General features: G+C 51.1%; 1 protein-coding gene across 1 annotated transcript; it reads right to left on the minus strand.

Annotated features, from left to right (window-relative positions):
• Positions 1 to 17,192: 17,192 nt before the first annotated feature.
• mpz (myelin protein zero) lies at positions 17,193 to 39,004 on the minus strand. The gene is made up of 6 exons (XM_041180655.1): positions 38,788 to 39,004; positions 26,052 to 26,218; positions 24,959 to 25,172; positions 24,049 to 24,196; positions 20,467 to 20,515; positions 17,193 to 17,504 (listed from the first exon to the last, which is right to left on the minus strand). The coding sequence occupies exons 1-6, from the start codon at positions 38,846 to 38,848 to the stop codon at positions 17,406 to 17,408; spliced, it is 738 nt and encodes a 245-aa protein (XP_041036589.1). The 5' UTR covers positions 38,849 to 39,004; the 3' UTR covers positions 17,193 to 17,405.
• Positions 39,005 to 67,500: the final 28,496 nt, after the last annotated feature.

Consider the following 67,500-nt stretch of genomic DNA (forward strand, 5'->3'; position numbering starts at 1 on the left):
TTACCCCCCTCCCCCTTACCCCCCACCCCTCCCACCCATTTACCCCCCACCCCTCCCACCCATTTACCCCCCACCCCTCCCACCCATTTACCCCCCACCCCTCCCACCCATTTACCCCCCATTTCCCCTTTTATCCCCCTTCCCCCTTTTACCCCCGCCCCCCTCCCCCGGGTACCTGTCTGAACAGGAGCCCTGGGGGGAAGCTCACTGCCCCACTCAGGCCCCTCTGAGCTGCCCTGAAAGCGGCTGGTCCTCCCACACCCGCCATTTGCTCTCCGGCCGCCCCGCCCACTCTTCCGGCCAGCCCTCCAAACTCCCGGCGCTATCCCGTCAGCCTCCGCGGCCCCGCCCCACCCCACCCCGCCCCTCACCGCCATCTCCCAATTCCCCGTTTCCCAAACACCGCCCGGCACCATCCGCCGCCATCGCGGTCTGGACGGGCCTCCGACCCACGGTTTGACGCCAGGTGAGGTCGGAAAGTGGCCGGGCCTGCAGCTCAAGCCGATATTAGTGGCGGATGGAGGCCAGAAGCAGCGGTGGGGCAGAGGGAACTTTGGCGGCACGCCGCCATCTTTGTGCAGGACGCGCGGTCGGTCTGGGCGTGTGACGTCCCTTCGGGTGCAGCTTCCACGCCCCCCAATTGGTTGGCGATGGAAGGAAGCCACCGCCATCTTTGTGAGGGGCAAGCGGAGCCACGGCTTGATGCAGCCGGGGGGGTGGGGGTGTTGGGCGCCGAGTGGCCATATTCTTGAGGGGCAAACTGAAAGTCCCTCTCCCTGCGGGGCAGCTCAGCTAAAGGCGCCATCTTTATGGGCGGGGTCAGTGTGTGGGGGGGAGGAGGCGCCATCTTGATGAGGGGCAGCGGGTGGGGTCGCCATCTTGGTGAGGGGCAGAGAAATGGTGGAGCACTTGTTCCCCCAATGGTTGGTCCACAACTTTGCCGGCTTGGCCGTGGCAGCCCTTAAGCCGCCCTCAAACCATCGTGCTTTTTCCAGTAGGGTTGGTGAGGGGGGGGGGCACGCCTGCGATGGGTTTACCCACGGGGGGGGGGGGTCCGGGGCCACGCCAGGCATCGGCTGCCATCTTGCGCACAGCAGGACTCCGCGGGCAGGAGTGCGCCCTGATGCCCCTCCGCCAGTCCCGCGCTGCTGGATGTGGTGCCGACGAGCTTTGTCCTGGACGGTGTCGAGCTTCTCGAGTGCTGTGGGAGCCGCGCTCGTCCAGGCAAGTGGGGAGTGTTCCCATCGCACTCCTGACTTGTGCCTTGTAGATGGTGGACAGTCTTTGGGGAGTCAGGAGGTGAGTTACTCTCCGCAGGATTCCCAGCCTCTGACCTGCTCTTGCAGCCACAGTATTTATATGGCTGGGTCCCAGTTCAGTTTCTGGCCAACGGTCACCCCCAGGATGTTGATAGTGGGGGGGGGGGGATTCGGTGATGGTGATGCCATTGACCATGAAGGGATGAAGGTTGGATTCTCTCTTGTTGGAGGTGGTCAATACCTGACACGTGTGTGTGTGGCGTCAATGTTACTGGCCACTTGTCAGCCCTGAGCCTGGATATTGTCCGGGTCTTGCTGCATTTGGACATGTTCTGCTTCAGTATCTGAGGAGTCGCGAATGGTGCTGAACATTGTGCAACCATCAGCGAACATCCCCACTTCTGATGGAAGGAAGGTCATTGATGAAGCAACTGAAGATGGTTGGGCCGAGGACACTAACCCTGAGGAACTCCTGCAGTGATGTCCTGGAGCGGAGATGACTGACCTCCAACAACCACAACCATCTTCCTTTGTGCTAGACATGACTCCAACCAGCGGAGAGTTTTCCCCCGATTCTCATTGACTCCAGTTTTGCTAGAGCTCCTTGAAGCCACACTCAGTCAAATGCAGGCTTGTGGGCAAATTTACCCCCTCCCTCCCTCCTATTCAGCCCCTCCCTCCCATTCCTCGCTTGAAGGCCCAAGCCTTTTGTTCCCCACATGGTGCAGGTGCTGAGGGAGCGCCGTGCTGTTGATGGAGTGATCTAGCAGAATGGGTCTGTACTCTGTTCAGTAGAATGAGAGATGATGTCGTTGAAACATTTCAAATTCTTAGGAGGGCTTGAGGGTGGTCTTGTGGAGCACAGGTAGCATTCCTCCCTCTGGATCAGAAGCCGCCTGAAGCTGGGAATTATGCAGCGAGTAACTCACCTCCTAACTCCCCCAAAGCCTGTTCACCATCTACAAGGCACAAGTCAGGAGTGGGATGGAATACTCTCCACTTGCCTGGATGAGTGCAGCTCCCACAACACTCAAGAAGCTCGACACCGTCCAGGACAAAGCAGCCCCGCTTGATCGACACCCCATCCACAAACATTCACTCCCTCCACCACCGACGCACAGTATCAGCAGTGTGTGTGCCATCTACAAGATGCACTGCAGGAATTCACCAAGGCTCCTTCGACAGCACCTTCCAAACCCACGACCACTACCATCTAGAAGGACAAGGGCAGCAGATAGATGGGGACACCACCACCTGGAAGTTCCCCTCCAAGTCACTCACCATCCTGACTTGGAAATATATCGGCTGTTCCTTCACTGTCACTGGGTCAATGTCCTGGAACTCACTTTCTAACAGCATTGTGGGTGTACCTACACCACATGGACTGCAGCGGTTCAAGAAGGCAGCTCACCACTACCTTCTCAAGGGGAATTAGGGATGGGCAATAAATGCTGGGACCAGCTAACGAAGTCCACATCCCATGAATGAATTTTAAAAATCCACCCGAAACCTCTCAATTAGATTCCAGTCTGTAACTCACTCCCGGGTATCTGTTATTCTGTATATAAACCACCCCGAACCCCTCGATTAGATTCCAGTCTGTAACTCACTCTCGGGTATCTGTTATTCTATATATAAACCACCCAGAATCCCTCGATTAGATTCCAGCGTGTAACTCACTCCCGAGTATCTATTATTCTATATATAAACCACCCCGAAACCCTTGATTAGATTCCAATATGTAACTCACTCCCGGGTATCTATTATTCTATATATAAACCACCCCAAACCCCTCAATTAGATTCCAGTCTGTAACTCACCCTTAGGTATCTGTTATTCTGTATATAAACCACCCTGAACCCCTCAATTAGATTCAAGTCTCTAACTCACTCCCGGGTATCTGTTATTCTATATATAAACCACCCCGAACCCCTCGATTAGATTCCAGTCTGTAACTCACCCTTAGGTATCTGTTATTCTGTATATAAACCACCCTGAACCCCTCAATTATATTCCAGTCTGTAACTCACTCCTGGGTATCTGTTATTCTATATATAAACCCCCCCGAACTGCTCGATTAGATTCCAGTCTGTAACTCACTCCCGGGTATCTGTTATTCTATATATAAACCACCCTGAACCCCTCAATTAGATTCCAGTCTGTAACTCACTCCCGTGTAGCTGGTATTCTATATGTAAAGATAAGGCTGAAGCTTTCGCAACAATCTACAGCCAGAAGTGCCGAGTGGATGATCCATCTCGGCCTCCTCCGGAGGTTCCCAGCATCACAGGTGCCAGTCTTCAGCCAATTCGATTCACTCCACGTGATAGCAAGAAACAGTTAAAGGCACTGGATACTGCAAATGCTATGGGCCCTGACGATACTCCAGCAATAGTACTGTAGGCTTGTGCTGCAGAACTTGCCGTGACCCTAGCCAAGCTGTTCCAGTACAGCTACAACACTGGCATCTACCCGGCTATGTGGGAAATTGCCCAGGTATGTCCTGTACACAAAAAGCAGGACAAATCCAACCCGGCCAATTACCTCCCCATCAGTCTACTTTCCATCATCAGTAAAGTAATGGAAGGGGTAACAACAGAGCTAACAAGCGGCACTTGCTTAGCAATAACCTGCTCACTGACGCCCAGTGTGGGTTCCTCCAGGGCCACTCAGCTCCTGGCCTCATTACAGCCTTGGTTCAAACATGGACAAAAGGGCAGAACTCCCGAGGTGAGGTGAGAGTGACTGCCCTTGGCACCAAGGCAGCATTTGACCGAGTGTGGCATCAAGGAGCCCTAACAAAACTGGGGTCAATGGGAATCAGGGGGAAAACTCTCCACTGGTTGGAGTCATACCTAGCACAAAGGAAGATGGTTGTGGTTGTTGGAGGTCAGTCATCTCAGCTCCAGGACATCACTACAGGAGTTCCTCAGGGTTAGTGTCCTCGGCCCAACCATCTTCAGCTGCTTCATCAATGACCTTCCTTCCATCATACGGTCAGAAGTGGAGATGTTCGCTGATGGTTGCACAATGTTCAGCACCATTCGCGACTCCTCAGATACTGAAGCAGAACATGTCCAAATGCAGCAAGACCCGGACAATATCCAGGCTCAGGGCTGACAAGTGGCCAGTAGCATTCACACCACACAAGTGTCAGGTATTGACCATCTTCAACAAGAGAGAACCCAACCTTCATCCCTTCATGGTCAATGGAATTACCATCACTGAATCCCCCACTATCAACATCCTGGGGTTTACCATTGACCAGAAACTGAACTGAACCAGCCATATAAATACTGTGGCTCCAACAGCAGGTCAGAGGCTGGGAATCCTGCGGTGAGTAACTCACCTCCTGACTCCCCAAAGCCTGTGCACCATCTACAAGGCACAAGTCAGGAGTGTGATGGAATACTCTCCACTTGCCTGAATGAGTGCAGCTCCCACAACACTCAAGAACCTCGACACCATCCAGGACAAAGCAGCCCCGCTTGATCGGCAACCCATCCACAAACATTCACTCCCTCCACCACCGACGCACAGTAGCAGCAGTGTGTGTACCATCTACAAGATGCACTGCAGGAATTCACCAAGGCCCCTTCGACAGCACCTTCCAAACCCAAGACCACTACCATCTAGAAGGACAAGGGCAGCAGATAGATGGGGAACACCCACCACCTGGAAGTTCCCCTCCAAGTCACTCACCATCCTGACTTGGAAATATATCGGCCGTTCCTTCACTGTCGCTGGGTCAAAATCCTGGAACTCCCTCCCTAACAGCACTGTGGGTGTACCTACACCACAGGGACAAAATCCTGGAACTCCCTCCCTAACAGCACTGTGGATGTACCTACACCACAGGGACAAAATCCTGGAACTCCCTCCCTAACAGCGCTGTGGGTGTACCTACACCACAGGGACAAAATCCTGGAACTCCCTCCCTAACAGCGCCGTGGGTGTACCTACACCACAGGGACAAAATCCTGGAACTCCCTCCCTAACAGCACTGTGGGTGTACCTACACCACAGGGACAAAATCCTGGAACTCCCTCCCTAACAGCGCCGTGGGTGTACCTACACCACAGGGACAAAATCCTGGAACTCCCTCCCTAACAGCGCCGTGGGTGTACCTACACCACAGGGACAAAATCCTGGAACTCCCTCCCTAACAGCACGGTGGGTGTACCTACACCACAGGGACAAAATCCTGGAACTCCCTCCCTAACAGCACTGTGGGTGTACCTACACCACAGGGACAAAATCCTGGAACTCCCTCCCTAACAGCGCTGTGGGTGTACCTACCCCAGAGGGACAAAATCCTGGAAATCCCTCCCTAACAGCACTGTGGGTGTACCTACACCAAAGGGACAAAATCCTGGAACTCCCTCCCTAACAGCGCCGTGGGTGTACCTACACCACAGGGACAAAATCCTGGAACTCCCTCCCTAACAGCACTGTGGGTGTACCTACACCACACGGGGACTGCAGCGGCTCAAGAAGGCAGCTCACCCACCACCTTCTCAAGGGGGCAGTTAGGGATGGGCAAGAAATGCTGGGCCCAGCCAGCGAAGACCGTGGATGACTTAAAAAACCGTATCCAAAAGCAGGCCTCGATGCGCAGGTGACTCTCAGATCAGCCGTGATCCTTATGAGATGGCGGAGAAGGCTGTCAGGGGCTGAATGGCCTTCTCCTTGTTGCTATGTTGGTGAGGGGCGTCCGCCAAGTGGCCAAGCGGATTGTCTAGCGGCCTGTAAATCCTCACGGCGGCGAGGGTGGGAAGAGGGTCCTGTTCGGCCCTAGCGCAGAACGCAACGGGCAAGCGCTCTGCCGGGCCTGACCACGGAGCAATCCCATGGTTTCTCGGGGCGGCCATGTCGCGTGGAGGAGGAGGAGGAGGAGGAGGAGGAGGCGGAGGAGGAGGAGGAGGAGGAGGAGAGGGTTTGGCAGAGCCGGGACTGAGACGCAACCTCCCCAACCCAGAATGGAAGGACGAGGCGTTATCTGGGACGCTTGGGACGCGTTCTCTGGGATTTTGTGTGGAGGGGGGGTGGGGGGGTGGGGAGGGAGTTGGGGGGGGGTGGGGGCGGTTTTCTCGTTTTTGGAAAGAGGTCATATGCTCACCTTGGAAAGTGGCATCGAGCAGGTCCCTGCCAGGAAATGAGCAGAGCCACTCGGTCCGTGCGGGGGGATCCAGTTGTTTGCTTTGAGCTGCCGGAGCTTTCGTCGGGTGGCGGAGAGAAAACTGAAGGAGAACGAAGGCTGGTAACTTGTTGGAAATCGCAATGGGGCGGGGGGGGCGGAGAGGGGAACACGGATGTTACCAACCTGCTTGTTGAGAAGCCCGTCTTGTTGGGGAACAAGCTGAGGAAGGAAGGTTACCCTAACTGGCTCTCTCACTCGCTCACTCACTCACTCACTCTCGCAGTCTCTCACTGGCTGTTCCCCCTCTATCTCTCCCTCTCTCTCTCTCTCTCTGTCTCTCTCTCTCTGCCTCTTGCTCTCTGTCTCTCTCGCAGTCTCTCACTGTCTTTCTCTCTATGTCTGTCTCTCTCTCTCTCTCGCTCTTTCTCACTGCCTCTCTCTCAGTCTCTCTGTCTCTTGCTGGCTCTCTGTCTCTCTCTCTCTGTCTGTCTGTCTCTGTCTCCCTCTCTCTGTCTCTTTCTCTGTCTCTCTCTCTCTCTGTCTCTGTGTCTCCCTCTCTCTGTCTCTTTCTCTGTGTCTCTCTCTCTCTCTCTCTCTGTCTGTCTCTGTTTCTCCCTCTCTCTGTCTCTTTCTCTGTCTCTCTCTCACGCTCGGTCTCTCTGTCTGTCTCTGTGTCTCCCTCTCTCTGGCTCTCTCTCTGTTTCTCTCTCTGTCTCTGTCTCTCTCTGTCACTGTGTCTCCCTCTCTCTCTCTGTCTCTCTCCCTCTCTGTCTATCTCTCAATCTCTGTCTCTCTCTCTCGCTGTTTTTCTCTCTATCTCAGTCTCTCTCTCTGTGTCTCTCTCCCAGTGTCTTTCTCTGTCTCTGTCTCTCTCTGTCTCAGTCTCTCTCTTGCTTTCACTCACCGTCTCTCTCTCTCAGTCTATTTCTCAGCCTCTCTCTTTCTCTGACTCTCTGTCTCTCTCTCTCGCAGTCTCTGTCTCTGTCTCTCTCTCTCTCTCCCAGTCTCTCTCCCAGTCTCGGTCTCTATCGCCCTCTCTCTCACTCCCTCTCTCTCTCTCTCTTGCTTTCTCTCACTGTCTCCGTAAGACCATAAGACATAGGAGCAGAAATTAGGCCATTCGGCCCATCGAGTCTGCTCCGCCATTCAATCATGGCTGATAAGTTTCTCTACCCCATTCTCCTGCCTTCTCCCCGTAACCTTTGATCCCCTTACCAATCAAGAACCTATCTACCTCAGTCTTAAATACACTCAATGACCTGGCCTCCACAGCCTTTTGTGGCAATGAATTCCATAGATTCACCACTCTCTGGCTAAAGAAGTTTCTCCTCATCTCTGTTCTAAAAGGTCTTCCCTTTACTCTGAGGCTGTGCCCTCGGGTCCTAGTCTCTCCTACTAATGGAAACATCTTCCCCACGTCCGCTCTATCTTTCAGTATTCTGGAAGTTTCAATCAGATCCCCCCTCATCCTTCTAAACCCCATCGAGTTTAGACCCAGAGTCCTCAAACGTTCCTCGTATGTTAAGCCTTTCATTCCTGGGACCGTTCTCGTGAACCTCCTCTGGACCCTCTCCAGGGTCAGCACATCCTTCCTGAGATACGGGGCCCAAAATTGCTCACAATATTCTAAATGTGGTCTGACCAGAGCCTTATAAAGCCTCAGCAGCACATCCCTGCTTTTATATTATAGTCCTCTCGAAATAAAGGCCAACATCGCACTTGCCTTCCTAACTACCGACTCAACCTGCAAGTTAACCTTAAGAGAATCCTGGACTAGGACTCCCAAGTCCCTTTGCACACCAGGTTTCTGAATTCTCTTCCCATTTAGAAAATAGTCTATGCCTCTATTCTTCCTACCAAAGTGCATGACCTCACACTTCCCCACGTTGTATTCCATCTGCCACTTCTTTGCCCATTCTCCTAACCTGTCCAAATCCTTCTGCAGCCTCCCTGCCTCCTCAATACTACCTGTCCCTCCACCTATCTTTGTATCATCTGCAGGTTGCCCTCAGTTCCTCTCTCTCTCTCAGTCTCTTTCTCAGCCTCTCTCTCACTGTCTCTCTCTCTCTGCCTCTTTGTCTCTCTCTGTCCCCTTCTCTGTCTCTTTCACTCTCTCTCTGTCGCTCTCTCTTTCTCAGTCTCTTTCTCTCTCAGCCTCTCTCTCTCTTGCAGTATCTCACTGTCTCTCTCAGTCTCGCTCTCTCCGTCTCTCCCTCTCTTTTTGTCTCTCTGTCTCTCTCTCTCTGTCTCTCGCTCTATCTTGCTCGCAGTCTCTCACTGTCTTTCTCTCTATCTGTCTCTCATTGTCGCTCTCTTTCAGTCTCTTTCTATGTTTCTTGCTGCCTCTCTCTGTCCCTCTCTGTCAGTCTCTTTCACTTTCTCTCTGTTGCTCTCTCTCTTTCTATTGCTCTCTCTTGCTGTCGCTCTCTCTCTCACACAGTCTCTTACTGTCTCTCTCAGTCTCTCTCTCCCTCTCTCTGTCTTTCTGTTTCTCCCTCTCTCTGTCTCTCCCTCTCTCTGTCTCTCCCTCTCTTTTTCTCTCTCTGTCTCTCGCCCTCTCTCTCTCGCAGTCTCTCAGTGTCTTTCTCTCTATCTGTCTCTGTCTCATTGTCTCTCTCTTTCAGTCTCTTTCTATGTTTCTTGCTGCCTCTTTCTGTCTCTCTCTCTCTCTCTTCAACCCCCCTCCCCCCTCAACCGGGACTTCATAAGAGGGAAATCCAGGTCGACAGCGCTGGGACCCTGCGGACTTCATCCTTTATTTGCTTGCGCCTGCCCTCCCTAAGCCCATCTGCAGAGCGACTCTGTCCTTGGCGTGTGTGTGTGTTGTGTGTGTGTGTGTGTGCACACATGCAAGAGGGTGTGTTGTGTGTCTGTTGTGTGTGTGTGTTGTGTGTGTGTTGTGTGTGCGTTGTGTGTGTGTGTTGTGTGTGTGTTGTGTGTGTGTTGTGTGTTGTGTGTGTGTTGTGTGTGTGGTGTGTGTGTTGTGTGTGTGTGTTGTGTGTGTGTGTTGTGTGGTGTGTGTGTGTGTTGTGTGGTGTGTGTGTGTGTTGTGTGGTGTGTGTGTGTGTTGTGTGTTATGTGTGTGTGTTTTGTGTGTTGTGTGTGTGTGCTGTGTGTGTGTGTTGTGTGCGTGTGTTGTGTGTGTGTTGTGTGTGTGTTGTGTGTGTGTTGTGTGTGTGTTGTGTGTGTGTGTGCGCGTGTGTGTTGTGTGGTGTGTGCGTGTGTGTGTTGTGTGGTGTGTGTGTTATGTGTGAGTGTTGTGTGTGAGTGTTGTGTGTGTGTGTTGTGTGTGTGTGTTGTGTGTGTGTGTTGTGTGTGTGTTGTGTGTTGTGTGCGTGTGTGTGTGTGCGCGTGTGTGTTGTGTGGTGTGTGCGTGTGTGTGTTGTGTGCTGTGTGTGTTATGTGTGAGTGGTGTGTGTGTGTGTTGTGTGGTGTGTGTGTGTGTGTGTGTGTTGTGTGTGTGTGTGTTATGTGTGTGTGTGTGTTGTGTGTTGTGTGCGTGTGTGTGTGTTGTGTGAATGCGCGCTGGGGGAATTCTTTAGGAAGAGATAGATAATTCTACTTCCCGATTACAACTGTGTGCGAACCACAACTTGCAACTTGGTAGGAAGAGGTTGGGTTTTATCAGGAACAGTCGCTGTGAGTTTATTGAGAGAAACCTGGTTGAAGACTGGATCTTTTATTCTGGACACCAGTAGGGGAAATGGACTATTGGCTATTTTAGTGAGAAAATTAAACTTTTAAGTTAATGGTACAGCCTGCGGAGTAGTGAAGGTGGATCACACACACACTCCTCCCATCCAGGCCGTGACACTTGGGGGAGGTGAGTGGGGAGGTCACAGTCTCAGGCTAATGGGTTGGGACAAGGAGAAGCCTCTTCACCCAAAGTGCTCTTGAATCTTTCTTGGCTCCCGGTGAGCCCTGGGCGCTCGATTTGCTGAGGTCCTTGAGGAATGAGAGCGGTAGGTGTTTACGAACTGTGGGAGAATCTAGAACTCGGGGGGGGCGGTGGGGGGTCACTGTTTAAAAATAAGGGGGTCACCCATTTAGCACGGAGATGAGGAGAAATGTTTTCTCTCAGAGGCTGGTGAGACTTTGGAAGTCTCTCCCTCAGAAGGCGGGGGAAGCAGAGTCTCTGAGTATATTTAAGGTAGAATTGGATAGATTTTGTTTGTTTTATTCATTCACGGGGACGAGGGCTTCGCTGGCTGCGCCCAGCATTTATCGCCCATCCCTAATTGACCCCTTGAGAAAGTGGTGGGCGAGCCGCCTTCTTGAGTCGCTGCAGTCCCCGTGTGGTGTAGGTACACACACAGCGCTGTTAGGGAGGGAGTTCCAGGATTTTGTCCCTGTGGTGTAGGTACACCCACAGCGCTGTTAGGGAGGGAGTTCCAGGATTTTGTCCCCGTGTGGTGTAGGTACACCCACCGTGCTGTTAGGGAGGGAGTTCCAGGATTTTGTCCCCTGTGGTGTAGGTATACCCACAGTGCTGTTAGGGAGGGAGTTCCAGGATTTTGTCCGTGTGGTGTAGGTACACCCACAGCGCTGTTAGGGAGGGAGTTCCAGGATTTTGTCCCTGTGGTGTAGGTACACCCACAGCGCTGTTAGGGAGGGAGTTCCAGGATTTTGTCCCCGTGTGGTGTAGGTACACCCACCGTGCTGTTAGGGAGGGAGTTCCAGGATTTTGTCCCCTGTGGTGTAGGTATACCCACAGTGCTGTTAGGGAGTTCCAGGATTTTGTCCGTGTGGTGTAGGTACACCCACCGTGCTGTTAGGGAGGGAGTTCCAAGTTTTGGACCCAGCGACAGTGAAGGAACGGCCGATATATTTCCAAGTCGGGATGGTGAGTGACTTGGAGGGGAACTTCCAGGTGGCGGGTGTTCCCCATCTATCTGCTGCCCTTGTCCTTCTAGATGGTAGTGGTCTTGGGTTTGAAAGGAGCTGTCGTAGCTATTCCTGTTAAGCAAGGGGGTGATAGGTTAGCGGGGGGAGGCGGGAAGCAGATTCGAGGTCACTGTCAGATCGGCCATGATCTTATTAAATGGCGGAACAGCCTTGAGGGGCCGAATGGCCTACTCCTTGCTCGTATGTTCGTGCAAATCGGGGGGGGGGATGTGCAGAAAGGATGGGAACATAGAGTCGAGGTAGCAGATCAGCCACGATTGTACTGAAAGGCGCTGCAGGCTCAGGAGCCAAATGCCCCCACCCCCACCCACCTCTGCTCATGTGGCCATGAGTGGGTAAAGATCTGGCAAACGGAGTGTCATAGTGGGCAGAGGTGATATTGTCCATTTTGGCAGGAAGAGTTAAAAACAGGGAGCTTATTATCTAAAAGGTGAGAGGTTGCAGAGCTCTGAGGTGCAGAGGGATCTGGGTGTCCCAGTGCATGAATCACGAAAGGTTAGTGTGCGGGTACGACTGGTAATTAGGAAAGTGAATCGAATGTTATCATTTATTGGGAGGGGGATTGAATACAGAAGTAGGGAGGTTCTGCTCCAGCTGTCCAGGGCACTGGTGAGACCACATCTGGAGCACGGTGTCCAGTACAGGTCTCCTTATTTAAGGAAGGATGTAACTGGGTTGGAAGCCGTTCAGAGAAGGTTTACCGGACTAATCCCAGGAATGGGTGGGTTGTCTCATGAGGAAAGGTTGGACAGGTTAGGCTCGTACCCGCTGGAGTTTAGAAGAGTGAGAGGCGACTGGATTGAAACCTTTAAGGACCCTGAGGGGGTTTTGGAGTGGGTGGATGTGGAGAGAATGTTTCCTCTTGTGGGAGAATCTAGAACTCGGGGGGGGTGGGGGGGGGTCACTGTTTAAAAATAAGGGGGTCACCCATTTAGGACAGAGATGAGGAGAAATGTTTTCTCTCAGAGGCTGGTGAGACTTTGGAAGTCTCTCCCTCAGAAGGCGAGGGAAGCAGAGTCTCTGAATATTTTTAAGACAGAGGTGGATAGATTCTTGGTTAACAAGGGGGGTGGGGGGGGGTGAAAGGTTATCGGGGGGGGTGGTCAACGGGAATGTGGGTTTGAGGTGACAATCGGATCAGACAGGATCGTATAGGATGGGGGAGCAGGGCTCGAGGGGCTGAGTGGCCTACTCCTGCTCCTAATAACTATGTTCGTATATCATTGGCATATGAATTCTGTTATACATTTCACTGCTATAAGCACTTTTTAAAAATTCATTCACGGGATGTGGGCCTCGCTGGCTGGACCAGCATTTATTGCCCATCCCTAATTGCCCCTTGAGAAGGTGGTGGTGAGCTGCCTTCTCGAGCCGCTGCAGTCCATGTGGTGTCGGTACACCCACGGTGCTGTTAGGGAGGGAGTTCCAGGATTTTGTCCCTGTGGTGTCGGTACACCCACGGTGCTGTTAGGGAGGGAGTTCCAGGATTTTGACCCAGTGACAGTGAAGGAACGGCCGATATATTTCCAAGTCAGGATGGTGAGTGACTTGGAGGGGAACTTCCAGGTGGTGGTGTTCCCCATCTATCTGCTGCCCTTGTCCTTCTAGATGGTAGTGGTCGTGGGTTTGGAAGGTGCTGTCGAAGGAGTCTTGGTGAATTCCTGCAGTGCATCTTGTAGATGGTACACACACTGCTGCTACTGTGTGTCGGTGGTGGAGGGAGTGAATGTTTGTGGATGGGGGGCCGATCAAACGGGGCTGCTTTGTCCTGGACGGTGTCGAGCTTCTTGAGTGTTGTGGGAGCTGCACTCATCCAGGCAAGTGGAGAGTATTCCATCACACTCCTGACTTGTGCCTTGTAGATGGTGCACAGGCTTTGGGGAATCAGGAGGTGAGTTACTCTCCGCAGGATTCCCAGCCTCTGACCTGCTCTTGTAGCTACAGTATTTATATGGCTGGTCCAGTTCAGTTTCTGGTCAATGGTAACCCCCAGGATGTTGATAGTGGGGGATTCAGCGATGGTAATGCCATTGAACATCAAGGGGCAATGGTTAGATTCTCTCTTGTCGGAGATGGTCATTGCCTGACACTTGTGTGGCGTGATATGGAGACCAGAACTGTGCATAGTGCTCCAAGTGTGGTCTAACCGAGGGATACGGAGACCAGAACTGTGCACAGTGCTCCAAGTGTGGTCTAACCGAGGGATACGGAGACCAGAACTGTGCACAGTGCTCCAAGTGTTGTCTAACCGAGGGATACGGAGACCAGAACTGTGCACAGTGCTCCACGTGTGGTCTAACCGAGGGATACGGAGACCAGAACTGTGCAGAGTGCTCCAAGTGTGGTCTAACCGAGGGATACGGAGACCAGAACTGTGCACAGTGCTCCAAGTGTGGTCTAACCGAGGGATACGGAGACCAGAACTGTGCACAGTGCTCCAAGTGTTGTCTAACTGAGGGATACGGAGACCAGAACTGTGCACAGTGCTCCAAGTGTGGTCTAACCGAGGGATACGGAGACCAGAACTGTGCACAGTGCTCCAAGTGTGGTCTAACCGAGGGATACGGAGACCAGAACTGTGCACAATGCTCCAAGTGTGGTCTAACCGAGGGATACGGAGACCAGAACTGTGCACAGTGCTCCAAGTGTTGTCTAACTGAGGGATACGGAGACCAGAACTGTGCACAGTGCTCCAAGTATGGTCTAACCGAGGTATACGGAGACCAGAACTGTGCACAGTGCTCCAAGTGTGGTCTAACCGAGGGATACGGAGACCAGAACTGTGCACAGTGCTCCGAGTGTGGTCTAACCGAGGGATACGGAGACCAGAACTGTGCACAGTGCTCCAAGTGTGGTCTAACCGAGGGATACGGAGACCAGAACTGTGCACAGTGCACCAAGTGTGGTCTAACTGAGGCTCCAGGTAAATTTACCATGACTTCTCTGCTTTTCCGGTCTGTCCCCCTAAAAGCGTATCCCAGGCACAGCAGACATGGAGTGGATGTTTCCCCTTCTGGAACATTCTAGAACGTGAGGCCATAGTTTTAGGCTAAGGGCTGGTAGATTTAAATCAGAGAGGAGGAGGAATTACTTTTCTCAAAGGGTGGTGAATCGGTGGAATTCACTCTCTCAGGGTGCAGTGGATGCCGGGACGCTGAATAAATTTAAGGAGGAGGTAGACAGGTTTTTAATTAGTAACGGGTTGAAAGGTCATGGGGAGAGGGCAGGAAATTGGAGTTGAGGCCGAATTGAGATCAGCCAAGATCGTAATGAATGGAGGGGCTGAATTACCCACTCCTGCTCCTCGTTCTTATATGATCCTTCTACCAATCATGTTCAATCTGTGCCCCCTGGTAACTGACCCCCTCCGTTAGGGGGGAAACAAGTCTTCCCTGTCTACCCTATCTCGGCCCCTCATGATCTTGTACACCCTCGGTTAGGTCACCTCGAAACCTCCTCTGTTCTGAGGAGAGCATCACCAGCCTACCCAGCCTCTCCCCATAGCTGCCGTTTTCAAGCCCTTGGCACGTTCTTATTCAATGTACCTCCCGATAAACACCAAGATACACTCAAGAAACACCCATTTCAAATCTTTATTGTTTAATAATGAGAGCAGTGTTTTTACAACTTGGTTACATCACCAAAACAGTTCTCTTGCTTTTAGACTCTTGGCTAGTGCAAAGCTTGAACACGGGGACTGAATTAGACACAATTTTGGCGTTAATTCCATTAATAGGGAATAATATCTGCAAATGCATTAATCTACGATCCATCGCAGGAGACTTGGAGTGCACCGCTATTGGCCGTCCGTGGGCGGGGGGGGCGGGGAGGGGTGTGGGAAAGGCCTTGGCCAATCTCAATCGAGCACCAAAGGGAGCGCCACGACGGCTCGGAGGTCAACTCACCCGACCAATCACCGGCTGAGGTTTACCCGGGCCATGTTATCGCGCCAACAGCGAACTCAAGTGGACCAATCGCGGTTGAGTTCCAATGGACTGCGTTGTTGGGTCGACGGTCAACCACTGGGCCAATCGCGGTTGAGTTTCAATGGACTGCGTTGGGTCAACGGTCAACCACTGGACCAATCACGGTTGAGTTTTAATGGACTGCGTTGTTGGGTTGACAGTCAACCACTGGACCAATCACGGTTGAGTTTTAATGGACTGCGTTGGGTCAACGGTCAACCACTGGGCCAATCACGGTTGAGTTTCAATGGACTGCGTTGGGTCAACGGTCAATCACTGGACCAATCACGGTTGAGTTTTAATGGACTGTGTTGTTGGGTTGACAGTCAACCACTGGACCAATCGCAGTTGAGTTTCAATGGACTGCGTGTTGGGTCAACGGTCAACCACTGCACCAATCACGGTTGAGTTTCAATGGACTGCGTTGTTGGGTCAATGGTCAACCACCGGATCAATCGCGGTTGAGTTTCAATGGACTGCGTTGTTGGGTCGACAGTCAACCACTGGACCAATCGCGGTTGAGTTTCAATGGAACCTGAGAGGGGTGAAAGGTCGGTGGCTTGACCAACCTCGAAGGTAATTCTATTATGAAGCTCCCCCTACAGGCAAAGGGCCCATATTGGTGCACCCCGGCATTTCAATTCTGGGGAAAGAGCCTTCGCAAAGAGGAGGAGGGGGGGGTCGTGGGGTGGGGGGGGGTTGGGAGGGCGTGGGGAGGGGTGGGGTGCGCGGCTGGTGTGAGGGGTGGCATTGGAGGGCTTAGCGACAGGTCCGGGGGTAACGGAGGGCATTGCGAACCAAGCCCACCATGCGATTGTCCGCTTGCAAGCCCTCCCCTCCCCCCATGACCTTGAGGGTTGACTGCCTGCTAGAAGGCGGTGGGAAAGGAAGGAGAGGCTACAGAGATGAGAGAGAGTGAGAGAGAGACAAGTCCCCCCTCCTGTCTGCCGCTGCGTCACTCCGCGAAATCTTCAGGCAACCCCCAACTTGGCGACCTTTAACCCCCCACCCCCACCGAACCTGGGATCGTGCCACCTGCCATCTTTTAGCGTGGACCCAGCCTCCTCAGAGCCTCGTCTCTTCCTCATCCCCCACCCCTCCCCCCCCCCAACCCTGACAGACAGCCCTGTTCCTCCCTCCGCACCAACCAACCGGGGTCGACCAGTCAAGAGTTGGTGCCTCACGAGACCCGAGGAGAGGCCCCTCTCAGGATGGAACTCATCTCACCAGATGTGGCTGGCCGTCAGTTGGCCGGGGGGGGGGGGGGGGGCGGTGGGGGTGGTGGGGAAAGTGCGGGGGCCCTAGCTTTTGTAGTGAGGGCGCCTAGCACTTAAAGGGCCGCAGCGCGTGAGAAGATGGGTATGGAGGAGGGAGACCAAGGTCCCCAGCTTTCAGACTGAGGGCGCGCAGCGCGTAAAGGGCCGCAGCGCGTGAGAAGACGAGCATGGAGGAGGGAGACCAAGGTCCCCAGCTTTCAGACTGAGGGCGCGCAGCGCGTAAAGGGCCGCAGCGCGTGAGAAGACGGGCATGGAGGAGGGAGACCAAGGTCCCCAGCTTTCAGACTGAGGGCGCGCAGCGCGTAAAGGGCCGCAGCGCGTGAGAAGACGAGCATGGAGGAGGGAGACCAAGGTCCCCAGCTTTCAGACTGAGGGCGCGCAGCGCGTAAAGGGCCGCAGCGCGAACACGGCTGCAAAGGCGGGCGGCGGACAAGGAAGAAGTGCGGCGGAGGGAGGCGACGGAAGTCGGTGGTGAGGGGGGCGGGGGTAAGGGAGGGGGTAGGGGTGAATTCGGGAGATTGGCCAGGCACCTCTCCGACCAGAAACGTCGACCAGCGGGGACGTTCCTCGGCTGGAGAGGGTGGGAGGGTAGAGGGAGGCAGCGAAGGGGGTGGGTGGGGGAAAGGGGGAGGTGGGGGGGGGGTGGAGGGAGGGGATGAGGGAAAGGATTAAAGGGGGAAGTGCGGAGTTATTTGGCATTGGAACTTTTCTTTCGCTTGCTGTTGGCCGGGAGTTTTGTCGTCTCGGTGTCACTGCCGGTGTCCGAGTCGGTCAGTGTCATCTCGATGGTCATGAGGACCCGCGGAGCCCGGGTCAAGCCCCCGCCTCCATCCCGAGGACCCCGCGGTGGGGGTAACCGCTACTTCTTGTCCCTCTTGGACTCTGAGAGCTTGGACTTCTTCTCGCTGGCCCCCTTGCCGCTCTTGCTCTGGTCCAGGGTGGCATAGAGCACGGGTCCCTACGCGGGGAGACAGAGAGGGGAGCAAGGGGTTGGAAGTGGGGTGGCTTCGGAAGTAGCTCTCGGAAGCGTCCGCCACCGATTCGTCCCCGACAACCCCCCCCCACCCCGCCCCCCTCGTCCGAACCCCCACCCCCCAAGTCCCTTCCTGTAAAGCCACAGCCCCAATCAAGCCTTCACTCCCCAATTCCACCCCCCCAACCCCTTTACTCTCATCCCGTCTGACCTGTCGCTCCAACTTCCCCCTCCAAAACCCTCCCCTCTCCAATCCCCCTCCCCTCCAGACCTCTTCCCTCCGAAGCCCTTCCCTCCAATCCCCCTCCCCTCCAGTCATCTTCCCTCCGAAGCCCTTCCCTCCAATCCCCCTCCCCTCCAGTGCTCTTCCCTCCAAATCCCTTCCCTACCATCCCCCTCCCCTCCAGTCCTCTTCCCTCCAAACCCCCTGCCCCCAGTCCCCTTCCCTCCAATCCCCCTCCCCTCCAGTCCTCTTCCCTCCAAACCCCTCCCCTCCAGTCCTCTTCCCTCCAATCCCCCTCCCCTCCAGTCCTCTTCCCTCCAAACCCCCTGCCCCAGTCCCCTTCCCTCCAATCCCCCTCCCCTCCAGTCCTCTTCCCTCCAAACCCCTCCCCTCCAGTCCCCTTCCCTCCAATCCCCCTCCCCTCCAGTCCCCCTTCCCTCCAAACCCCCTCCCCTCCAGTCCTCTTCCCTCCAAACCCCTCCCCTCCAGTCCTCTTCCCTCCAAACCCCTCCCCTCCAGTCCCCTTCCCTCCAATCCCCCTCCCCTCCAGTCCCCTTCCCTCCAATCCCCCTCCCCTCCAGTCCTCTTCCCTCCAAACCCCTCCCCTCCAGTCCCCTTCCCTCCAATCCCCCTCACCTCCAGTCCTCTTCCCTCCAATCCCCCTCCCCTCCAGTCCCCTTCCCTCCAATCCCCTCCCCTCCAGTCCCCTTCCCTCCAATCCCCCTCCCCTCCAGTCCCCTTCCCTCCAATCCCCCTCCCCTCCAGTCCTCTTCCCTCCAATCCCCCTCCCCTCCAGACCTCTTCCCTCCAAACCCCCTGCCCCCAGTCCCCTTCCCTCCAATCCCCCTCCCCTCCAGTCCCCTTCCCTCCAATCCCCCTCCCCTCCAGTCCTCTTCCCTCCAAACCCCCTGCCCCCAGTCCCCTTCCCTCCAATCCCCCTCCCCTCCAGTCCCCTTCCCTCCAAACCCCCTGCCCCCAGTCCCCTTCCCTCCAATCCCCCTCCCCTCCAGTCCTCTTCCCTCCAAACCCCTCCCCTCCAGTCCCCTTCCCTCCAATCCCCCTCCCCTCCAGTCCTCTTCCCTCCAAACCCCTCCCCTCCAGTCCTCTTCCCTCCAAACCCCTCCCCTCCAGTCCTCTTCCCTCCAATCCCCCTCCCCTCCAGTCCCCTTCCCTCCAATCCCCCTCCCCTCCAGTCCTCTTCCCTCCAATCCCCCTCCCCTCCAGTCCCCTTCCCTCCAATCCCCCTCACCTCCAGTCCTCTTCCCTCCAATCCCCCTCCCCTCCAGTCCCCTTCCCTCCAATCCCCCTCCCCTCCAGTCCCCTTCCCTCCAATCCCCCTCCCCTCCAGTCCCCTTCCCTCCAATCCCCCTCCCCTCCAGTCCTCTTCCCTCCAATCCCCCTCCCCTCCAGTCCTCTTCCCTCCAAACCCCCTGCCCCCAGTCCCCTTCCCCCCAATCCCCCTCCCCTCCAGTCCCCTTCCCTCCAATCCCCCTCCCCTCCAGTCCCCTTCCCTCCAATCCCCCTCCCCTCCAGTCCACTTCCCTCCAATCCCCCTCCCCTCCAGTCCTCTTCCCTCCAAACCCCCTCCCCTCCAGTCCTCTTCCCTCCAAACCCCTCCCCTCCAGTCCTCTTCCCTCCAAACCCCTCCCCTCCAGTCCCCTTCCCTCCAATCCCCCTCCCCTCCAGTCCCCTTCCCTCCAATCCCCCTCCCCTCCAGTCCTCTTCCCTCCAATCCCCCTCCCCTCCAGTCCTCTTCCCTCCAAACCCCCTGCCCCCAGTCCCCTTCCCTCCAATCCCCCTCCCCTCCAGTCCCCTTCCCTCCAATCCCCCTCCCCTCCAGTCCCCTTCCCTCCAAACCCCCTGCCCCCAGTCCCCTTCCCTCCAATCCCCCTCCCCTCCAGTCCTCTTCCCTCCAAACCCCTCCCCTCCAGTCCCCTTCCCTCCAATCCCCCTCCCCTCCAGTCCCCTTCCCTCCAAACTCCCTGCCCCCAGTCCCCTTCCCTCCAATCTCCCTCCCCTCCAGTCCCCTTCCCTCCAATCCCCCTCCCCTCCAGTCCTCTTCCCTCCAATTCCCTCCCCTCCAATCCCCTTCCCTTCATATCCCCTGTCCCTAGCCCTCTTCCCTCCGAACTTCCTGCCGCTACTTCTCTCCCCTCCAATTCCCTCCCCTCCAAACCCCCTGCCCCCAGTCCTCTTCCCTCCAGTTCCCTTCCCTCCAAATCCCTTCCCTCCAAATCCCTCCCCTCCAAATCCCTCCCCTCCAGATAGCTCCCCTCCAATCACCGTCCCCTCCTATCTCCCTAGTCCTTTTTCGTCCATATCTCACCCTTCCAATCCCCCTCCCCTCCAACACCCCTCCCTCCAATCCGCCTCACCTCCTCTCTAATCCCTTCCCCTCTAACCCTCTCCCACCTAACCCCCTGCACTCTGACCCACTCCGCTCTAACCCCTCTGTTCCAATCCCCTCCCCTCTAACCCCCTTCCCACCAATCAGGTCCCCTCCAGAACCCCTCCTCTCTTCCAATTCTCCGACCGTCCTATACCCCTCCCTGCCAATCTCCCTCTCCACCGATCTCCCTCTCCCCCAAACCCCCCTCTCCCCATTCCCTCCCCTCCGATTCGGTTCCCAGACGCAGTACATGTTCAGTGCTGGGTGCCCATTCCCCAGAAATGTTAGTGGCCTCCTTAGAATACGTCCCTCCTCCCCAGTGCTTTCATACTTACTTTACTCACGGTTCCAGCTTTGCCACTAGCTTTCCCTCGTTCTGCAGCACTGGGCAAGACACAGAGCACAAATATTATTCCAATCACAGTAGCTGTATCTGAACAACAAAGCCATTACATACAGACATAGAGAGGGATTTGGGAGGTTTACATATAGCACAACAGGTACCAGCGAGTGAGTTACAGACAGGAACATAATCGAGAGGTTCGGGGTGGTTTATATATAGAATAACAGATACCCGGGAGTGAGTTACAGACTGGAATATAATCGAGGGGTTTGGGGTGGTTTATATATAGAATAACAGATACCCAGGAGTGAGTTACAGACTGGAATATAATCGAGGGGTTTGGGGTGGTTTATATATAGAATAACAGATACCCGGGAGTGAGTTACAGACAGGAATCTAATCGAGGGGTTCAGGGTGGTTTATATATAGAATAACAGATACTGGGAGTGAGTTACAGACAGGAATCTAATCGAGAGTTTCGGGGTGGTTTATATATAGAATAACAGATATTCGGGAGTGAGTTACAGACAGGAATCTAATCGAGGGTTTCGGGGTGGTTTATATATAAAATAACAGATATTCGGGAGTGAGTTACAGAATGGAATCTAAACGAGGGGTTCGGGGTGGTTTATATATAGAATAACAGATACCCGGGAGTGAGTTACAGACTGGAATCTAATCGAGGGGTTCGGGGTGGTTTATATATAGAATAACAGATACCCGAGAGTGAGTTACAGACTGGATCTAATGGAGGTGTTTTTTGTGTGCTCTCTCTTTGCTTCCCTTTCTCTCTCTCTCCCTCAGTCTCTCTCTCTCTCCCTCTGTCTCTCTTTTTCTCTTTCTCTCTGTCTCTCTCTTTTTCTCTCTGTGTTCCCCTGACTCTCTCTCTCCCTCTCTCTCTGTCTGTCTCTCCATTTCTCCCCCTCTATCTCTCTTTCTCTCTCTCACTGTCTCTCTCTGTTTCTTTCTGTGTTTCTCCCCCACCTTTCTCTTTCTTTCTCTCTCTGTCTGTTTCTCTCTCCACAACTCTGCCTCTATCTCCCTTTCTCTCTCTGTCATTTTCTCTCTTTCTCTATCTTTCTCTTTCTGCCACTCTCTTTCTCTGTCTCTCCCTCTTTCTTTCTCTCTCTCTCTCTCTCTGTCTCTGGCTGTCTCTCTCTCTCCGTCTCCCTCTCTATCTCTTAGATGTGATTTAAGCGTGAATATAGGAGGTATGATCAGTAAGTTCGCAGATGGCACAAAAATTGGTGGTGCTGTAAATAATGAGGAGGAAAGCCTTAGAGGACGATATAGATGGGCAAATAAAATTTAACCTTGAGTAGTGAGAGGTGATGCATTTTGGGAGAACTAACACCGCAAGGGAACACACAATAAATGGTCAGACCCGAGGAAGTACAGATGATCAGAGGGACCTTGGTGTACATGTCCATAGATCCCTGAAGGCAGCAGCACAGGTAAAGTGGTTAAGACGTAATATGGGATACTTGCCTTTATTAGCCGAGACTTAGAGTATAAGAGCAGAGGGAGGTTATGCTGGGACTGTATAAAACACTGGTTAGGGCACAGCTGGTGTGCTGTGTGCAGTTCTGATCGCAGAGGGTGAACATGATTGAGGTGTATAAAATTATGAGGGGCATAGATAGGGGTAGACAGGAAAGAACTTTTCCCCTTGGTGGAGGGATCAATAACCAGGGGGCATAGATTTAAGGTAAGGGGCAGGAGGTTTAGAGGGGATGTGAGGAAGAATGGTTTCACCCAGAGGGTGGTGGGAATCTGGAACTCACTGCCTGAAAGGGTGGGAGAGGCAGAAACCCTCATAACATTGAAGCAGTGTTTGGATGTGCACTTGAAACACTATAGCATACAGGGCTGCAGGCCTAGTGCTGGAAAATGGGATTAGAATAGATAGTTACTTGATGGCCGGCACCCTCTATCTCTCTCTCTCTTTCTGTTTCTTTCTCTCTCTCCCTCACCATCTCTTTCTCTGTCTCTCTCTCTGTTTTTCACTCTCTCTCTGTCTCTGCCTTTCTCTGTTTCTCTGTCTTTCCCTCTCTATCTCTCTCTCTCTGATTCTCTCTCTCTCAGTTTTTCTGTCTCTCTCTCTCTGTGTCTCTCTCTGATTCTCTCTCTCTGTCTCTCCCCCTCTCTCCCATCCCCATCTCTACCTCTCTCTCTTTATCTTGCTCTCTCTCTATCTCAATCTCTTTCTATCTCAATCTCTCTCTGTCTCACTCTGTCTCTCACGCTCTTGTTCCACCTCACTGACACCTCTTGTTCTCTCTGTCCTTGTCTCTCTGTTTCTCTCTCTCTCTCTCTCTCTCCCTGTCTCTCTCTCACTCTCTCCCTATCTCTCTCTCTGTCTATCCCTGTCTCTCTGTCTCCCTCTCTGTGTCTCTCTCTGTCTCTGTCTCTCTCTCTCTCCCCGTCTCTCTGTCTCTCTGTCTCTCTCTGTGTCTCTCTGTCTCTGTCTCTCTCTTTCTCCCTCTGTCTCTCTCTCTCTCACTCTCTCCCTATCTCTCTCTTTGTCTCTCCTTGTCTCTCTGTCCCCCTCTCTGTGTCTCTCTCTGTCTCTGTCCCTCTCTCTCTCTCTCCCTCTGTCTCTCTCTCTCTCTCCAGCTGTCTCTCTGTCTCTCTCTGTGTCTCTCTGTCTCTGTCTCTCTCTCTCTGTCTCTCTCTCCCCCGTCTCTCTGTCTCTCTCTCTCTCCCCCTGTCTCTCTGTCTCTCTCTCTCTGTCTCTCTCTCTCTCTCCCCCGTCTCTCCCTCTCTCTGTCTCCCTCTGCCTCTCACGCTCTTGTTCCACCTCACTGACACCTCTTGTTCTCTCTGTCCTTGTCTCTGTTTCTTTCTCTCTCTCTCTCTCTCCCTGTCTCTCTCTCACTCTCTCCCTATCTCTCTCTCTGTCTATCCCTGTCTCTCTGTCTCCCTCTCTGTGTCTCTCTCTGTCTCTGTCTCTCTCTCTCTCCCCCTGTCTCTCTGTCTCCCTCTCTGTCTCTCTCTGTGTCTCTCTGTCTCTGTCTCTCTCTCTTTCTCCCTCTGTCTCTCTCTCTCTCACTCTCTCCCTATCTCTCTCTTTGTCTCTCCCTGTCTCTATGTCCCCCTCTCTGTGTCTCTCTCTGTCTCTGTCTCTCTCTCTCTCTCTCTCCCTCTGTCTCTCTCTCCCTCTCCAGCTGTCTCTCTGTCTCTCTCTGTCTCTCTGTCTCTGTCTTTCTGTCTCTCTCTCTCTCTCTCCCCCTGTCTCTCTGTCTCTCTCTCTCTGTCATGTCTCTCTCTCTCCCCCGTCTCTCACTCTCTGTCTCTCTCTCTCCCCCACCGTCTCTCCGTCTCTCTGTCTCCCTCTCTGTCTCTCTCTGTCTCTGTCTGTCTCTCTCTCTCTCCCCCTGTCTCTCGGTCTCTCTCTCTCTCCCCTGTCTCTCTCTCTCTGTCTCTCTCTCTCCCCCGTCTCTCCCTCTCTCTGTCTCTCTCTCTCTCCCCCTGTCTCTCTCTCTCTGTCTCTCTGTCTCTGTCTCTCTGTCTCCCTCTTTCTCTCTCTGTCTCTCTCTCTCTCTCTCTCACTGTTCCTCTCCCCCTCACTCACCTGGCTCCTTTGAAGAAAATAGTCTCACTCCTGGCACGCCTCCTGACAATGTACCGGAACAGGTACAAGCCTCCAACGATGAGGAGGATGATACCCAGGAAGGTTCCAATGATTGCACCTGAGACAACACCAGCACCAACTGGGGGGACTGCGGAAACGAGAGAGGTGCCAGTCAGCACAAACACTTACAAACATCTTGGCTATTAAGCTGAGCCACATAGACTGACTCTCTTGGCCATCACGGCACACAGAGGATGGCCACTCGGCCCATTGAGTCCATGCCAGCTCACGGTAGAGCAACCCACTCAGTCCCATTCCTCCCTGTTCTATCCCCATATCCCTCTTGAGCTAAATTCCCTCAAAGTCCCGTCCAAATTCCTTTTGAAATGATTCAATGTCCCCGATCCCACCACCCTCGCAGGCAGTTCTGGTCTCCGTATCCCCTCGGTCAGACCACACTTGGAGCACTGTGCACAGTTCTGGTCTCCGTACCCCTCGGTTAGACCACACTTGGAGCACCGTGCACAGTTCCGGTCTCCGTATCCCTCGGTTAGACCACACTCGGAGCACTGTGCACAGTTCTGGTCTCCGTATCCCTCGGTTAGACCACACTTGGAGCACTGTGCACAGTTCTGGTCTCCGTACCCCTCGGTTAGACCACACTTGGAGCACTGTGCACAGTTCTGGTCTCCGTACCCCTCGGTTAGACCACACTTGGAGCACTGTGCACAGTTCTGGTCTCCGTATCCCTCGGTTAGACCACACTTGGAGCACTGTGCACAGTTCTGGTCTCCATATCCCTCGGTTAGACCACACCTGGAGCACTGTGCACAGTTCTGGTCTCCGTATCCCTCGGTTAGACCACACTTGGAGCGTACAGACACACGCAGACAGAATTTGAATGCATTACTTCTGTCATAAACAGTCAGGTGGACATCGGAGGAAGTTCCGACCACATCTGGGGGGTTCTTAACATCACAGGTGAAGGTTCCGTTATCGATGTAGTCGAGGTTACGGATCACGATGGAGCCATCTTGTTTGGAAATATCTCCGACCCATTCCACTCGCCCTCTGAACTGACCCCATTTCTCAATATAAGGGATGCCGTTGCCATAATGAAAGATCTGTCACAATAGAGAAGACAGTTAGAATGACACAACCCCATTAAATCTCCCTCTACACTGTCCCCATCAAAAACTACCAACACAGGTTTAGCACGGGGTTAGATACAGAGTAAAGCTCCCTCTACACTGTCCCCATCAAACACTCCCAGGACAGGTACAGCACGGGGTTAGATACAGAGTAAATCTCCCTCTACACTGTCCCCATCAAACACACACAGGACAGGAACAGCACGGGGTTAGATACAGAGTAAATCTCCCTCTTCACTGTCACCATCAAACACTCCCAGGACAGGTACAGCAAGGGGTTAGATACAGAGTAAATCTCCCTCTACACTGTTCCCATCAAACACTCCCCGGACAGGTACAGCACAGGGTTAGATACAGAATAAATCTCCCTCTACACTGTCCCCATCAAACACTCCCCGGACAGGAACAGCACGGGGTTAGATACAGAGTAAATCTCCCTCTACACTGTCCCCATCAAACAGTCCCAGGACAGGTACAGCACAGGGTTAGATACAGAATAAATCTCCCTCTACACTGTCCCCATCAAACACTCACAGGGCAGGAACAGCACGGGGTTAGATACAGAGTAAATCTCCCTCTACACTGTTCCCATCAAACACTCCCAGGACAGGTACAGCACGGGGTTAGATACAGAGTAAAGCTCCCTCTACACTGTCCCCATCAAACACACCCAGGACAGGTACAGCACGGGGTTAGGTACAGAGTAAAGCTCCCACCTGCTTGAACATCTCTCTGCCATTCCCGCAGCACTGTTTCCACCCCACCCTCGCCAACGCCCCAACTGCCCACCCTTCCCAGCGGCCCCGCCCACGTCCCCCGCTCGGTGGGATTGCGGCCGGACCCTTGACTTACGGAGATGATGTCCCGTGAGTTGTCTGGCCGGAAGCGCCAGGACAGGGTGGTGAGGTCTGAGACATACTCGCTGGACCAGAAGCCGCAGTACAGCGTGACATCTGAACCCACTCGCTTGTGGAGGTTGTGGTGTGTTGAGACTGAGATACCCTCCGAGGGTCGTAGAACTGATGGAGAGACAAACAGACAGTGAGAGGAGAGGGCGAGGCAGAGAGAGAGGTAACCACACCAATGGCTGTACACCCACTGAACTACTTAATGCCTCCCAACACATGAGTTGAAACACAACGACATGACTCAGAGCCTTTAAAAGAGAGATGAGGTACAGTTGACCCAAAGCTGGGACAAAGAGGGAGGTCTTAAGGACTGTCTTAAAGGAGGAGAGAGGCGGTGAGGTGTAGGGAGGGAATTCCAGATCTCAGGGCCCCAGGCAGCTGAAGGCACGGTCACCAATGGTGCAGCAATGGGAATCGGGGACAAATCGGAGGAGCGGAGAGTTCTCGGAGGGTCATAGGTGCTGGCGGAGGTTGCAGAGATAGGGAGGGTTGTAGGGGCTGGCGGAGGTTACAGAGATAGGGAGGGTTGGAGGGGATGGCGGAGGTTACAGAGATAGGGAGGGTTGTAGGGGCTGGAGTAGGTTACAGAGATAGGGAGGGTTGTAGGGACTGGAGGAGGTTACAGAGATAGGGAGGGTTGTAGGGACTGGAGGAGGTTACAGAGATAGGGAGGGTTGTAGGGACTGGAGGAAGTTACGGAGATAGGGAGGGTTGTAGGGGCTGGAGGAGGTTACAGATATAGGGAGGGTTGTGGGGACTGGAGGAGGTTAAAGAGATAGGGAGTGTTGTAGGGGCTGGACGAGGTTACAGAGATAGCAAGGGTTGCAGGGACAAGAGGAGGTTTCAGATATAGGGAGGGTTGTAGGGGCTGGCGGAGGTTACAGAGATAGGGAGGGTTGTTGGGGCTGGAGGAGGTTACAGAGATAGGGAGGGTTGTAGGGACTGTAGGGGATTACAGAGATAGGGAAGGTTGTAGGGACTGGAGGGGATTACAGAGATAGGGTTGTAGGGACTTGAGGGGATTACAGAGATAGGGTTGTAGGGACTTGAAGGGATTACAGAGATACGGAAGGTTGTAGGGGACTGGAGGAGGTTACAGAGATAGGGAGGATTATAGGGGCTGGAGGAAGTTATAGAGATAGGGAGGATTATAGGGGCTGGAGGAATTTACTGAGATAGGGTGTGTTGTAGGGGCTGGAGGTGGTTACAGAGATGGGGAGGGTTGTAGGAGCTGGAGGAGGTTACAGAGATAGGGAGGGTTGTAGGGACTGGAGGAGGTTACAGAGATTGGGAGGGTTGTAGGTGCTTGAGCAGGTTATAGAGATAGGGAGGGTTGTAGGGGCTGGAGTAAGTTACAGAGATAGGGAGGGTTGTAGAATCTGGAGGAGGTTACAGAGATAGGGAGGATTATAGGGGCTGGTGGGGGTTACAGAGATAAAGAGGGTTGTAGGGACTGGAGGAAGTTACGGAGATAGGGAGGGTTGTAGGGGCTGGAGGAGGTTACAGAGATAGGGAGGGTTGTAGGGGCTGGACGAGGTTACAGAGATAGGGAGGGTTGTAGGGGCTGGGGGAGTTTACAGAGAAAGGGAGGGTTATGGGGGCTGGAGGAGGTTACAGAGATAGGGAGGGTTGCAGGGACTGGAGGGGGTTACAGTGATAGGGAGGGTTGTAGGGGCTGGAGGAGGTTACAGAGATAGGGAGGGTTGTAGGGGTTGGAGGAGGTTACAGAGATTGGGAGGGATGTAGGTGCTTGAGGAGATTACAGAGATATGGAGGGTTATAGTGGCTGGAGGAGGTTACAGAGGTAGGGAGGGTTGTAGAATTGGAGGAGGTTATAGAGTTAGGGAGGGCTACAGGTGCTGGAGGGGGTTACAGGGATAAAGTGTGTTGCAGGGACTGGAAGAGGTTGCAGAGTTAGGCAGGGTTGTCGGGTCTGAAGGAGGTTACAGAGATAGGGAGTGATGTTAGGGATGGAGGAGGTTACAGAGTTAGTGAGGGTTGTAGGGATTGGAGGAGGTCACAGAGATAGGAAGGGTTTCAGTGACTGGATGAGGTTCCAGAGATACGGAGGGTTTTGGGGGTGGAGGAGTTTAAAGCGATAGGGAAGGTTGTACGGTCTGGAGGAGGTTGCAGAGATAGGGAGGACTGTAGGGTTCTGGAGGAGGTTGCAGAGATAGGGAGGACTGTAGGGTTCTGGAGGAGGTTACAGAGATAGGGAGGGTTGTAGGGACTGGAGGAGGTTAGAGAGTTAGGGGGAGTTATAGGAGCTGGAGGAGGTTACAGAGATAGAGAGGGTTGTAGGGACTGGAGGAGTTTACAGAGATAGGGAGGGTTGTAGGGGCTGGAGGGGATTACAGAGATAAGGAGGTTTGTAGGAGCTGGAGGAGGTTACAGAGATAGAGAGTGTTGTAGGGACTGGAGGAGCTTACAGCGACAAGGAGGATTGTAGGGACAGGATGAGGTTCCAGAGGTAGGGTGGGTTGTAGGGGTGGAGGAGTTTAAAGCGATAGGGAAGGTAGTAGGGGGCTGGAGGAGGTTACAGAGATAGGGAGAGTTGTAGGGACTGGAAGAGGTTACAGAGGTAGACAGGGTTGTGGGGACTGGAGGAGCTTACAGCGATAAGGAGGAAAGTAAGGACTGCATGAGGTTACAGAGATAGGGAGGGTTGTAGGGGTGGAGGAGTTTAAAGCGATAGGGAGGTTTGTAGGGGCTGAAGGAGGGTACAGACATAGGGAGGGTTGTAGGGACTGGAGGAGGTTACAGAGATAGGGAGGGTTGGCGGGGCTGGAGGAGGTTACAGAGATAGGGATTGATGTTAGGGCTGGAGGAGGTTACAGTGTTAGTGAGGGTTGTAGGGATTGGTGGAGGCCACAGAGATAGGAAGGGTTGTGGGGACTGGAGGAGGTTAAAGAGATAGGGAGGATAGTAGGAGCTGGACGAGGTTACAAAGATAGGTAGGGTTGTAGGGGTGGAGGAGTTTAAAGCGATAGGGAGGGTTGCAGGGACTGGAGGAGGTTTCAGATATAGGGAGGGTTGTAGGGTTGGAGTAGTTTACAGAGATAGGGCGGGATGTGGAGGCTGGAGGAGGTTACAGAGATAGGGAGGGTTGTAGGGGCTGGAGGAGGTTACAGCGATAAGGAGGATTGTAGGGACTGGATGAGGTTCCAGAGGTAGGGTGGGTTGTAGGGGTGGAGGAGTTTAAAGTGATAGGGAAGGTAGTAGGGGGCTGGAGGAGGTTACAGAGATAGGGAGAGTTGTAGGGACTGGAAGAGGTTACAGAGATAGACAGGGTTGTAGGGACTGGAGGAGCTTACAGCGATAAGGAGGATTGTAGGGACTGGATGAGGTTCCAGAGATAGGGAGGGTTGTAGGGGTGGAGGAGTTTAAAGCGATAGGGAGGTTTGTAGGGACTGAAGGAGGGTACAGAGATAGGGAGGGTTGTAGGGACTGGAGGAGGTTACAGAGATAGGGAAGGGTGTAGGGGCTGGAGGAGGTTACAGAGATAGGGAGGGTTGGAGGGGCTGGAGGAGGTTACAGAGATAGGGATTGATGTTAGGGCTGGAGGAGGTTACAGTGTTAGTGAGGGTTGTAGGGATTGGAGGAGGCCACAGAGATAGGAAGGGTTGTGGGGACTGGAGGAGTTTAAAGAGATAGGGTGGATAATAGGGGCTGGATGAGGTTACAAAGATAGGTAGGGTTGTAGGGGTGGAGGAGTTTAAAGCGATAGGGAGGGTTGCAGGGACTGGAGGAGGTTTCAGATATAGGGAGGGTTGTAGGGTTGGAGTAGTTTACAGAGATAGGGCGGGATGTGGAGGCTGGAGGAGGTTACAGAGATAGGGAGGGTTGTAGGTGCTGGAGGAGGTTACAGAGATAGGGAGGGTTGTAGGGACTAGAGGAGTTTACAGAGATAGGGAGGGGTGTAGGGTCTGGAGGAGGTTACAGAGATAGGGAGGATTGTTGGGGCTGGAGGAGGTTACAGAGATAGGGAGGGTTGTAGGGACTGGAGGAGGCTACAGAGATCGGGAGAGTTGTAGGGACTGGAGGGGATTACAGAGATAGGGAAGGTTGTAGGGACTGGAGGGGATTACAGAGATAGGGTTGTAGGGACTTGAGGGGATTACAGAGATAAGGAAGGTTGTAGGGACTTGAGGGGATTACAGAGATAGGGAAGGTTGTAGGGACTGGAGGAGGTTACAGAGATAGGGAGGATTATAGGAGCTGGAGGAATTTACTGAGATAGGGTGGGATGTGGGATCTGGAGGAGATTACAGAGATTGGGAGGGTTGTAGGTGCTTGAGCAGGTTACAGACATATGGAGGGTTGTAGAATCTGGAGGAAGTTACAGAGATAGGGAGGGTTGTAGGGGCTGGTGGGGGTTACAGAGATAAGGAGGGTTGTAGGGACTGGAGGAGGTTACAGAGATAAGGAGCGTTGCAGGGACTGGAGGAGGTTACAGAGATAGGGAGGGTTGTAGGGACTGGGGGAGGTTACAGAGATAGGGTTGTAGATTTGGAGGAGGTTATAGAGATAGGGAAGGCTGTAGGTGCTGGAGGGGGTTACAGAGATAGAGAGGTTTGTAGGGGCTGGAGGAGGTTACAGAAATAGGGAGGTTTGTAGGGGCTGAAGGAGGGTACAGAGATAGGGAGGGTTGTAGGGACTGGGGGAGGTTACAGAGATAGGGTTGTAGATTTGGAGGAGGTTACAGAGCTAGGGAGGATTGTAGGGGCTGGAGGAGGTTACAGAGATAGAGAGGTTTGTAGGGGCTGGAGGAGGTTACAGAGGTAGGGAGGGTTGTAGGGGCTGGAGCAAGTTACAGAGATAGGGAGGATTGTAGATTTGGAGGAGGTTATAGAGATAGGGAGGGCTGCAGGTGCTGGAGGGGGTTACAGAGATAAGGAGGGTTGTAGGTTCTGAAGGAGGTTGCAGAGCTAGGGAAAGTTGTAGCGGCTGGAGGAGGTTACAGAGATAGCGAGGGTTGTAGGGGCTTGAGGATGTTACAGAGATAGGGAGGCTTGTAGGGGCTGGAGGAGGTTACAGAGATAGGGAGGGTTGTAGGGACTGGAGGGGCTTACAGAGATAGGGAGGGCTGTAGGGGCTGGAGGGGGTTACAGAGATAAGGAGGGTTGTAGGGGCTGGAGGAGGTTACAGAGATAGGGAGGGTTGTAGGGGAAGGAGGAGGTTACAGAAATAGGGAGGATTGTAGGGGCTGGAGGAGGTTACAGAGATAGGGAGGGGTGTAGGTGCTGGAGGAGGTTACAGAGATAGGGAGGGTTGTACGGGCTGGAGGAGGTTTCAGAGTTAAGAAGTGTATTTGGTAGCTCGAGGGATTCATGGAGAAATTAGAGAACAAAAATGGATACTGAAAATTGATGGCTTTGCTGCTGTGGGGGATGTTGAGTACAGCCAGTTGGGAGAGTAAGGAGGTTGCAGTAGAGTGGCCAGAGAATGGGTGAACTTGGCAAGAATTATCCAGAGGGAGAGAGGAGATTTTGGTGCATCAAAGTTAACAGCGAAGTGATTCCAGCTCCCTCACGCTGTCACTCAGTAACCCCTCTCCCCCCAGCACCCTGTGTAACTGACTGTATCTCTACTGATGTTAATCCAGCTCCCTCACACTGTCACTCAGTAACCCCTCTCCCCCAGCTCCCTGTTTTACTGACTGTATCTCTACTGATGTTAATCCAGCACCCTCACACTGTCACTCAGTAACCCCACTCACCCAGCGCCCTGTGTTACTGACTGTATCTCTACTGATGTTAATCCAGCTCCCTCACACAGTCACTCAGTTACCCCTTTCACCCAGCGCCCTGTGTTACTGACTGTATCTCTACTGATGTTAATCCAGCTCCCTCACACTGTCACTTAGTAACCCCTCTCCCCCAGCACCCTGTGTTACTGACTGTATCTCTACTGATGTTAATCCAGCTCCCTCACACTGTCACTCAGTAACCCCTCTCCCCCAGCACCCTGTGTTACTGACTGTATCTCTACTGATGTTAATCCAGCTCCCTCACACTGTCACTCAGTAACCCCTCTCCCCCAGCACCCTGTGAAACTGACTGTATCTCTACTGATGTTAATCCAGCTCCCTCACAGTGTCACTCAGTAACCCCTCTCCCCCCAGCGCCCTGTGTTACTGACTGTATCTCTACTGATGTTAATCCAGCTCCCTCACGCTGTCACCTAGTAACCCTCCTCCCCCCAATGCGCTGTGTTACTGACTCTATCTCTACTGATGTTAATCCAGCTCCCTCACGCTGTCACTCAGTAACCCCTCTCCCCCAGCACCCTGTGTTACTGACTGTATCTCTACTGATGTTAATCCATCTCCCTCACACTGTCACTCAGTAACTCCTCTCCCCCAGCGCCCTGTGTTACTGACTGTATCTCTACTGATGTTAATCCAGCTCCCTCATACTGTCACTCAGTAACCCCTCTCCCCCAGCTCCCTGTGTTACTGACTGTATCTCTACTGATGTTAATCCAGTTCCCTCACACTGTCACTCAGTAACCCCTTTCTCCCAGCGCCCTGTGCTACTGACTGTATCACTACTGATATTAATCCAGCTCCCTCACACTGTCACTCAGTAACCCCTCTCCCCCAGCACCCTGTGAAACTGACTGTATCTCTACTGATGTTAATCCATCTCCCTCACACTGTCACTCAGTAACCCCTTTCCCCACAGCACCCTGTGTTACTGACTGTATCTCTACTGATGTTAATCCATCTTCCTCACACTGTCACTCAGTAACCCCTCTCCCCCAGCTCCCTGTGTTACTGACTGTATCTCTACTGATGTTAATCCAGCTCCCTCACACTGTCACTCAGTACCCCTCTCCGCCAGCACCCTGTGTTAATGACTGTATCTCTACTGATGTTAATCCAGCTCCCTCACACTGTCACTCAGTAACCCCTCTCAAACCCAAAACCCTGTGTTACTGACTGTATCTCTACTGATGTTGATCCAGCTCCCTCATACTATCCCTCTTTAAGCAGGGACCCTGACGGAGAGACTCCCTCTTTAAACAGGGACCCTGATGGACAGACTCCCTCTTTAAACAGGGTCCCTGACGGAGAGTCTCCCTCTTTAAACAGGGTCACTGACGGCGAGACTCCCTCATTAAACAGGGTCCCTGAGGGAGAGACTCCCTCTTTAAACAGGGTCCCTAATGGAGAGTTTCCCTCTTTAAACAGAGTCCCTGACGGAGAGACTCCCTCTTTAAACCGGATCCCTGAGGGAGAGACTCCCTCTTTAAACAGGGTCCCTGACGGAGAGACTCCCTCTTTAAACAGGGTCCCTGACAGAGAGACTCCCTCTTTAAACAGGGTCCCTGACGGCGAGACTCCCTCTTTAAACAGGGTCCCTGACAGAGAGACTCTCTCTTTAAACAGGGTCCCTGAGGAAGAGACTCCCTCTTTAAACAGGGTCCCTGAGGGAGAGACTCCCTCTTTAAACAGGGTCCCTGAGGGAGAGACTCCCTCTTTAAACAGGGTCCCTGAGGGAGAGACTCCCTCTTTAAACAGGGTCCCTGAGGGAGAGACTCCCTCTTTAAACAGGGTCCCTGACGGAGAGACTCTCTCTTTAAACAGGGTCCCTGATGGAGAGAGTCCCTCTTTAAACAGTGTCCCTGAGGGAGAGACTCCCTCTTTAAACAGGGACCTTGACGGAGAGAATCCCTCTTTAAACAGGGTCCCTAACGGAGAGATTCCCTCTTTAAACTGGGTCTCTGATGGAGAGACGCCCTCTTTAAACAGGGTCCCTGATGGAGAGACTCCCTCTTTAAACGGGGTCCCTGACGGAGAGACTCCCTCTTTAAAAAGGGACCTTGACGGAGAGAATCCCTCTTTAAACAGGGACACTGATGGTGAGACTACCTCCTTAAACAGGGTCCCTAACGGAGAGATTCCCTCTTTAAACAGGGTGCCTGATGGAGAGACTCCCTCTTTAAACAGGGTCTCTGACGGAGATACTCCCTCTTTAAACAGGGTCCCGGACGGAGAGACTCCCTCTTTAAACAGGGTCCCGGACGGAGAGACTCCCTCTTTAAACAGGGTCCCTGATGGAGAGACTCCCTCTTTAAACAGGGTCCTTGACGGAGAGGCTCCCTCTTTAAACAGGGTCCCTGACGGAGAGACTCCCTTTTTAAACAGGTTCCCGGACGGATAGACTCCCTCTTTAAACAGTGTCCCTAATGGAGAGACTCCCTCTTTAAACAGGGTCCTTGACGGAGAGGCTCCCTCTTTAAACAGGGTCCCTGACGGAGAGACTCCCTCTTTAAACAGGTTCCCGGACGGATAGACTCCCTCTTTAAACAGTGTCCCTAATGGAGAGACTCCCTCTTTAAACAGGGTCCCTGACGGAGAGACTCCCTCTTTAAACAGGTTCCCGGACGGATAGACTCCCTCTTTAAACAGTGTCCCTAATGGAGAGAATCCCTCTTTAAACAGGGTCCCTGACGGAGAAACTCCCTCCTTAAACATTGTCCATGACGGAGAGACTCCCTCTTTAAACAGGGTCCCGAACAGAGTGTCTCCCCCTTTAAACAGGGTCCCTGAGGGAGTGTCTCCCTCTTTAAACAGGGTCCCTGAGGGAGAGACACCCTCTTTAAACAGGGTCCCTGAGGGAGAGACTCCCTCTTTAAACAGGGTCCCTGACGGAGAATCTCCCTCTTTAAACAGGGACCCTGATGGAGAGAATCCCTCTTTAAACAGGGTCCCTGATGGAGAGACTCCCTCTTTAAACAGCCTCCCTGAGGGAGAGACTCCCTCTTTAAACAGGGTCCCTGACAGAGAGACTCCCTCTTTATACAGGTTCCCTGACGGAGTGACTCCCTCTTTAAACAACGTCCCTGACAGAGAGACTCCCTCTTTAAACAGGGTCTCGGAGGGAGAGACTCCCTTTTTAAACAGTGTTGCTGAGTGAGAGACTCCCTCTTTAAACAGGGTCCCTGACAGAGAGACTCCCTCTTTAAACAGGTTCCCTGATGGAGATACTCCCTCTTTAAACAGTGTCCCTGACAGAGAGACTCCCTCTTTAAACAGGGTCCCTGACAGTGAAACTCCCTCTTTAAACAGGGTCCCTGATGGAGTGTCTCCCTCTTTAAACAGGGTCCCTGACGGAGAGACTCCCTCTTTAAACAGGGTCCCTGATGGAGAGACTACCTCTTTAAACAGGGTCCCTGAGGGAGAGACTCCCTCTTAAAACAGCTTCCCTAATGGAGAGACTCCCTCTCTAAACAGGGTCCTGGACGGAGAGATTCCCTCTTTAAACTGGGACTCTGACTCTGTGAGAGGGAGCGAGAGACTAGCGACTCTCCGTCTGTGATATGTGGTGTAACTTGTTGGTGAATCTGTGGAAGGAGATTTGTCTTTGACAGTTGGAGCTGTGTGTAGTTGATATGCCGGTGCTGTCACAGCCAGAGGAGACAGAAATCATTGTGGACAATGACTGTGTTGTGGCGACTGAATGTTTTCACATTCAGGAACAGCAGGCAGCCTGTTTCTGACCTCCCTCTCCACTTGCGAACAATACCCATTCAAGATGCACAGCACTGTTTGCACCCTCCGTTACCAATCCCTCTCCCTCTCAATCAAACCTGACTCCCAGGCGTCCCCTCGGAGTCTAAGCAACACCTCCTGCACATTTCAATTCTCTCTCCACCAAATCCCCTCCACTCCGATCCCCTCCACTCTGATTCCCTCCCCTCTGAAACCCACCCCTCCAAACTACTCCCCTCAGAGCCCCCTCCTCTGCAGACCTCCTGCCGGCCAAGGACATCTGCAGCAGGGGTTAGATACAGAGTAAAGCTCCCTCTACACTGTCCCCATCAAACTCTCCCAGGACAGGTACAGCACGGGGTTCGATACAGAGTAAATCTCCCTCTACACTGTCCCCATCAAACACTCTCAGGACAGGTACAGCACGGGGTTAGATATAGAGTAAAGCTCCCCCTACACTGTCCTCATCAAACACTCCCAGGACAGGTACAGCACAGGGTCAGATACAGAGTAAAGCTCCCCCTACACTGTCCCCATCAAACACTCCCAGGACAGGTACAGAACGGGGTTAGATACAGAGTAAAGCTCCCTCTACACTGTCCCCATCAAACACTCCCAGGACAGGTACAGCACGGGGTTAGATACAGAGTAAATCTCCCTCTACACTGTCCTCATCAAACACTCCCAGGACAGGTACAGCACAGGGTTAGATACAGAGTAAATCTCCCTCTACACTGTCCCCATCAAACACTCCCAGGACAGGGACAGCATGGGGTTAGATACAGAGTAAAGCTCCCTCTACACTGTCCCCATCAAACACTCCCAGGACAGGTACAGCACGTGATTAGAAACAGAGTAAATCTCCCTCTACACTGTCCCCATCACTCCCGGGACAGGTACAGCACGGGGTTAGACACAGAGTAAATCTCCCTCTACACTGTCCACATCAAACACTCCCAGGACAGGTACAGCACGGGGTTAGATACAGAGTAAATATCCCTCTACACCGTCCCCATCAAACACTCCCAGGACAGGTACAGCACGGGGTTGACGGGGAACAGGGTAACTGAGACCCCTGACGCAGTCTTCATGCTGTCTCAGCAGTTTGGAGAGCAGGAACAGTGGGGATATTTATCTCCTGATCGTGTCAGATTCCAGCCTCCAACGCGTTCTCAATCCCATCCCACTGGTTCGCATTCCGGTTTGGACTTGCGAGGGATGCGGAATTCCGTGGGAACAGCCATTGGAAGGTTTCTTTGGAAAGTTGGCCTGTTAACCTCTGTTTCTCCATGTGATGGGAGAGACAGTTCATGACCATCCTGAAATGGAGCCTGCTTCCCCAGGTATCCTTCTGTCCCTGACTGCGGGACCCTCACCCCACCCCGAACTGCGGGACCCTCACCCCACCCCGAACTGCGGGACCCTCACCCCACCCCGAACTGCGGGACCCTCACCCCACCCCGAACTGCGGGACCCTCACCCCACCCCGAACTGCGGGACCCTCACCCCACCCCGAACTGCGGGACCCTCACCCCACCCCGAACTGCGGGACCCTCACCCCACCCCGATATCTACCCCCCCCACCCACTCACAAACTCTGGGACCCTCTACCCACTCCCAAACTCTGAGACCCTCAACCCCCCTACTCCCAAACTCTGGGACCCTCTACCCACTCCCAAACTCTGAGACCCTCAACCCCCCCACTCCCAAACTCTGAGACCCTCAACCCCCCCCACTCCCAAACTCTGAGACCCTCAACCCCCCCCACTCCCAAACTCTGAGACCCTCAAACCCCCCCACTCCCAAACTCTGAGACCCTCAACCCCCCCCACTCCCAAACTCTGAGACCCTCAACCCCCCCCACTCCCAAACTCTGAGACCCTCAACCCCCCCACTCCCAAACTCTGAGACCCTCAAACCCCCCCACTCCCAAACTCTGAGACCCTCAACCCCCCCACTCCCAAACTCTGAGACCCTCAACCCCCCCCACTCCCAAACTCTGAGACCCTCAACCCCCCCACTCCCAAACTCTGAGACCCTCAACCCCCCCCCACTCCCAAACTCTGAGACCCTCAACCCCCCCCACTCCCAAACTCTGAGACCCTCAACCCCCCCCACTCCCAAACTCTGAGACCCTCAACCCCCCCCACTCCCAAACTCTGAGACCCTCAACCCCCCCACTCCCAAACTCTGAGACCCTCAACCCCCCCACTCCCAAACTCTGAGACCCTCCCCCCACTCCCAAACTCTGAGACACTCAACCCCCCCACTCCCAAACTCTGAGACCGTCCCCCCACTCCCAAACTCTGAGACCGTCCCCCCACTCCCAAACTCTGAGACCCTCAACCCCCCCCACTCCCAAACTCTGAGACCCTCAACCCCCCCCACTCCCAAACTCTGAGACCGTCCCCCCACTCCCAAACTCTGAGACCCTCAACCCCCCCCACTCCCAAACTCTGAGACCCTCAACCCCCCCACTCCCAAACTCTGAGACCCTCAACCCCCCCCACTCCCAAACTCTGAGACCCTCAACCCCCCCACTCCCAAACTCTGAGACCCTCAACCCCCCCACTCCCAAACTCTGAGACCCTCAACCCCCCCCACTCCCAAACTCTGAGACCCTCTACCCACTCCCAAACTCTGAGACCCTCAACTCCCCCACTCCCAAACTCTGAGACCCTCTACCCACTCCCAAACTCTGAGACACTCAACCCCCCCACTCCCAAACTCTGAGACACTCAACCCCCCCACTCCCAAACTCTGAGACCCTCAACCCCCCCACTCCCAAACTCTGAGACCCTCAACCCCCCCCACTCCCAAACTCTGAGACACTCAACCCCCCCACTCCCAAACTCTGAGACCCTCACCACACCCCCCACCTCCCAAATTGTATAGCCTTCGCCCCTTCCTGAAATGATGGGACCCAACACTCACCACACCCAAAACCCAAATGGATCCCCACCAACCCAACACCGGCTAGACTGTTCCCTATCGGAGGGGGATTAACCCTCTCACCCACCTCTCCCCCATTTACACACACCGGGACCCCTGTTCCCTATCGGAAGGGGATTAACCCTCTCACTCACCTCTCCCCCATTTACACACACCGGGCACCCTGTTCCCTATCGGAGGGGGATTAACCCTCTCATCCACGTATTCCCAGCCGGACAGACTTGCTTACCCGAGAGTGCGTACAGCAGAGAGCAGCAGAGAAGGACGCTCGGCTTCTGTTCCTGAAGCATGCTTGCTGTTAGAAATAAGGGGGATAAAAAAGGTTGGGGGGTAGGGGGGGGGGGGGTAATTTTGGAAACTGAGCTAGTCTTTCACAGTCTGATGCAGGGCTGCGACGGGTGGTACCGTGTTCCACTGCGACTCTTGCTCTCCCTCCTCTCCAGCGCACCCTCATCCGAGACTTCGCAGAGAGTCTCCTGCTTTTTAAGCAGCGTTACCCGGAGGCTTCCGGTACCAGGGGGAGGGAGGGTTTAGGGATGGGTGGCTAAGGGGAGGGGGTTAACGGAGGGTGGGACATTAGGGCAATCGCAAACTGGTGGATGGTTGGCACAAGGCGCAAAAACAGGTCAGTGACGGGGACCAGCACAGAGCGAGCAGAGGACAATTGGGTCCCTTGTCCCCAGATGGCCTTGAGCCACTTGTCAAAAGAGGCACACACACACACACACACACACACACACACCACACACACACACACACACGAGCTCGCACTCGCACTCTGTCCTGCACACATACACACAGGCTGAATTCCAAGAATTGTTCGCACACAATCACCCTCTTGTCCTTCCCAGAGGGACATGGGAGGGATGGCACCACCAGCTTTCGAGAGAGGCTGCACCTTATGTCATCGATTAACCCCCTCCATTCTGCCCCGTTGACCCCACTTCAAAGTGGCCAGTGCTAATCATAAAGCGTTCCTAACTTCACGTGCTGACAAAGCCAGCAATCGGCTCCGAGGCATTATACATAGGATTGCAGATACCCGGGAGTTACAGGCTGGAATCTAATCAAGGGGTTCGGGGTGGTTTACATATAGAATAACAGATACCCGGGAGTGAGTTACAGACTGGAATCTAATCGAGGGGTTCGGGGTGGTTTATATATAGAATAACAGATACCCGGGAGTGAGTTACAGACTGGAATCTAATCGAGGAGTCCGGGGTGGTTTATATATCGAATAACAGATACCCAGGAGTGAGTTATAGACTGGAAAGTAATCGAGGGCTTCGGGGTGGTTTATATATAGAATAACAGATACTCAGGAGTGAGTTACAGACTGGAAAGTAATCAAGGGGTTCAGGGTGGTTTATACATAGAATAACAGATACCCAGGAGTGAGTTACGGACTGGAATCTAATCGAGGGGTTCGAGTGGTTTATATAGATAATAACAGATACCCAGGAGTGAGTTATAGACTGGAAAGTAATCGAGGGCTTCGGGGTGGTTTATATATAGAATAACAGATACTCAGGAGTGAGTTACAGACTGGAAAGTAATCAAGGGGTTCAGGCTGGTTTATACATAGAATAACAGATACCCAGGAGTGAGTTACGGACTGGAATCTAATCGAGGGGTTCGAGTGGTTTATATAGATAATAACAGATATCCAGGAGTGAGTTACAGACTGCAATCTAATCGAGGGGTTCGGGGTGGTTTATATACAGTATAATAGATACCCAGGAGTGAGTTACAGACTGGAATCTAATCGTGGGGTTCAGGGTGGTTGCTATATAAAATAACAGATACCCAGAAGTGAGTTATAGACTGGAAACTAATCGAGGGGTTCGGGGTGGTTTATATACAGAATAACAGATACTAGGATTGAGTTGCAGACTGGAATCTAATCGAGGGTTCAGGGTGGTTTATATATTGAATAACAGATACCCGAGAGTGAGTTACAGACTGGAATCTAATCGTGGGGTTCAGGGTGGTTGCTATATAAAATAACAGATACCCAGAAGTGAGTTATAGACTGGAAACGAATCGAGGGGTTCGGGGTGGTTTATATACAGAATAACAGATACTAGGATTGAGTTGCAGACTGGAATCTAATCGAGGGGCTCAGGGTGGTTTATATATTGAATAACAGATACCCGGGAGTGAGTTACAGACTGGAATCTAATCAAGGGGTTCAGGGTGCTTGATATATAAAATAACTGATAGGCAGAAGTGAGTTATAAACTGGAATCTAATCGAGGGGTTCAGTGTGGATTATACATGGAATACCAGATACCAGGGAGCAAGTTACACACTGGAATCTAATTGAGGAGTTTAGTGAGAATTATATACAGAATAACAGATACTCAGGACTGAGTTACAGACTGGAATCTAATCGAGGGGTTCAGGGTGGTTGATCTTTAAAATAACAGATACCCAGAAGTGAGTTATAGACTGGAATCTAATCGAGAAGTTTGGGGTGGTTTATATATAGAATACCAGATATGGGATTAAGTTACAGACAGGAATCTAATCGATGGGACCAAGGTGGTTTATATATAGAATAACAGATACCCGGGAGTGAGTTACAGACTGGAATCTAATCAAGGGGTTCGGGGAGGTTTATATATAGAATAACAGATACCCGGCAGTGAGTTACAGACTGTAATCTAATCGAGGGGTTCGGCGGGGTTTATATATAGAATAACAGCTACCCAGGAGTGAGTTACACACTGGAATCTAATTGAGGGGTTCGGGGTGGTTTATATATAAAATAACAGATACCCGGGTGTGTGGTACAGGTTGGAATCTAATTGAGGGATTTGGGATGCTTTATATATAGAATAACCGATATCCGGGAGTGAGTTACAGGCTGGAATCTAATCGAGGAGTTCGGGGTGGTTTATATATAGAATAACAGATACCATGGATTGAGTTACAGACTGGAATCTAATCGAGGGGTTCTGGGTGGTTTATATATAGAATAACAGATACCCGGGTGTGTGTTACAGGTTGGAATCTAATCGAGGGATTTGGGATGCTTTATATATAGAATAACAGATATCCGGGAGTGAGTTACAGACTGGAATCTAATTGAGGGTGCGGGGTGGTTTCTACATAGAATAACAGATACCCGGGAATGAGTTACAGACTGGAATCTAATTGTGGGGTTCTGGGTGGTTTATATATAGAATAACAGATACCCGGCAGTGAGTTACAGACTGGAAAGTAATCGAGGGGTTCGGGGTGGTTTATATATAGAATAACAGATATCCGGGAGTGAGTTACAGACTGGAATATAATCGAGGAGTTCGGGATGGTTTATATATAGAATAACAGATACCCAGGAGTGAGTTACAGACTGGAAAGTAATCGAGGGTTTCGGGGTGGTTCATATATAGAATAATAGATACCCAGGAGTGAGTTACAGACTGGAATCTAATCGAGGTGTTCGGGGTGGTTTATATACAGTATAATAGATACCCGGGAGTGAGTTACAGGCTGGAATCTAATTGAGGGGTTCGGGGAGGTTTATATACAGAATAACAGATACCCAGGAGTGAGTTACAGACTGGAATCTAATCGTGGGGTTCAGGGTGGTTGCTATATAAAATAACAGATACCCAGAAGTGAGTTATAGCCTGGAAACTAATCAAGGGGTTCGGGGTGGTTTATATACAGAATAACAGATACTAGGATTGAGTTGCAGACTGGAATCTAATCGAGAGGTTCGGGGTGATTTATATATAGAATAACAGATACTGGGATTGAGTTGCAGACTGGAATCTAATCGAGGGGTTCAGGGTGGTTTATATATTGAATAACAGATACCCGAGAGTGAGTTGCAGATTGGAATCTAATCGAGGGGCTCAGGGTGGTTTATATATTGAATAACAGATACCCGGGAGTGAGTTACAGACTGGAATCTAATCAAGGGGTTCAGGGTGCTTGATATATAAAATAACTGATAGGCAGAAGTGAGTTATAGACTGGAATCTAATCGAGAGGTTCAGTGTGGATTATACATGGAATACCAGATACCAGGGAGCAAGTTACACACTGGAATCTAATTGAGGAGTTTAGTGAGAATTATATACAGAATAACAGATACTCAGGACTGAGTTACAGACTGGAATCTAATCGAGGGGTTCAGGGTGGTTGATCTTTAAAATAACAGATACCCAGAAGTGAGTTATAGACTGGAATCTAATCGAGAAGTTTGGGGTGGTTTATATATAGAATACCAGATATGGGATTGAGTTACAGACAGGAATCTAATCGATGGGACCAAGGTGGTTTATATATAGAATAACAGATACCCGGGAGTGAGTTACAGACTGGAATCTAATCAAGGGGTTCGGGGAGGTTTATATATAGAATAACAGATACCCGGCAGTGAGTTACAGACTGTAATCTAATCGAGGGGTTCGGCGGGGTTTATATATAGAATAACAGCTACCCGGGAGTGAGTTACACACTGGAATCTAATCGAGGGGTTAGGGGTGGTTTATATATAAAATAACAGATACCCGGGTGTGTGTTACAGGTTGGAATCTAATTGAGGGATTTGGGATGCTTTATATACACAATAACCGATACCCGGAAGTGAGCTACAAATTGGAATCTAATCGAGGGGTTCGGTTGGTTCATATATAGAATAACAGATACCAGGGAATGAGTTACAGACTGGAATCTAATCGAGGGTTTCGGGGTGGTTTATATATATAAAAACAGATACCCAGGAATGAGTTACAGGCTGGAATCTAATCGAGGGGTTCGGGGTGGTTTATATATAGAATAATAAATACCCGAGAGCGAGCTACAGACTGGAATCTAATCAAAGGGCTCGGGGTGGTTTGTATATAGAATAACAGATACCCGGGAATGAGTTACAGACTGGAATCTAATTGAGGTGTTCAGGATGGTTTATATATAGAATAACAGATACCAGGGAGTGAGTTACAGACTGGAATCTAATCGAGGAGTTCGGGGTGGTTTATATGAATAAAAACAGATACCCGGGAATGAGTTACAGGCTGGAATGTAATTGAGGGGTTCGGGGGGTGGTTTATATATAGAATAACAGATCCCTGGGAGTGAGTTACAGACTGGAATCTAATCGAGGGGTTGAGAGTGGTTTATATACAGCATAACAGATACCCGGGAGTGAGTTACAGACGGGAATCTAATCGAGGGGTTCGGGGTGGTTTACATACAGCATAACAGATACCCGGGAGTGAGTTACAGACTGGAATCTAATCAAGGGGTTTGGGTTGGTTTATATATAGAATACCAGATACTGGGATTGAGTTACAGACTGGAATCTAATCGATGGGTCCAAAGTGCTTTTTGCATAGAATAACAGATACCAGGCAGGTTTGGGGTGGATTAGATAGAATAACAGATACTGTGAGAAAGTTACAGACTGGAGTCAAATCGAGGGGTTTGGTTGGTTTATACATAGAATAACAGATACCCGGGAGTGAGTTACAGTCTGGAACCTTACTGAGGTGTTCGGGGTGGTTTATATATAGAATAACAGATGCCCCGGAGTGAGTTGCAGACTGGAATCTAATCGAGGAGTTCGGGGTGGTTTATATATAGAAAAACAGATGCTTGAAAGTGAGTTACAGACTGGAATCTAGTCGAGGGCTTCAGGATGGTTTACATATCGAATAATAGATACCATGGATTGAGTTACAGACTGGAATCTAATCGAGGGGTTCGGGATGGTTTATATATAGAATAACAGATACCATGGATTGAGTTACAGACTGGAATCTAATTGAGGGGTTCGGGGTGGTTTATATATAGAATAACAGATACTCGGGAGTGAGTTACAGACTGGAATCTAATCGAGGGCTTCGGTGTGGTTTATATATAGATTACCAAATACCGGGGAGTGAGTTACAGACTGGAATCTAATTGAGGGGTTCGGGGTGGTTTATATATAGAATAACAGATACCCAGGAGTGAGTTACAGACTGGAATCTCATCGAAGGGTTTGGGGTGGTTTATACATAGAAAACCAGTTACCCGGGAATGGGTTACACACTTGAATCTAATCGAGGGGTTCGGGGTGGTTTATATATAGAATAACAGACACCCGGGGGTGAGTTACAGACTGGAATCTAATCGAGGGGTTCGGGGGGTGGTTGATATATAAAATAACAGATGCCCAGAGGTGAGTTATAGACTGGAGACTAATCGAGGGGTTTGGGGTGGTTTATATATAGAATAACAGATACCGGGAGTGAGTTACAGGCTGGAATCTAATTGAGGAATTCGGGGGGGGTTTATATACAGAATAACAGATACCCGGGAGTGAGTTACAGACTGGAATCTAATCGAAGAGTTCGGGGTGGTTTATTTATAGAATAACATATACTGGGAGTGAGTTACAGGCTGGAATCTAAGTGAGGGGTTTGGGGTAGTTTACACATAGAATAACAGATACCCGGGCGAGATTTATAGACTAGAATCCAATTGAGAGGTTCGGGATGGTTTATATATAGAATAACAGATAAGCAAGCGTGAGTTACAGTCTGGAATCTTATCGCGGGAATCGGGGTGGTTTATATATAGAATAACAGATACCTAAGGGTGAGTTACAGACTGGAATCTAATTGAGGGGTTTGGGTGGTTTATAAATAGAATAACAGTTACCCAGGAGTGAGTTAGTATCAGGAATCTAATCGAGGGTCTTGGGGTTGTTTACATATTGAATAACAGATACCCGGGAGTGAGTTATAGACTGGAATCTGATCGAGGGGTTCGGGGAGGTTTATATATAGAATAACAGATACCCGGGAGTGAGTTACAGACTGGAGTCTAATTAAGGGGTTTGGGATGGTTTACGTATAGAATAACAGACTCCGGGAGTGAATTACAGGCTGGAATCTAATCAAGGGGTTTGGGGTGGTTTATACAAAGAATACCAGATACCCGGGAATGAGTTACACACTGGAATCTACTTGAGGGTTTCGGGGTGGTTTATATAGAGAATAACAGATACCCAGGCATGAGTTACAGAATCTAATCGAGGGGTTTGCGGTGGTTTAGATAGAATAATAGATACTGTGAGAAAGTTACAGACTGGAATCGAATCGAATCTATACATAGAATAACAGATACCCAGGAGTGCGTTAGTATCAGGAATCTAATGGAAGGTCTTGGGGAAGTTTATATATAGAATAACAGATACCCAGGAGTGCGTTAGTACCAGGAATCTAATGGAAGGTCTTGGGGAAGTTTATATATAGAATAACAGATACCCAGGAGTGCGTTAGTATCAGGAATCTAATGGAGGGTCTTGGGGTAGTTTATATATTGAATAACAGATACCCGGGAGTGAGTTACAGACTGGAATCAAATCGAGGGCTTTAGGATGGTTTACATATTAGAATAACAGATACCCGGGAGTGAGTTACAGACTGGAATCTAATCGAAGAGTTCAGCGTGGTTTATTTATAGAATAACAGATACTGGGAGTGAGTTAGACACTGGAATCTAATCGAGGGGTTTGGAGTGGTTCATATGTACAATAACAGATACCAGGGAGTGAATAACAGACTGGAATCTAATTGAGGGGATCTGGGTGGTTTATATATAGAATAACCGATACCCAGGAGTGAGTTACAGGCTGGAATCTAATCGAGGGGTTCGGGGTGGTTTATATATAGACTAATAAATACCCGAGAGCGAGCTACAGACTGGAATCTAATCGAAGGGCTCGGGGTGGTTTATATATAGAATAACAGATACCCGGGATTGAGTTACAGACTGGAATCTAATTGAGGTGTTCAGGATGGTTTATATATAGAATAACAGATACCCGGGATTGAGTTACAGACTGGAATCTAATTGAGGGGTTTGGTGTGGTTTATATATAGAATAACAGATACCCAGGAGTGAGTTACAGACTGGAATCTAATTGAAGGTTTCGGGGTGGATTATATTCAGAATAACGGATACCCAGGAGTGAGTTACAGAATCTAATCGAGGGGTTTGGGGTGGATTAGATAGCATAACAGATACTGTGAGAAAGTTACAGACTGGAGTCAAATCGTAGGGTTCGGGGTGGTTCATACATAGAAAACCAGTTACCCAGGAATGGGTTACACACTGGAATCTAATCGAGGGGTTCGGGGAGGTTTATATATAGAATAACAGACACCCGGGAGTGAGTTACAGATTGGAATCTGATCGAGGGGTTCTGTTGGTTCATATATAGAATAACAGATACCAGGGAATGAGTTACAGACTGGAATCTAATCGAGGGGTTCGGGGTGGTTTATATAAATAAAAACAGATACCCGGGAATGAGTTACAGGCTGGAATCTAATTGAGGGACTCGGGGGGGTGGTTTATATATAGAATAACAGATCCCTGGGAGTGAGTTACAATATGGAATTTAATCGAGGGGTTGAGAGTGGTTTATATATAGCATAACAGATACCCGGGAGTGAGTTACAGACTGGAATCTAATTGAGGGGTTCAGGATGGTTTATATATAGAATAACAGATACCCGTGATAGAGTTACAGACTGGAATATAATCGAGGGCTTCGGGGTGGTTTATATATAGAATACCAAATATCCGGGAGTGAGTTACAGACTGGAATCTAATCGACGGTTTCGGGGTGGTTTATATATAGAATAACAGATACCCAGGAGTGAGTTACAGACTGGAATCTAATCGAGGGGTTCGGGGTGGTTTATACATAGAATAACAGATACCCGGGAGTGAGATACAGACTGGAATCTAATCAAGGGGTTCGGATTGGTTTATATATAGAATAATAGATACCTGGGAGAGAGTTACAGACTGGAATCTATGCGAGGGGTTCAGAGGTTTTATATATAGAATAACAGATACCCGGGAGTGAGTTACTGACAGAAATCTAATCGAGTGGTTCAGGGTGGTTTATATATAGAATAACAGATACCCAGGAGTGAGTTCAGACTGGAATCTAATTGAGGGGCTCAGGGTGGTTTATATATAGAATAACAGATACCCATTAGTGAGTTACAGACTTGAATCAAATTGAGGGTTTCTGGATGGTTTATATATAGAATAACAGATACCCATTAGTGAGTTACAGACTTGAATCAAATTGAGGGTTTCTGGGTGGTTTATATATAGAATAACAGATACCCGGGAGTGAGGTACAGACTGGAATCTAATCTAGAGGTTCGGGGTAGTTTATATATGGAATAACAAATATCCAGGAATGAGTTACAGACTGGAATCTAATCGAGAGATTCGGGGATGTTTATATATAGAATAACAGATACCCGGGAGTGAGTTACAGACTGGAATCTAATCGAGGGGTTCTGGGTGGTTTATATATAGAATAACAGATACCCAGAAGTGAGTTACAGACTTAAAACTAATCGAGGGGTTCGGGGTGGTTTATATACAGAATAACAGATACCCCGGAGTGAGTTACAGACTGGAATCTAATCAAGGGGTTCGGAGTGGATTTTATATAGAAAAATAGATACCCGGGAGTGAGTTACAGACATGAATCTAATTGAGGGGTTCTGGTTGGTTCATATATAGAATAACAGATACCGGGAGTGAGTTACAGACTGGAATATAATCGAGGCTTCAGGATGGTTTACATATAGAATAACAGATACCTAAGGGTGAGTTACAGACTGGAATCTAATCGAGGGGTTTGGGGTGGTTTATATATAGAATAACAGATACCCCGGAGTGAGCTACATACTGGTATCTAATCGAGGCTTCTGGATGGTTTACATATAGAATAACAGATACCTAAGCGTGAGTTACAGACTGGAATCTAATCGAGGGGTTTGGGGTGGTTTATATATAGAATAACAGATACCCAGAAGTGAGTTACAGACTGGAATCTAATCGAGGTTTTCCGGGTAGTGTATATATAGAATGATAGATACCCGGGAGTGAGTTACAGACTGGAATCTAATTGAGGGGTTCGGGGTGGTTTATATATGGAATAACAGATACCCGGTAGTGACTAACAGACTGGAATCTAATTGAGGGGTTCTGAATGGTTTATATATAGAATAACAGATACCCGGGAGTGAGTTACAGACTGGAATCTAATCGAGGGGTTCGGTGTGGTGTATATATAGAATAATAGATACCCGGGAGTGAGTTACAGACTGGAATCTCATCGAGGTGTTTGAGGTGATTTATATATTGAATAACTGATGTCCCGGAGTGAGTTGCAGACTGGAATCTAATCGAGGAGTTCGGGGTTACTTATAAATAGAAAAACAGATGCTTGAGAGTGAGTTACAGACTGGAATCTAATCGAGGGGTTCGAGGTGGTATATATATAGAATAATAGATACCCGGGAGTGAGTTACAGACTGGAATCTAATCGAGAGGTTCGAGGTGGTTTATATATAGAATAACAGATACCCGGGAGTGAGTTACAGACTGGAATCCAATCGAGGGGTTTGGGGGGGTTTATTTATAGAATAACAGATACCCGGGAGTGACTTACAGACTGGAATCTAATCGAGGTGTTCGGGGTGGTTTGTATATAGAATAACAGATACCTAGGATTGAGTTACAGGCTGGAATCTAATCGAGGGGTTCGGGGTGGTTTATATATAGAATAACAGATACCCGGGAGTGAGTTACAGACTGGAATCTAATCGAGGGGTTCGGTGTGGTTTATACATAGAATAACAGATACCCGGGAGTGAGTTACAGACTGGAATCCAATCGAGGGGTTCGGGGTGGTTTACATATAGAATAACAGAAACCCGGGAGTGAGTTACAGAGTCGAATCTAATCGAGGGGTTCGGGGTGGTTTATATACAGAATAACAGATACCGGGAGTGAGTTACAGACTGGAATCTAATCGAGAGTTTCGGGGTGGTTTATATACAGAATGACAGATACCCGGGAGTGAGTTACAGACTGGAATCTAATCGAGAGTTTCGGGGTGGTTTATATACAGAATGACAGATACCCGGGAGTGAGTTACAGACTGGAACCTAATCGAGATGTTCGGTGTGGTTTATATACAGAATAAGAGATACCCGGGAGTGAGTTGCAGACTGGAATCTAATCGAGGGGTTCGGGGTGGTCTATATATAAAATTACAGATACCCGGGAGTGAGTTGCAGACTGGATTCTAATCGAGAGTTTCGGGGTGGTTTATATACAGAATAACAGATACCTGCGAGTGAGTTACAGACTGGAATCTAATCGAGGGATTTTGGGGTGGTTTATATACAGAATAACAGATACCTGCGAGTGAGTTACAGACTGGAATCTAATTGAGAGGGTTCGGGTGGATTTTTAAAATTCATTCACGGGGTGTGGGCTTCGCTGGCTGGGCCCAGCATTTATTGCCAATCCCTAATTCCCCTTGATAAGGTAGTGGTGAGCTGCCTTCTTGAACCGCTGCAGTCCATGTGGTGTAGGTAGACCCACAGTGCTGTTAGAAAGTGAGTTCCAGGACATTGACCCAGTGACAGTGAAGGAACAGCGGATATATTTCCAAGTCAGGATGGTGAGTGACTTGGAGGGGAACTTCCAGGTGGTGGGTGTCCCCATCTATCTGCTGCCCTTGTCCTTCTAGATGGTAGTGGTCGTGGGTTTGGAAGGTGCTGTCGAAGGATTCTTGGTGAATTCCTGCAGTGCATCTTGTAGATGGTACACACACTGCTGCTACTGTATGTCGGTGGTGGAGGGAGTGAATTATTGTGGATGGGGTGTCGATCAAGCGGGGCTGCTTTGTCCTGGACGGTGTCGAGCTTCTTGAGTGTTGTGGGGGCTGCACTTATCCAGACAAGTGGGGAGTATTCCATCACACTCCTGACTTGTGTCTTGTAGATGGTGGACAGTCTTTGGGGAGTCAGGAGGTGAGTTACTCATCGCAGGATTCCCAGTCTCTGACCTGCTCTTGTAGCTACAGTATTTATATGGCTGGTTCAGTTCAGTTTCTGGTCAATGGTAACCCCCAGGATGTTGATAGTGGGGGATTCAGTGATGGTAATTCCATTGAACATGAAGGGATGAAGGTTGGATTCTCTCTTGTTGGAGATGGTCAATACCTGACACTTGTGTGGTGTGAATGTTACTTGCCACTTGTCAGCCCTGAGCCTGGATATTGTCCAGGTCTTGCTGCATTTGGACATGTTCTGCTTCAGTATCTGAGGAGTCGCGAATGGTGCTGAACATTGTGCAACCATCAGCGAACATCCCCACTTCTGACCTTATGATGGAAGGAAGGTCATTGATGAAGCAGCTGAAGATGGTTGGGCCGAGGACACTAACCCTGAGGGACTCCTGCAGTGATGTCCTGGAGCTGAGATGACTGATCTCCAACAACCACAACCATCTCCTTTTGTGCTAGGTATGACTCCAACCAGTGGAGCGTTTTCCCCTGATTCCCATTGACCCCAGTTTTGTTAGGGCTCCTTGATGCCACAATCGGTCAAATGCTGCCTCGATGTCAAGGGCAGTCACTCTCACCTCACCTCCGGAGCTCAGCTCTTTTGTCCATGTTTGAACCAAGGCTATAATGAGGCCAGGAGCTGAGTGGCCCTGGTAGAACCCAAACTGGGCATCAGTGAGCAGGTTATTGCTAAGCAAGTGCCGCTTGTTAGCTCTGTTGTTACTCCTTCCATTACTTTACTGATGATGGAGAGTAGACTGATGGGGAGGTATTTGGCCGGGTTGGATTTGTCCTGCTTTCTGTGTACAGGACATACCTGGGCAATTTCCCACATAGCCGGGTAGATGCCAGTGTTGTAGCTGTACTGGAACAGCTTGGCTAGGGTCACGGCAAGTTCTGGAGCACAGGTCTACAGTATTATTGCCAGAATATTATCAGGCCCCATAGCCTTTACAGTGTCCAGTGCCTTTAACTGTTTCTTGCTATCACGTGGAGTGAATCGAATTGACTGAAGACTGGCATCTGTGATGCTGGGAACCTCCGGAGGAGGCCGAGATGGATCATCCACTCGGCACTTCTGGCTGTAGATTGTTGCGAAAGCTTCAGCGTTATCTTTACATATAGAATACGAGCTACCCAGGAGTGAGTTACAGACTGAAATCTAATCGAGGGGTTTGGGGTTGTACATATATAGAATAACAGACACCCAGGAGTGAGTTACAGACTGGAATCTAATCGAGGGGCTCGGGGTGGTTTATATATAAAATAACAGATACCCAGGAGTGAGTTGCAGACTGGAATCTAATCGAGGGGTTCGGGGAGGTTTATATATAGAATAGCAGATACCCGGGAGTGAGTTACAGACTGGAATGTAATCAAGTAGTTCAGGGTGGTTTATATATAGAATACGAGCTACCCAGGAGAGAGTTACAGACTAGAATCTAATCGAGGGGTTCGGGGTGGTTTATATATGGAATAACAGATACCCGGGAGTGAGTTACAGGCTGGAATCTAATCGACGGGTTCAGGGTGGTTTATGTATAGAATAACAGATACCCGGGAGTGAGTTACAGACCTGAATCTAATCGAGGGGTTCGGGGTGGTTTATATATAGAATAACAGATACCCGCAAGTGAGTTACACACTGGAATCTAATCGAGGGTTTCGGTGAGATTTATATATAGAATAACAGATACCTGAGAGTGAGTTACGGACTGGAATCTTTTTGATGAGGTCGGGGAGGTTTATATACAGAATAACAGACATGTGGAGTGTGTAACACACTGGATTCGAAATGAGGGGTACACCAGCAATATGTTTGAATTGTACAGGAATGAGGAGTGCTGCACTGTTGTAATTGTGACCGCCTCCAGCCCCTACAACCCTCCCTATCTCTGTAATCTCCTCCAACTCCTACATCCCTCCCTATCTCTGTAACCTCCTCCAGCCCCTACAACCCTCCCTATCTCTGTAATCTCCTCCAGCCCCTACAACCCTCCCTATCTCTGTAACCTCCTCCAGCCCCTACAACCCTCCCTATCTCTGTAACCTCCTCCAGCCCCTACAACCCTCCCTATCTCTGTAACCTCCTCCAGCACCTACAACCCTCCCTTTATCTCTAACCTTCTCCAGCCCCTACAACCCTCCCTATCTCTGTAACCTCCTCCAGCTGCTACAACCCTCCATATCTCTGTAACCTCCTCCAGTCCCTACAACTCTCCCTATCTCTGTAGCCTCCTGCAGCCCCTACAACACTCCCTATCTCTGTAACACCCTCCAGCCCCTACTACCTTCCCCATCCCTGTAACCTCCTCCAGCACCCACAACCCTCCCTATCTCAATAACCTCCTCCAGCCCCTACGACCCTCTGAGATCTCTGCGCTCCTCCAATTCCGGCCTCTTGACCATCCCCCGATTCCCATCGCTGCACCATTGGTGACCGTGCCTTCAGCTGCCTGGGGCCCTGAGATCCGGATTTCCCTCCCTAACCCTCTCCACCTTTCTCTCTGTCTCTCTCTGTCTCTCTGTCTCACTCTCTCTCTCTCTGTCTCTCTCTCGCTCTCTTTGACTCTCTCTCTGTCTGTTTGTCTGTCTCTCTCTCTCGCTCTCTGTCTCTCTTTGTCTCTCTCTCTGTGTCTGTCGCTCTCTCTGTCTCTCTCTGTCTCTCTCTCTGTCTCTCTCTCTCTCTGTCTTCCTCTCTATGTCTCTCTCTTTCTCAATCTCTCTTTTTCTCTCTCTTTCTCTCTCTCTGTCTCTCTCTCCGTCTCTCTGTCTCTATTTTTCTCTGTTTCTTCCTCTCTTTCTCCCTATTTCTCTCTCTCTCTTTCTCTCTCTCTCTCTATTTCTCTCTCTCTCAGTCTCTCTCACTGTCTCTCTCTCTCTGTCATTCTCTCTCTCTCTCTCTCTCTTTCTTGAAGACTCTCCTCTCCTCCATCTTTAACCAAGTCTCTGGTCACCTCTCCCTGCTATCTCCTCATGTGTCTCCTTGTCAGATTCTGTTGGATGATGTTCCTGTGAAGCAGTTTGGTGTGTTTTGCCATAGTGCAGACACTGCCTGAATGCCAGATGCTGTTGATAGTTTCTTCACAAAGCCATTCAATTGGAGATTCTTCTTTCCTCCTTTGCTAATTTTCCCATGTCCCTCCTGTGCCCTCTCGCTGAACAATGGATAAATGGCACATTGTTCACGGGCTGCTAATCCCGAAATCATCCCCAAACCCACATTACAACTGGCAGCTCATTACTAATGTCATTCATTGCCTCTGAAGGCCAGTGCGATGCCCTGAGGTGGGGAACGACTGTATTGAAATGTTAATCTTAATGTTTTATCACTCACTTCCCTCTCTCGATGTCACTATCTCTCTGTCTCTCTCTGTCTCTCTCTCTCTGTCTCTGTCTCTCTCTCTCTGTCTCTGTCTCCCTCTCTGCCTCTCTCTCTCTCTGTCTCTCTCTCTCTCTGTCTCCCTCTCTGCCTCCCTCTCTGTGTCCCTCTCCCTCTCTCTCTGTCCCTCTCTCTGTCCCTCTCTCTCTCTCCGTCTCTCTCTGTCTCTCTCTCTGTCTCCCTCTCTGCCTCCCTCTCTGTCTCTCTTTGTCTCTCTCTCTCTGTCTCTCTCTGTCTCTGTCTCCCTCTCTGTCTCTCTCTCTCTGTCATGTCTCTCTCTCTCTCTGTCTCTCTCTGTCTCTGTCTCCCTCTCTGCCTCTCTCTCTCTCTGTCTCTGTCTCTCTCTGTCTCTCTCTCTCTCTGTCTCTCTCTCTCTCTCTCTGTCTCTCTCTCTCTCTCCTTCTCTGCCTCTCTCTCTCTCTTTCTCTCTCTCTCTCTGTCTCTCTCTGTCTCTGTCTCCCTCTCTGCCTCTCTCTCTCTCTCTTTCTCTCTCTGTGTGTCTCTCTCTGTCTCTGTCTCCCTCTCTGCCTCCCTCTCTGTCTCCCTCTCTGTCTCTCTTTGTCTCTCTCTCTGCCTCTCTCTCTCTCTCTGTCTCTCTCTCTCTGTCTCTCTCTCTCTGTGTCTCTCTCTCTGTCTCTCCCTCTCTCTCTCCCTCTCTATCTATCTCTCTCCCTCTCTGTCTCTCTCTCTTTGCCTCTCTCCCTCTCTGTCTCCCTCTCTGCCTCCCTCTCTGCCTCCCTCTCTGTCTCCCTCTCTGCCTCTCTCTCTCTCTGTCTCTCTCTCTCTGTCTCTCTCTCTCTCTGTCTCCCTCTCTGTCTCTGACTTTCTTTGGCTCTCTCTCGATATCTCTCTCCCTTTCTCTGTCTCTCAGACTCTATCTCTGTCTTTCATTCTCTCTGCCTCTTTCTCTCTCTCTCTCTCTCCCTCTCTTTCTCTGTCTCTCTCTATTTAACTCCATCTCTCTGTTCTTCACTCTCCCTCTCTCCCTCATTTTTTCTCTCTGACAGAGAGACAGACAAAGAGATAAAGGGTTAAATGAGAACTGAGAAAGAGTCAGAGAGGGAGAGACATGCAGACTAACAGATAAGAGAGAGAACAAAAAAGAGAGACAGAGAGAAAACGACAGAGATGCACACACAGATTTAGAGAGTGAGAGAGAGAGAGAGAGAGAGACAGGGAGATAGTGATGGAGACAGAGATACAGAGGATGAGAGGGTGACTGAGAAAGTGAGAGAGAGAGAGAGACAGGCAAAGAGAGAGAGAGACAGATGAGGAAAGAGGTCAAGAGACAGCAAAACAGACAGGAGAAGAGAGTGAAAGGGGGACTGACAGAGAGAGAGAGAGATTAAGAGAGATGTAGAGAGAGATAGAGAGAGAGATTGAGAAAGATGTAGAGAGAGACAGAGATAGAGAGAGAGATTGAGAAAGATGTAGAGAGAGACAGAGATAGAGAGAGAGAGATGTAGAGAGAGAGAGAGAGACATGGAGACCGAAAGAGAATGAGACATAAAGAGAGATAGAAACAGTGAGAGAGAGAGACTAACACCAAGAACATCAGAAATATATTGAGTTCATTCAAGACTCCATACAACTTTGAGGTTTTGACATTACTGGAAGATGGATTAGGATTTCATCATTGGAAAAGTGGAGAACCGTGGAGTTGGGAGTGGGGAAGGGTGAAAAGGGTGAAAGAATATTCAAGAGGGAGGGAGGAAGATCCAGTCATTGAGATCCATTTTGGGAGCCACAATGTAGGGAAGATTCAGCAAGAGGCCTAAAAATAGAAGGGTTTAAGGGCTAAAGCGTAAAAGTAGGTGAGTAGCTCAAGAATGAGATCACTTCAGTGGTAAGAGGGGAAGTCAATGAGATTTTACAATGAAACGTTAACAAATGGACAACGATTTAAGACAGGAGTGGGAGTCTTTGTGGGCTCCCTGATGGTCATTGTGAAGTGGCGGATTGTATAAATGCAGACGTTAGACAAGCATGCAGCAAAGGCAGAGTTGGATGACTTTTAACTTTCACATATAAACCGACTGGCATATGTCAGAAAGGTAAGCGTGTCCAGGGCAGATTCCTGAAATGACAAGTCTTAGACCCAGCAAGGAACAGGCCAGATCAGATTTGGTAATGAGTAATGAGCCAGATTTTGTTAACAGCCTGACAGTGCATGAGCATTTAAGAAATAGTGATCATAATATGGTCTAAGGTTGATGTAATCCTTGAAAGTAAGAAGCGTGAAACAATTACTAAGCTTCTAGATTTAGGTAATGGAATGATATGTATAACTGATGAATAGAAATGATTTGGATATTGGAAATTTGCATATTCCAAACTCAGCAGAGTGGCAAGAACTGAGGGTGATACCAATCGACTGCCACATGGTTCTTTTCTTTTTAATTCATTCGTGGGACGGGGGCATTGCTGGCTGGGCCAGCATTTGTTGCCCATCCCTAATTGCCCTTGCGAAGTGAGCGATGAGCTGCCTTCTCGAACCGCCGCTGCCCCCATGTGGTGTAGTTTGCCATCGTCGTCTCCGACGCCTGGGTCGATGTCTGGCGGTCCGTCCAGTTTCGTTCCTGAGCGGTTTGAGCTGGCTGAATGGCCTCACCCGGCCATTTCAGAGGGCAGTTAAGAGTCAACCACATCGCTGTGGGTCTGAAGTCACATGTAGTCCAGACTGGGTAAGGACAGTAGATTTCCTTCCCTGGAGGGCCTCAGTGAACCAGATGGGTTTTTTTTTAACAACAATCGACATTGGTTTCACGGCCATCTCTTTATTACAAATTTTTATTGAACTCAAATTTCACCGCCTGTCGTGGTGGGAATCGAACCCGGGTCCCCACTCTGGGTCTCTGGATTACTAGCCCAGTGACAATGCCACTACATCACCGCCTCCCCATAGATAGGCTGGTGGAATGGGCAGAAAAGTGGCAAATACAATTTAATACTTAGAAGTGTGATGTGATGCCCCTTGGCTGAAGGGATGTTGATCGACAATTTAGACTAAAGGGCACATTTCTAAAGAGGGTGCGGGGACAGAGGGATCTGGGAGCCCATGTGCAGAGGCCTTTGAAGTTGGCCACAATCGTGAATCCAGGATGGCGTGTTGCCTTACTGGTGCCAGGGCCAAGGATGTCCCCCATCCTGAGCGGGGGGGGGCATGGTTAACAGCAGATGCCGTGGGTCACGTTGGTACCAGCGACATGGGTAGAAAGAGGGGAATTTGGGTCCCACAGTCAGAACTTAAGGAAATTAGGAAGTTAGCAAGCAGGACCTCAAAGGTCATGACCTCCAGATTACTCCCAGTCCCACGCACAAGTGAGTACAGAAACCTGAAGATAAAGGTGGGAGAGTAGTCTTAGTGTTTAAGGATGAGTGAGATGAATGTGTGGCTGGAAGGACTGAAGCAGTGAATGCCTGTCTAAAGCAGCCCATGTCTAAACGCAGCAATACCTGGACAATATCCAGGCTCAGGGCTGACAAGTGGCCAGTAACATTCACACCACACAAGTGTCAAGGCAATGACCATCTCCAACAAGAGACAATCTAACCATTGCCCCTTGATATTCAATGACATCACCATCACTGAATCTCCCCACTATCAACATCCTGGGGGTTAACATTGACCAGAAACTGAACTGGACCCAGCCATATAAATACTGTGGCTACAAGAGCAGATCAGAGGCTGGGAATCCTGCAATGAGTAACTCACCTCGTGACTCCCCAAAGACTGTCCACCATCTACAAGGCACAAGTCAGGAGTGTGATGGAATACGCCCCACTTGCCTGGATGAGTGCAGCTCCCACAACACTCAAGAAGCTCGACACTGTCCAGGACAAAGCAGCCCCGCTTGATTGGCCCCCCATCCACAAACATTCACTCCCTCCACCACAGACACACAGTAGCAGCAGTGTGTGTACCATCTACAAGATGCACTGCAGGAACTCACCAAGGCTCCTTCGACAGCACCTTCCAAACCCACGACCACTACCATCTAGAAGGACAAGGGCAGCAGATAGATGGGGAACACCATCACCTGGAAGTTCCCCTCCAAGTCACTCACCATCCTGACTTGGAAATATATCGGCCGTTCCTTCACTGTCGCTGAGTCAAAATCCTGGAACTCCCTTCCTAACAGCACTGTGGGTGTACCTACACCACAGGGACAAAATCCTGGAACTCCCTGCCTAACAGCACGGTGGGTGTACCTACACCACAGGGACAAAATCCTGGAACTCCCTCCCTAACAGCACTGTGGGTGTACCTACACCACAGGGACAAAATCCTGGAACTCCCTCCCTAACAGCGCTGTGGGTGTACCTACCACCACACGGGGACAAAATCCTGGAACTCCCTCCCTAACAGCGCTGTGGGTGTACCTACACCACAGGGACAAAATCCTGGAACTCCCTCCCTAACAGCACGGTGGGTGTACCTAAACCACAGGGACAAAATCCTGGAACTCCCTTCCTAACAGCGCTGTGGGTGTACCTATACCACAGGGACAAAATCCTGGAACTCCCTCCCTAACAGCACGGTGGGTGTACCTAAACCACAGGGACAAAATCCTGGAACTCCCTCCCTAACAGCACGGTGGGTGTACCTACACCACAGGGACAAAATCCTGGAACTCCCTCCCTAACAGCACTGTGGGTGTACCTACACCACAGGGACAAAATCCTGGAACTCCCTCCCTAACAGCGCCGTGGGTGTACCTACACCACAGGGACAAAATCCTGGAACTCCCTCCCTAACAGCGCTGTGGGTGTACCTACATCACAGGGACAAAATCCTGGAACTCCCTCTCTAACAGCGCTGTGGGTGTACCTACACCACACGGGGACAAAACCCTGGAACTCCCTCCCTAACAGCACGGTGAGTGTACCTACACCACAGGGACAAAATCCTGGAACTCCCTCCCTAACAGCACTGTGGGTGTACCTACACCACAGGGACAAAATCCTGGAACTCCCTCCCTAACAGCACTGTGGGTGTACCTACACCCAACAGGGGACAAAATCCTGGAACTCCCTCCCTAACAGCACGGTGGGTGTACCTACCACCACACGGGGATAAAATCCTGGACCTCCCTCCCTAACAGCACGGTGGGTGTACCTACACCACAGGGACAAAGTCCTGGAACTCCCTCCCTAACAGCACTGTGGGTGTACCTACACCACAGGGACAAAATCCTGGAACTCCCTCCCTAACAGCGCTGTTGATGTACCTACACCACAGAGACAAAACCCTGGAACTCCCTCCCTAACAGCAAGGTGGGTGTACCTACACCACAGGGACAAAATCCTGGAACTCCCTCCCTCACAGCACTGTGGGTGTACCTACCACCACACGGGGACAAAATCCTGGAACTCCCTCCCTAACAGCACGGTGGGTGTACCTACACCACAGGGACAAAATCCTGGAACTCCCTCCCTAACAGCAAGGTGGGTGTACCTACACCACAGGGACAAAATCCTGTAACTCCCTCCCTAACAGCGCTGTGGGTGTACCTACACCACAGGAATAAAATCCTGGAACTCCCTCCCTAACAGCACTGTGGGTGTACCTACACCACAGGGACAAAATCCTGGAACTCCCTCCCTAACAGCACTGTGGGTGTACCTACACCACACGGGGACTGCAGCGGCTCACTAAGGCAGCTCACCAACACCTTCTCAAGGGGGCAATTAGGGATGGGCAAGAAATGCTGGGCCCAGCCAGAGAAGCCCACATCCCATGAATGATTTAAGAAAAAGGATGGAGCAGGAGGGAGGGCTTTTAGATTCTTGGGACATCGGGACCAGCTCGGGGAGAGATGGGACCTGTACAGGCCGGACGATCTGCACCTAGACAGAGCAGGGACTGAGTTCACTGCGGGGTGGTTTGTTGGTGCTGTTGGGGAGGGTTTAAATTAATTTGGCAGGGGGTGTGGGAGCCAGCGCATAATCCCAGAGAGGAATCCCAAGGTGCACAGAATACAGGGAGAGGTGGATAGCACTGGAATATGGAATAGTGAGTTCATAGGTGGGGCCAGGCTAGGGGGAGAAAATAATAAATTCCAGATCAGGGTTACAGTGCGTGTCTGTGAATGCGCGGATTGCGCTAAATACGATCGGGTAGTTAGGGGTGCAGATGGTCCATGTGGAAATATCATGTTGTGGCGATAACAGAGACCAGGCCCAAGGAAGGGCTGCACAGGACAGGGTGTTAAATCTTCCTGGATATAGGGTGTTCAGGAAAGATAGGGAGGGATGGCGGGATTGATGAAGGACAGCATTGCAGTGTTGGAGCGAGAGAGAGAGAGATTGGCCAGAGGAGAGCTAGCGAGCGAGGTCACCAAACAAATATACAACTTAGGAGCAGGTGGAGGCCGTTCAGCCTATCGAGTCACCTCAAACGTTTCATAAGATCATTACTGAGGGAGTACTGCACAGTCGGAGGGTCAGTACTGAGGGAGTGCTGCACTGTCTGAGGGTCAGTACTGAGGGAGTGCTGCACTGTCGGAGGGTCAGTGCTGAGGGAGTGCTGCACTGTCAGAGGGTCAGTACTGAGGGAGAGCTGCACTGTCTGAGGGTCAGTACTGAGGGAGTGCTGCACTGTCGGAGGGTCAGTACTGAGGGAGTGCTGCACTGTCAGAGGGTCAGTACTGAGGGAGTGCTGCACTGTCGGAGGGTCAGTACTGAGGGAGTGCTGCACATTTGGAGGGTCAGTACTGAGGGAGTGCTGCACTGTCGGAGGGTCGGTGCTGAGGGAGTGCTGCACTGTCACAGGGTCAGGACTGAGGGAGTGCCGCACTGTCAGAGGGTCAGTACTGAGGGAGTGCTGCACTGTCGGAGGGTCAGTACTGAGGGAGTGCTGCACTGTCAGAGGGTCAGTACTGAAGGAGTGCTGCACTGTCGGAGGGTCAGTGCTGAGGGAGTGCTGCACTGTCAGAGGGTCAGTACTGAGGGAGTGCTGCACATTTGGAGGGTCAGTACTGAGGGAGAGCTGCACTGTCGGAGGGTCAGTACTGAGGGAGTGCTGCACTGTCGGAGGGTCAGTAGTGAGGGAGTGCTGCACTGTCGGAGGGTCAGTACTGAGGGAGTGCTGCACTGTCGGAGGGTCAGTACTGAGGGAGTGCTGCACTGTCACAGGGTCAGGACTGAGGGAGTGCTGCACTGTCAGAGGGTCAGTACTGAGGGAGTGCTGCGCTGTCGGAGGGACAGTACTGAGGGAGTGCTGCACTGTCGGAGGGTCAGTACTGAGGGAGTGCTGCACTGTCGGAGGGTCAGTAGTGAGGGAGTGCTGCACTGTCGGAGGGTCAGTACTGAGGGAGTGCTGCACTGTCGGAGGGTCAGTACTGAGGGAGTGCTGCACTGTCACAGGGTCAGGACTGAGGGAGTGCTGCACTGTCAGAGGGTCAGTACTGAGGGAGCACTGTGCACAGTTCTGGTCTCCGTATCCCTCGGTTAGACCACACTTGGAGCACTGTGCACGGTTCTGGTCTCCGTATCCCTCGGTTAGACCACACTTGGAGCACTGTGCACGGTTCTGGTCTCCGTATCCCTCGGTTAGACCACACTTGGAGCACTGTGCACAGTTCTGGTCTCCGTATCCCTCGGTTAGACCACACTTGGAGCACTGTGCACAGTTCTGGTCTCCGTATCCCTCGGTTAGACCACGCTCGGAGCACTGTGCACAGTTCTGGTCTCCGTATCCCTCGGTTAGACCACACTTGGAGCACTGTGCACAGTTCTGGTCTCCCTATCCCTCGGTTAGATCACACTTGGAGCACTGTGCACAGTTCAGGTCCCCATACTGTGGTCAGGCCACATACAATCTGAAGGCAGGCTTCGGCAGATTCAGCAGTTGCTGTCAAATAGTTAACTGGGCGAGGAGCGAGAATATGAGAAGTATTCTGGGGGAAAGAACTTTGAAATGGCAATGTCCAACGGAGGCAAAGATTACCATAACACACTGGGATACTATTGTCCTGAGAACAGTGGCGTGTCTATCACCAGGCTGCAAACAATGCATAAAAAGTAGGAGGAGTGTTTGCTGGCTGTTTGTGTGATTGAGAGAAAGATTTGCTCTGAAATCAATCTCTTGCAGAGAAAGAGAGAATGAAAGAGAGAAGAGGCAGAGAGAGAGAAATTGAGGGAGAGGGACAGGGGGAAATCGAAAGAGGAATTCAGCGAGACCAAGAACGAGAGAATCAGCGAAGAGACGGAGAGAGAGAAAGAGAGATGGAGAGAGAGTGAAAGAGAGAGAGAAAGAACGAGATGAGACCAAGAGTCAGGGAAGGGATGGAGAGGGTGAGAGAGAGAGCGAGAGATGGAGGGAGAGCGTAAGAGAGAGAGAAAGAGAGTGAGACAGAGACCGAAAGAGCCATGGAAGAGATGGAGAGAGATGGATGGAGAGCGAAAGAGAGTGAGATGGCAGCCAAGAGAGTCAGGGATGAAACAGAGAGAGCAAGAGATGGAGGGAGAGCGAAAGAGACAGAGATGGAGACCTAGAGAGTCCAGGAAGAGACAAAGAGAGAGAGAGAGGTTTGGAGGGAGAGAGAAAGCGAGAGAGGGACAGAGAAAGAGAGAGAGATGAAGTGAAACAAGTCAAGAGAAGCAGAAAGAGAAAGGACACAAGAAATAGGAGTGGGAGTGGTCCATTCGGCCCCTCAAGACTGATGTGCTTTCCAATACAATCATGGCTGATCTACCTGCTCTCCACATTCCCGCCTGATCCACACTATCCCTCAATTCCCTCAGTCTCCAAAAATCTATCAAACTCCATGCTGAGTCTACTCATCGATGGAGCATCCACGGCTCCCTGGGGGAGGGAATTCCAGAGGGTCACTACCCTCCGAGTCAAGAAATTCCTCCTCATAACAGTCCAAAACGGTCTCGCCCCCTTTCCCCCAGAGTCTGTGACTCCCTCGGACCGAGATTCCCCGGAATCAGCCTCGCGGCTTCTGGCTCCTCAAACCCTCTGAGGATTTTATCAGTCTCAATGTGATCACCTCTCATTCTCCTGAACTCCAGAGGACACAGACCCAATCTTCTCTACCCCTCCTCAAAGGACAATATCTCTCATCCCAGGAATCTGTCCACAGATTCATTCTAACCAAAGTGTGGTTTAACCGAGAGATGTAGACACCAGAACTGTGCACGGTTCTCCAGGTGTGGTTTAACTGAGGGATATGGAGACCAGAACTGTGCACAGTGCTCCAAGTGTGGTCTAACCGAGGGTACGGAGACCAGAACTGTGCACAGTGCTCCAAGTGTGGTCTAACCGAGGGTACGGAGACCAGAACTGTGCACAGTGCTCCAAGTGTGGTCTAACCGAGGGATACGGAGACCAGAACTGTGCACAGTGCTCCAAGTGTGGTCTAACCGAGGGATACGGAGACAAGAACTGTGCACAGTGCTCCAAGTGTGGTCTAACCGAGGGATACGGAGACCAGAACTGTGCACAGTGCTCCAAGTGTGGTCTAACCGAGGGATACGGAGACCAGAACTGTGCACAGTGCTCCAAGTGTGGTCTAACCGAGGGATACAGAGACCAGAACTGTGCACAGTGCTCCACGTGTGGTCTTAATAAGGGATACGGACACCAGAACTGTGCACAGTGTTCCAAGTGTGGTCTAACCGAGGGATACGGAGACTAGAAATGTGCACAGTGCTCCATGTGTGGTCTAACCGAGGGATACGGAGACCAGAACTGTGCGCAGTGCTCCAAGTGTGGTCTAATCGAGGGATACGGAGACCAGAACTGTGCGCAGTGCTCCAAGTGTGGTCTAACCGAGGGATACGGAGACCAGAACTGCGCACAGTGCTCCAAGTGTGGTCTAACCGAGGGATAGGGAGACCAGAACTGTGCACAGTGATCCAAGTGTGGTCTAACCCTGAGATATGGAGACCAGAACTGTGCACTGTGCTCCAAGTGTGGTCTAACCGAGGGATAGGGAGAACAGAACTGTGCACAATGCTCCGAGTGTGGTCTAACCGAGGGATATGGAGACCACAACTGTGCACAGTGCTCCAAGTGTGGTCAAACCAAGGGATACGGAGACCAGAACTGTACACAGTGCTCCAAGTGTGGTCTAACCGAGGGATACGGAGACCAGAACTGTGCACAGTGCTCCACATGTGGTCTTACCAAGGGATACGGAGACCAGAACTGTGCACAGTGCTCCACGTGTGGTCTTAATAAGGGATACGGAGACCAGAACTGTGCACAGTGCTCCAAGTGTGGTCTAACCGAGGGATACGGAGACTAGAAATGTGCACATTGCTCCATGTGTGGTCTAACCGAGGGATACGGAGACCACAACTGTGCGCAGTGCTCCAAGTGTGGTCTAATCGAGGGATACGGAGACCAGAACTGTGCGCAGTGCTCCAAGTGTGGTCTAACCGAGGGATAGGGAGACCAGAACTGTGCACAGTGATCCAAGTGTGGTCTAACCCTGAGATATGGAGACCAGAACTGTGCACTGTGCTCCAAGTGTGGTCTAACCGAGGGATAGGGAGACCAGAACTGTGCACAATGCTCCGAGTGTGGTCTAACCGAGGGATATGGAGACCACAACTGTGCACAGTGCTCCAAGTGTGGTCAAACCGAGGGATACGGAGACCAGAACTGTACACAGTGCTCCAAGTGTGGTCTAACCGAGGTATACGGAGACCAGAACTGTGCACAGTGCTCCACATGTGGTCTTACCAAGGGATACGGAGACCAGAACTGTGCACAGTGCTCCACGTGTGGTCTTAATAAGGGATACGGAGACCAGAACTGTGCACAGTGCTCCAAGTGTGGTCTAACCGAGGGATACGGAGACCAGAACTGTGCACATTGCTCCAAGTGTGGTCTAACCCTGAGATATGGAGACCAGAACTGTGCACTGTGCTCCAAGTGTGGTCTAACCGAGGGCTACGGAGACAAGAACTGTGCACAGTGCTCCGAGTGTGGTCTAACCGAGGGATACGGAGACCAGAACTGTGCACAGTGCTCCAAGTGTGGTCTAACCGAGGGATACGGAGACCACAACTGTGCACAGTGCTCCACGTGTGGTCTAACCGAGGGACAAGGAGACCAGAAGTGTGCACAGTGCTCCAAGTGTGGTCTAACCGAGGGATAGGGAGACCAGAAGTGTGCACAGTGCTCCCAGTGTGGTCTAATCGAGGGATACGGAGATCAGAACTGTGCACAGTTCTCCAAGTGTGGTCTAACCGAGGGATACGGAGACCAGAACTGTGCACAGTGCTCCAAGTGTGGTCTAACCGAGGGATAGGGAGACCAGAACTGTGCACAGTGCCCTAAGTGTTGTCTTACCAAGGGATACAGAGACCAGAACTGAGCACTGTGCTCCAAGTGTGGTCTAACCGAGGGATACGGAGACCAGAACTGTGCACAGTGCTCCAAGTGTGGTCTAACCGAGGGATAGGGAGACCAGAACTGTGCACATTTATCCAAGTGTGGTCTAACCCTGAGATATGGAGACCGGAACTGTGCACTGTGCTCCAAGTGTGGTCTAACCGAGGGATAGGGAGACAAGAACTGTGCACAGTGCTCCGCATGTGGTCTAACCGAGGGATACGGAGACCAGAACTGTGCACAGTGCTCCAAGTGTGGTCTAACCGAGGGATACAGAGACCAGAACTGTGCACAGTGCTCCAAGTGTGGTCTAACCGAGGGATACGGAGACCAGAACTGTGCACAGTGCTCCAAGTGTGGTCTAACCGAGGGATACGGAGACCAGAACTGTGCACAGTGCTCCAAGTGTGGTCTAACCGAGGGATACAGAGACCAGAACTGTGCACAGTGCTCCAAGTGTGGTCTAACTGAGGGATAGGGAGACCAGAACTGTGCACAGTGATCCAAGTGTGGTCTTACCAAGGGATACGGAGACCAGAACTGTGCACAGTGCTCCAAGTGTGGTCTAACCGAGGGATACGGAGACCAGAACTGTGCACAGTGCTCCAAGTGTGGTCTAACCGAGGGATACGGAGACCAGAACTGTGCACAGTGCTCCAAGTGTGGTCTAACCGAGGGATACGGAGACCAGAACTGTGCACAACTGTTGACTCTTTTTACCCACTCTCCAAGGCAATGATATCCTCCCTTAGATACAGAACAAATCTGGCCATCCAGTGCAGAGAGAGGGTGAATGGTCTCATTCGTGCCACCCAGGGTAAGGCAACCATCTCATCCCTCTAAACTCACCCACTCCCAATCCCATCACACACACACTGGCATCTCACTGCCTGCCAGCTCAAGGGGCATCCCCACTCACTCTATCACACTCACTCTCACACTCACTCTCTCACACTCACACACACTCTCTCACACTCTCACACTCACTCTCTCACACACACACACTGTCTCACACACACACTCTCTCTCTCACACACACACTCACACTCACTCTCTCACACACACACTCTCACACTCACTCTCTCTCACACACACTCTCTCTCTCACACACACTCTCACACACACTCTCTCACACACACTCACTCTCACTCTCTCTCACACACAGACAGGCATCTCACACACTGCCAGCACAAGGGATATCACCACTCATTCTCTCTCACACACACACTCTCTCACACACATACTCTCACACACTCACTCTCTCTCGCACACACACACACTCACTCTCTCTCACACACAATCACTCACATTCTCACACACACTCTCACACATTCTCACTCACTCTCTCACACACTCACTCTCTCAGACACACTCACTCTCTCACACTCTCAATCTCTCTCTCACACACACACACTCTCTCACACACATACTCTCACACACTCACTCTCTCTCTCTCACACACACACTCACTCTCTCACACACACACACACTCTCTCACACACACACTCTCACACACTCACTCTCTCTCTCACACACCCACACTCACTCTCTCTCACACACACACACACTCTCACACACACACTCTCACACATTCACACTTTCTCACACACACACACACTGGCATCTTACACACTGCCAACTCAAGGGACATCACCACTCACTCTCACACACACTCACTCTCACACACTCACTCTCTCACACACACTCAGTCTCACACACTCACTCTCTCTCACACACACACACTGGCATCTCACTCACTGCCAGCTCAAGGGGCATCACCACTTAATCACACCAATCACTTTCTCACACAACTCACACTCAAACACTCACTCTCTCTCACACACACTCACTCTCTCACACATACTCACACACTCACCCTCTCACACACACTCACTCTCTCATACACACTCTCTCTCACAAACACTCTCACATTCTCACACACATTCTCTCAAACACACTCTCACTCACTCTCTCACACACTCACTCTCTCACACACACTCACTCTCTCACACTCTCACTCTCTCTCACACACAAACACACTCACTCTCTCACACACACTCACTCACTCTCTCACACACACTCTCTCTCACACACACTCACTCACTCTCTCACACACACTCTCTCTCGCACACACTCACTCACTCTCTCACACACGCTCACTCACTCTCTCACACACGCTCACTCACTCTCTCACACACACTCACTCTCTCTCACACACACTCACTCACACTCTCACACACACTCACACTCTCACACACACACTCACTCACTCTCTCACGCACACACTCTCACACACACTCACTCT

Source organism: Carcharodon carcharias, assembly GCF_017639515.1.
Source record: "Carcharodon carcharias isolate sCarCar2 chromosome 24 unlocalized genomic scaffold, sCarCar2.pri SUPER_24_unloc_1, whole genome shotgun sequence".
In the NCBI taxonomy this organism is placed as follows: Eukaryota; Metazoa; Chordata; class Chondrichthyes; order Lamniformes; family Lamnidae; genus Carcharodon; species Carcharodon carcharias.

Bases quoted from the DNA above. Each gene is read 5' to 3' on its own strand.
- mpz (XM_041180655.1), bottom strand. From the start codon at position 38,848: ATGCTTCAGGAACAGAAGCCGAGCGTCCTTCTCTGCTGCTCTCTGCTG. The intron at 26,219-38,787 runs GTAAGCAAGTCT...TCTCTCCATCAG, and splicing joins TCTGCTGTACGCACTCTCGG to TTCTACGACCCTCGGAGGGT. The intron at 25,173-26,051 runs GTAAGTCAAGGG...CTATTGTGACAG, and splicing joins ACTCACGGGACATCATCTCC to ATCTTTCATTATGGCAACGG.